Source organism: Rana temporaria (genome assembly GCF_905171775.1).
Source record: "Rana temporaria chromosome 4 unlocalized genomic scaffold, aRanTem1.1 chr4ry, whole genome shotgun sequence".
Classification (NCBI taxonomy): Eukaryota; Metazoa; Chordata; class Amphibia; order Anura; family Ranidae; genus Rana; species Rana temporaria.
In genome coordinates, this window is record NW_024404454.1 from 14,695 (window position 1) to 83,011 (window position 68,317).

The window sequence follows — 68,317 nt, forward strand, 5'->3', positions numbered from 1 at the left end:
ATGTCATCGCAGGCCCCTCCTTTTATCACATGTTATATTATGATGTCATCGCAGGGCCCTCCTTTTATCACATGTTATATTATGATGTCATCGCAGGCCCCTCCTTTTATCACATGTTATATTATGATGTCATCGGAGGCCCCTCCTTTTATCACATGTTATAGTATGATGTCATCGGAGGCCCCTCCTTTTATCACATGTTATATTATGATGTCATCGGAGGCCCCTCCTTTTATCACATGTTATATTATAATGTCATCGCAGGCCCCTCCTTTTATCACATGTTATATTATAATGTCATCGGAGGCCCCTCCTTTTATCACATATTATAGTATGATGTCATCGGAGGCCCCTCCTTTTATCACATGTTATAGTATGATGTCATCGGAGGCCCCTCCTTTTATCACTTGTTATATTATGATGTCATCGCAGGCCCCTCCTTTTATCACATGTTATATTATAATGTCATCGGAGGTCCCTCCTTTTATCACATGTTATAGTATGATGTCATCGCAGGCCCCTCCTTTTATCACATGTTATATTATGATGTCATCGGAGGCCCCTCCTTTTATCACATGTTATATTATGATGTCATCGGAGGCCCCTCCTTTTATCACATGTTATAGTATGATGTCATCGGAGGCCCCTCCTTTTATCACATGTTATATTATGATGTCATCGGAGGCCCCTCCTTTTATCACATGTTATATTATGATGTCATCGCAGGCCCCTCCTTTTATCACATGTTATAGTATGATGTCATCGGAGGCCCCTCCTTTTATCACATATTATAGTATGATGTCATCGGAGGCCCCTCCTTTTATCACATGTTATATTATGATGTCATCGCAGGCCCCTCCTTTTATCACATGTTATATTATGATGTCATCGCAGGCCCCTCCTTTTATCACATGTTATAGTATGATGTCATCGGAGGCCCCTCCTTTTATCACATGTTATAGTATGATGTCATCGCAGGCCCCTCCTTTTATCACATGTTATATTATGGTGTCATCGCAGGCCCCTCCTTTTATCACATGTTATATTATGATGTCATCGGAGGCCCCTCCTTTTATCACATGTTATAGTATGATGTCATCGGAGGCCCCTCCTTTTATCACATGTTATATTATGATGTCATCGCAGGCCCCTCCTTTTATCACATGTTATATTATGATGTCATCGCAGGCCCCTCCTTTTATCACATGTTATATTATGATGTCATCGCAGGCCCCTCCTTTTATCACATGTTATAGTATGATGTCATCGGAGGCCCCTCCTTTTATCACATGTTATATTATGATGTCATCGCAGGCCCCTCCTTTTATCACATGTTATAGTATGATGTCATCGCAGGCCCCTCCTTTTATCACATGTTATATTATGATGTCATCGCAGGCCCCTCCTTTTATCACATGTTATAGTATGATGTCATCGCAGGCCCCTCCTTTTATCACATGTTATATTATGATGTCATCAGAGGCCCCTCCTTTTATCACATGTTATATTATGATGTCATCGCAGGCCCCTCCTTTTATCACATGTTATATTATGATGTCATCGGAGGCCCCTCCTTTTATCACATGTTATATTATGATGTCATCGGAGGCCCCTCCTTTTATCACATGTTATATTATGATGTCATCAGAGGCCCCTCCTTTTATCACATGTTATATTATGATGTCATCGGAGGCCCCTCCTTTTATCACATGTTATATTATGATGTCATCGGAGGCCCCTCCTTTTATCACATGTTATATTATGATGTCATCGGAGGCCCCTCCTTTTATCACATGTTATAGTATGATGTCATCGGAGGCCCCTCCTTTTATCACATGTTATAGTATGATGTCATCGGAGGCCCCTCCTTTTATCACATGTTATATTATGATGTCATCGCAGGCCCCTCCTTTTATCACATGTTATATTATGATATCATCGGAGGCCCCTCCTTTTATCACATGTTATAGTATGATGTCATCGGAGGTCCCTCCGTTTATCACATGTTATACTATGATGTCATCGCAGGCCCCTCCTTTTATCACATGTTATAGTGTGATGTCATCGGAGGCCCCTCCTTTTATCACATGTTATATTATGATGTCATCGGAGGCCCCTCCTTTTATCACATGTTATATTATGATGTCATCGCAGGCCCCTCCTTTTATTATTAGAATGTCGGATTTGCTGGTTTTGGGGCTTTTTTATGATTTCTCTTTTTTTAGTAACAATTGCCCGTTCTGTATGATTTGGGGGGAGGGGCCCACCTACAGTGTTGGTGTCAGGCAGGGGTGTGGAGGGTGATCTCCCCGCCACCATTCTGGACATTACCTTCCTCTATAGAATTATTAGAGAAGATTTGATCATTTTTTCATTGATTGCCAATTCCCAGTTTTCCGGGGGGGTGGGGGGGTTTGGCAATTGTAGGGGTTATGTGACTGGGGGGACAATTGTAGGGGTCATGTGACTGGGGGGACAATTGTAGGGGTCGTGTGACTGGGGGGACAATTGTAGGGGTCATGTGACTGGGGGGGATCATTGTATAGGTCATGTGACTGGGGGGGGGACAATTGTAGGGGTCATGTGACGGGGGGGGGGGGGGGGGGATCATTGTAGGGGTCATGTGACTGGGGGGACAATTGTAAGGGTCATGTGACTGGGGGGGACAATTGTAGGGGGTCATGTGACTGGGGGGGGGGACAATTGTAGGGGTCATGTGACTGGGGGGGACAATTGTAGGGGTCATGTGACTGGGGGAATATACTCAATACTGGTTGGCGGAGGAGCACAGAGGGCGTGGTGACCTCACCCCTTCTGTCATTGGACGGATCATGGGGAGGGGCCTATGCTGAGGGGGAGGTGCTGGAGAGGTAAGTATGAAGAAGTCGCTGGGCTTTATACAGGGAATGTGATATATTTTCTATATACTTCGGAATATTATGAGATAAATATGAAGAATGTGCAGTATATATAGAGAGATACATTGTATATAGAGATCCCCCGTCTGCCTGTCCTTATATCAGAAGATCGCCCATCCTGAGAAATTACATTTACATTCGTCCTGTGCTGCAAAATCCAATTCCACTCTGTTCTCTCCAGGGCGAATGTTATTTATTTATACAGAATAGAGAGAGTGAAGGAAGAAAATACTGTGTTACGGCCACTAGATGGAGCTGATGATCAACGGAAGTCACAGGGATTGTCGGCTCCACCAAGTGGCCGTAGTGCAGTATTTTCCTGATTCCCCCTATTCTGTATGAATGAATAACATTCAACCTGGAGAGAAAATAACCCAATAGAATTCATTCCTGACACCATATACACACAACAAATGTTTTATAAATACGCCCCCTAGACTGAGGGGCGGGGCTTTCTTTGTGGACGTCCCAGCATGCATTGCCGACACGGCCTGCCTGTGCTTTACTACGATTCTAGCCAATCAGTGAAGAGAAGAGGATTATTGATTTGTACTGTATGTGACCCGAACGTTATATTATATATTTATTGGGAATAAAGAACGATGAAGAATATTTTACAACAACGGTTTACAGAATTGTGTTTATTAATGAGATAAAGAGGAGGAGCCGTGCTGGAAGAAGTATGGGGACTCCTCCTCTTCATCATCATCTTCATCCTCCTCATCATTATCATCATCATCCTCCTCCTCATCATCATCATCCTCCTCATCATCCTCCTCCTCTTCATCCTCCTCCTCTTCATCATTATTATCATCATCCTCCTCCTCATCATCATCCTCCTCCTCTTCATCCTCCTCCTCTTCATCCTCCTCCTCCTCATCATCCTCCTCTTCATCATCCTCCTCCTCCTCCTCCTCATCATCATCATCATCCTCCTCATTATCATCATCATCATCATCATCATCATCATCATCATCCTCCTCCTCCTCCTCATCATCATCATCCTCCTCCTCATCATCATCATCCTCCTCCTCCTCCTCATCATCATCATCATCATCATCATCATCATCATCCTCCTCCTCTTCATCATCATCATCATCATCATCATCATCATCCTCCTCCTCCTCCTCATCATCATCCTCCTCATCATCACCATCATCATCCTCCTCATCATCATTATCATCATCCTCCTCATCATCATCATTATTATCATCATCTTCCTCCTCCTCATCATCATTATCATCATCCTCCTCATCATTATCATCATCATCATCCTCCTCCTCATCATCATCCTCCTCCTCCTCCTCATCCTCCTCTTCATCATTATTATCATCATCATTATCAACATCCTCCTCATCATCATCATTATCATCATCATTATCATCATCCTCCTCATCATCTTTATCCTTCTCTTCTTCATCATCCTCCTCATTATCATCATCATCCTCATCATCATCATCATCATCCTCCTCCTCCTCCTCATCATCCTCCTCCTCATCATCATCATCATCATCATCATCATCCTCCTCCTCCTCCTCCTCATCATCATCATCCTCCTCCTCATCATCATCCTCCTCCTCCTCATCATCATCATCATCCTCCTCCTCCTCCTCATCATCCTCCTCCTCCTCCTCATCATCATCATCATCATCATCATCATCCTCCTCCTCCTCCTCATCATCATCATCATCATCATCCTCCTCCTCCTCATCATCCTCATCCTCCTCCTCATCATCATCATCATCATCCTCCTCATCATCCTCATCATCATCCTCCTCCTCTTCATCCTCCTCCTCTTCATCCTCCTCCTCCTCATCATCCTCCTCTTCATCATCATCATCCTCCTCCTCATCATCATCATCATCCTCCTCATCATCATCATCATCATCATCCTCCTCCTCCTCATCATCATCATCATCATCATCATCATCCTCCTCCTCATCCTCATCATCATCATCCTCCTCTTCATCCTCCTCCTCTTCATCCTCCTCCTCCTCATCATCCTCCTCTTCATCATCATCATCCTCCTCCTCCTCATCATCATCATCATCATCCTCCTCATTATCATCATCATCCTCATCATCATCATCATCCTCCTCATCATCATCATCATCATCATCATCATCCTCCTCATCATCATCATCATCATCATCATCATCCTCCTCATCATCATTATCATCATCATCATCATCCTCCTCCTCCTCCTCCTCATCATCATCATCATCATCATCCTCCTCCTCCTCCTCATCATCCTCCTCATCATCATCATCATCATCATCATCCTCCTCCTCCTCCTCCTCATCATCATCATCCTCCTCCTCCTCATCATCATCATCCTCCTCCTCCTCATCATCATCATCATCATCCTCCTCCTCCTCCTCCTCATCCTCCTCCTCATCATCATAATCATTATCATCCTCATCATCCTCCTCCTCATCATTATCATCCTCCTCCTCCTCATCCTCCTCCTCATCATTATCATCATCATCATCCTCCTCCTCCTCATCATCATCATAATCATCATCATCATCATCCTCCTCCTCATCATCCTCCTCCTCCTCTTCATCCTCCTCCTCCTCATCATCCTCCTCCTCCTCATCATCCTCCTCCTCTTCATCCTCCTCCTCCTCATCATCCTCCTCTTCATCATCATCATCCTCCTCCTCCTCATCATCATCATCCTCCTCATTATCATCATCATCCTCATCATCATCATCATCATCATCATCATCATCATCCTCCTCCTCCTCCTCCTCATCATCATCATCATCCTCCTCCTCCTCCTCATCATCCTCCTCCTCATCATTATCATCCTCATCATCCTCCTCCTCCTCATCATCATCATCATCATCATCATCATCTTCCTCCTCATCATCCTCCTCCTCCTCCTCATCCTCCTCCTCCTCATCCTCCTCCTCATCATCATCATAATCATTATCATCCTCATCATCCTCCTCCTCATCATTATCATCCTCCTCATCCTCCTCCTCATCATTATCATCCTCATCATCCTCCTCCTCATCATCCTCATCATCATCATCATCATCATCATCATCCTCCTCCTCATCATTATCATCCTCATCATCCTCCTCCTCATCCTCCTCCTCATCATCATCATCATCATCATCATCATCATCATCATCCTCCTCCTCCTCCTCCTCATCATCATCATTATCATCCTCATCATCCTCCTCCTCCTCATCATAATCATTATCATCCTCATCATCCTCCTCCTCATCATCATCCTCCTCCTCCTCCTCATCCTCCTCCTCATCATTATCATCCTCATCATCCTCCTCCTCATCATCCTCATCATCATCATCATCATCATCCTCCTCCTCATCATTATCATCCTCATCATCATCCTCCTCCTCCTCCTCATCCTCCTCCTCATCATTATCATCCTCATCATCCTCCTCCTCATCATCCTCATCATCATCATCATCATCCTCCTCCTCATCATCATCATCATCATCCTCCTCATCATCCTCATCATCATCCTCCTCCTCTTCATCCTCCTCCTCTTCATCCTCCACCTCCTCATCATCCTCCTCTTCATCATCATCATCCTCCTCCTCATCATCATCATCATCCTCCTCATCATCATCATCATCATCATCCTCCTCCTCCTCATCATCATCATCATCATCATCATCCTCCACCTCCTCATCCTCATCATCATCATCCTCCTCTTCATCCTCCACCTCCTCCTCTTCATCCTCCTCCTCCTCACCATCCTCCTCATCATCATCATCCTCCTCCTCCTCATCATCATCATCATCATCCTCCTCATTATCATCATCATCCTCATCATCATCATCATCCTCCTCATCATCATCATCATCATCATCATCCTCCTCATCATCATCAACCATCATCATCATCATCCTCCTCATCATCATTATCATCATCATCATCATCCTCCTCCTCCTCCTCCTCCTCCTCATCATCATCATCATCATCCTCCTCCTCCTCCTCATCATCCTCCTCATCATCATCATCATCATCATCATCCTCCTCCTCCTCCTCCTCATCATCATCATCCTCCTCCTCCTCATCATCATCATCCTCCTCCTCCTCATCATCATCATCATCATCCTCCTCCTCCTCCTCATCCTCCTCCTCATCATCATAATCATTATCATCCTCATCATCCTCCTCCTCATCATTATCATCCTCCTCCTCCTCATCCTCCTCCTCATCATTATCATCATCATCATCCTCCTCCTCCTCCTCATCATCATAATCATCATCATCATCCTCCTCCTCATCATCCTCCTCCTCCTCTTCATCCTCCTCCTCCTCATCATCCTCCTCCTCTTCATCCTCCTCCTCCTCATCATCCTCCTCTTCATCATCATCATCCTCCTCCTCCTCATCATCATCATCCTCCTCATTATCATCATCATCCTCATCATCATCATCATCATCATCATCATCATCCTCCTCCTCCTCCTCCTCCTCATCATCATCATCATCCTCCTCCTCCTCCTCATCATCCTCCTCCTCATCATTATCATCCTCATCATCCTCCTCCTCCTCATCATCATCATCATCATCATCATCATCTTCCTCCTCATCATCCTCCTCCTCCTCCTCATCCTCCTCCTCCTCATCCTCCTCCTCATCATCATCATAATCATTATCATCCTCATCATCCTCCTCCTCATCATTATCATCCTCCTCATCCTCCTCCTCATCATTATCATCCTCATCATCCTCCTCCTCATCATCCTCATCATCATCATCATCATCATCATCCTCCTCCTCATCATTATCATCCTCATCATCCTCCTCCTCATCCTCCTCCTCATCATCATCATCATCATCATCATCATCATCATCATCATCATCATCATCATCCTCCTCCTCCTCCTCCTCATCATCATCATTATCATCCTCATCATCCTCCTCCTCCTCATCATAATCATTATCATCCTCATCATCCTCCTCCTCATCATCATCCTCCTCCTCCTCCTCATCCTCCTCCTCATCATTATCATCCTCATCATCCTCCTCCTCATCATCCTCATCATCATCATCATCATCATCCTCCTCCTCATCATTATCATCCTCATCATCCTCCTCCTCATCCTCCTCCTCATCATCATCATCATCATCATCATCATCATCATCATCATCATCATTATCATCCTCCTCCTCCTCCTCCTCATCATCATCCTCCTCCTCCTCCCACATGGGGGAGGGGTTCCAGGTCAGATGCTCAGAGAGACCACCTGAAGACTGAAGGCTCTGCCAGCCCCGCCCCCTGCAGGGGCCAGTGGGAGGAACAATGTGGGGGGGAGGGGTTTGCAGAATTTCTTGGATTGTCGGATCTCTGCTCCCCCCGCTGCACTCAGTGGTTGGATCCGATGTCATTACAAGGAGTAGAGTCCAGTGGGAGGAACCACTGAGTGTAGTGGGGGGGGGGGGGGGGGAGTCCCAGAGAACTGCCACCTGAAGACTCTGCAGGATCTGAACCTTCCATGAGTGTCAGATCTCTGCTGCCCCCCCCCCCCGCACCGCTCAATGGTTTGATCCCCCGTCTCCTATGTCACTACAAGGCACAGGGGGGTGGGAGGAACCACTGAGTGCAGCGGGGGAGACCAGAGACCCCGCTGTCACGTGGCGGTCAACTGCGCATGCGCGATGCGTTCCAAGCGCAAATGCGATGCGTTCCAATGGATTCACGACAATGCACACCAGTGAAACCTCGGTCGGCATCCAGGCTCTTTCCTTGGATTGGAGGATGTTAAAAAAAGAGCCAGGAGGCGGAGCGAGGACGTGAGGCCCACTGGCCACTTTCCTCTAAATCCACGTCGCCCTGAATGCCGGGTTCGCTGGTGTGTACTGTCGAAAATCCATTGGAACGCATCGCACTTGCGTTTTGAACGCATGCGCAGTTGGCCGCCACGTGACTTCCGGAGCATTCTAGGATAGGCAGCAAACTGTGACACTACAGGGGCACAGGGAGGCTCTACATTGGGGGGCGTTGCTGGAACACAGATCCCTCCCACTTCTCAATGTAAAGATGGTGATTGGTCGCAGTGCTGGATCTGAACACATGGTGAAAATGGGTGCGGTTACATTACCCAATGGCGAAAGTGGGTATGGTTACATTACACGTGGTGAAACGTGGGTGTGGCTACATTACACGTGGTGAAAAGCAGGTGTGGCTACGTTTCACATGGCGAAAAGTGGGTGTGGTCACATTACACCTGGCAAAACATAGGTGTGGCCGCATTACACGTGGCGAAAAGTGGGTGTGGTTGCATTGCACGTGGTGAAAAGTGGGTGTGGTTACATTATACATGGTGAAAAGTGGGTGTGGTTACATTACACATGGCGAAAAGTGGGTGTGGTTGCATTGCACGTGGTGAAAAGTGGGTGTGGTTACATTATACATGGTGAAAAGTGGGTGTGGTTACATTACACATGGTGAAAAGTGGGTGTGGTTACATTATACATGGCGAAAAGTGGGTGTGGTTACATTACACATGGCGAAAAGTGGGTGTGGTTGCATTGCACATGGTGAAAAGTGGGTGTGGTTACATTACACATGGTGAAAAGTGGGTGTGGTTACATTACACATGGTGAAAAGTGGGTGTGGTTACATTACTGCGATCCTTGCTAGAAGGCAGACTTGGGATAAAATCTTAGGAACACGGAGGAGAGACGGGTTCTCTTCATATTAAAGAAAGGCAATAAGTTCATCCCACTGGGAAATACATTTAAAAGAGCGAACAGAAGTCCTGGATGGAAGAACTCCGATGTAAAAATTCATATAAAAGCAAAAGGAGAAGACCTTCATAAAATACAAGGCTGAGGGGTCATCATCAGCATTCAGACCTTACAAAGAATGCAACAAGGGATGTAACAAGAAATGTAAGGGGGGAATCAGGGCGGAGAGATAGAACATGAAAGACACATAGAGGGGGAGAGAAAAAACAATCCCAGGAACTTATTTAAGTTCATAAACAGTAAAAAAGGGAGGACAGACCATATTGGCCCCATAAAGAATGAGGAAGGACATCTGGTTACAAAGGATGGGGGATGGGGAACGTATTGAGTTTATTCTTCTCCTCAGTCTTCACAAGGGAATCGGGGGAGGGGCTTCAGTAACCAAATCTGCCGTGTCTACCCTCCATGACACATCACAGGAAGCCCCTCCATGGTTATCAGAGGACAGAATTAGACTTGGGAAACGTAACATTAATAAATCCCCGGGGACCGGATGGCTGCACCCGAGGGTACTTAGGGAACTCAGTCAAGTAATTGCCAGACCATTGTTCCTCATTTTTACTGACAGTTTACTGACTGGAATGGTACCAGCTGATTGGAGAAAAGCCAATGTAGCACCAATATTTATAAAAATCCATCCCTGGGAATTACAGAGCAGTCAGCCTAACACCAATAGTATGTAAGCTCATGGAGGGGGTGATAAGGGACTATATACAAGATTGTAGTAATGAGAACGGAATCATTAGCAGTAATCAGCATGGAATCATGAAGAATCGTTCTTCCCAAACCGATCTATTAGGCCCCTTTCACACGGACGGATAGAATGGTGCTTTTAGGTGCGATGACATCATTCACACACTGCGGTTACCTGCGGTTTTGTGTGGATAGAAGAAATAGATCCCGCAGCTATCGGTAAAAAAACACAGGTAATCGCAGTGCGCGGTGACAGCTGCATTTGGTATGAATCTTGAGGGGGAACTCCACGCCAAATTTCAAATAAAAAAGCGGCATGGGTTCCCCCTACAGGAGCATACCAGGCCCTTGAGTCTTCTATGGGGGGTGGTAAGTACAGGGGGGTCAGGAAAGGGGGGTGGTTAATACAGGGGAGTCAGGGAAGGAGGTGGTAAGTACAGGGGGTCATGGAAGGTGTGTGGTAAGTACAGGGGGGTCAGGAAAGGGGGGTGGTAAGTAGGGATGAGCTTCGAGTTTGAGTCGCACTCATGTTCGACTCGAACATTGCCTGTTCGGTGAACAACGAACAATTAGGGGTGTTCGCAGCAAATTAGAAAAGCCGCGGAACACCCTGTTAAAGTCTATGGGAGAAATCTAAAGTGTTCATTTTAAAGGTTAATATGCAAGTTATTGTCCTAAAAAGTGTTTGGGGACCCGGGTCCTGCCCCAGGGGAGTGTTTGGGGACCCGGGTCCTGCCCCAGGGGAGTGTTTGGGGACCCGGGTCCTGCCCCAGGGGAGTGTTTGGGGACCCGGATCCTGTCCCAGGGGAGTGTTTGGGGACCCGGGTCCTGCCCCAGGGGAGTGTTTGGGGACCCGGGTCCTGCCCCAGGGGAGTGTTTGGGGACCCGGGTCCTGTCCCAGGGGAGTGTTTGGGGACTCGGGTCCTGTCCCAGGGGAGTGTTTGGGGACCCGGGTCCTGTCCCAGGGGAGTGTTTGGGGACTCGGGTCCTGTCCCAGGGGAGTGTTTGGGGACCCGGGTCCTGTCCCAGGGGAGTGTTTGGGGACCCGGGTCCTGTCCCAGGGGAGTGTTTGGGGACCCGGGTCCTGTCCCAGGGGAGTGTTTGGGGACCCGGGTCCTGTCCCAGGGGAGTGTTTGGGGACCCGGGTCCTGTCCCAGGGGAGTGTTTGGGGACCCGTGTCCTGTCCCAGGGGAGTGTTTGGGGACCCGGGTCCTGCCCCAGGGGAGTGTTTGGGGACCCGGGTCCTGGCCCCAGGGGAGTGTTTGGGGACCCGGGTCCTGTCCCCAGGAGAGTGTTTGGGGACCCGGGTCCTGTCCCAGGGGAGTGTTTGGGGACCCGGGTCCTGTCCCAGGGGAGTGTTTGGGGACCCGGGTCCTGTCCCAGGGGAGTGTTTGGGGACCCGGGTCCTGTCCCAGGGGAGTGTTTGGGGACCCGGGTTCTGTCCCAGGGGAGTGTTTGGGGACCCGGGTCCTGTCCCAGGGGAGTGTTTGGGGACCCGGGTCCTGCCCCAGGGGAGTGTTTGGGGACCCGGGTCCTGTCCCAGGGGAGTGTTTGGGGACCCGGGTCCTGTCCCAGGAGAGTGTTTGGGGACCCGGATCCTGTCCCAGGGGAGTGTTTGGGGACCCGGGTCCTGCCCCAGGGGAGTGTTTGGGGACCCGGGTCCTGCCCCAGGGGAGTGTTTGGGGACCCGGGTCCTGCCCCAGGGGGAGTGTTTGGGGACCCGGGTCCTGCCCCAGGGGAGTGTTTGGGGACCCGGGTCCTGCCCCAGGGGAGTGTTTGGGGACCCGGGTCCTGTCCCAGGGGAGTGTTTGGGGACCCGGGTCCTGTCCCAGGGGAGTGTTTGGGGACCCGGGTCCTGTCCCAGGGGAGTGTTTGGGGACCCGTGTCCTGTCCCAGGGGAGTGTTTGGGGACCCGGGTCCTGCCCCAGGGGAGTGTTTGGGGACCCGGGTCCTGTCCCAGGGGAGTGTTTGGGGAACCGGGTCCTGCCCCAGGGGAGTGTTTGGGGACCCGGGTCCTGCCCCAGGGGAGTGTTTGGGGACCCGGGTCCTGTCCCTGGAAACATGTATCAATGCAAAAAAAAGTTTTAAAAACGGCCGTTTTTTCAGGAGCAGTGAATTTAATAATGCTAAAAGTGAAACAATAAAAGTGAAATATTCCTTTAAATTTCGTACCTGGGGGGGGGGTGTAAAGTCAGCATGTGAAAAAGTGCATGTTTCCCGTACATAGAACTGTCCCTGCACAAAGTGTAATTTCTGAAAGAAAAAAAGGCATTTAAAACTGGCTTTGCGGCTCTAATGAATTGTCGGCTCTGGCAATTACAGAGATGATTCATTCAAAAAAATGACGTGGGGTTCCCCCCAAATTAAATCACCAGGCCCTTTAGGTCTGGAATGGATTTTAAGGGGAACTCCACCCCAAATTTAAAAAAAATGGCGTGGAGTTCCCCCAAAAATCCACACCAGACCCTTATCCGAGCACGTTGACCTGGCCGGCCGCAGAAAAGAGGGGGGGACAGAGTGCGCCCCCCCCTCTCCTGAACCGCACCAGGCTACATGCCCTCAACACGGGGAGGATGTCCCCATGTTGATGGGGACAAGGGCCTCATCCCCACAACCCTTGCCCGGTGGTTGTGGGGGTCTGCGGGCGGGGGGGCTTATCAGAATCTGGAAGACCCCTTTAACAAAGGGGACCCCCAGATCCTGCCCCCTATGTGAATTGGTAATGGGGTACACTGTACCTCTACCATTTCACAAAGGAAGTGTAAAGAGTTAAAAAAAAACACACAGACACCGTAGAAAAAAATCCAGCGATGTGAATCCACTGTCTCCTATCCAGCGACGGATGATCAGCGGTCCCGTCCAGTGATGCAGAAAATCCATCCGTCCAGAGCGCAGCAGGGGAGCTCCACCTTCTCCGGCCACCCGTCAAGTGACCCCGCCCCCTCTGATGCACCCTCCTACGTCACTGGGAAAGACCCTGAAAGACAGGGCTTTCCCAGTGACGTACGAGGGTGCGTCAGAGGGTGCGGGGTCACGTGACGGGTGGCCGGCGCTTCCCCTATATAAGAAATGTCACAGCTCCAGCGCGTCATTCGCTGGGCTGTGTCCAGGGGAGAGTGGAGCTCCCTGCTGCGCTCTGGATGGATGGATCTTCTCATCGCTGGACCGGACCGCTGATCACCCGTCGCTGGATAGAAGACAACGTTGGAGCGGGGGGCGGGGCCGAGAGTGGATTCACATCGCTGGATTTTTTATTTTATTTTTATTAATAAAGGATTTTTTTCTACGGTGTCTGTGTGTTTTTTTTTTAACTATTTACACTTCCTTCGTGAAATGGTAGAGGTACAGTGTACCCCATTACCAATTCACATAGGGGGAGGCCAGGATCTGGGGGTCCCCTTTGTTAAAGGGGTCTTCCAGATTCTGATAAGCCCCCCCGCCCGCAGACCCCCACAACCACCGGGCAAGGGTTGTGGGGATGAGGCCCTTGTCCCCATCAACATGGGGACATCCTCCCCATGTTGAGGGCATGTGGCCTGGTGCGGTTCAGGAGAGGGGGGGCGCACTCTGTCCCCCCCTCTTTTCTGCGGCCGGCCAGGTTAACGTGCAGACCTGAAGGGTCTGGTATGGATATTTGGAGGGAACCCCACGTAATTTTTTTTTAAATTGACGGCGGGGTTCCCCTTAATATCCATATCAGACCTGAAGGGCCTGGTAATGGAATTGGGGGGGACCTCCAGCTTTTTTTTTTTTTTTTTTTTTATGAATGAATCCTCTCTGAATTGCCAGAGCCGACAATTCATTAGAGCCGCAAGTCCGGTTTTAAATGCCTTTTTTTCTTTCAGAAATGACACTTTGTGCAGGGACAGTTCTATGTACGGGAAACAAGCACTACTTTACAGGCATATTTCACCCCCCCCCCAGGTACGAAATTTAAAGGAATATTACACTTTTATTGTTTCACTTTTAGCATTATTAAATTCACTGCTCCTGAAAAAACGGCCGTTTTTAAAACTTTTTTTTGCATTGATACATGTCCCCTGGGGCAGGACCCGGGTCCCCAAACACTCCCCTGGGACAGGACCCGGGTCCCCAAACACTCCCCTGGGGCAGGACTCGGGTCCCCAAACACTCCCCTGGGGCAGGACCCGGCTCCCCAAACACTCCACCTGGGACAGGACCTAGGTCCCCAAACACTCCCCTGGGACAGGACCCGGGTCCCCAAACACTTCCCTGGGACAGGACCCGGGTCCCCAAACACTCCCCGGGACAGGACCCGGGCCCCCAAACACTCCCCTGGGACAAGACCTGGGTCCCCAAACACTCCCCTGGGACAGGACCCGGGTCCCCAAACACTCCCCTGGGACAGGACCCGGGTCCCCAAACACTCCCCTGGGACAGGACCCGGGTCCCCAAACACTCCCCTGGGACAAGACCTGGGTCCCCAAACACTCCCCTGGGACAGGACCCGGGTCCCCAAACACTCCCCTGGGACAGGACCCGGGTCCCCAAACACTTTTTAGGACAATAACTTGCATATTAGCCTTTAAAATTAGCACTTTAGATTTCATATGTTCGAGTCCCATAGACTTTAACGGGGTTCTAAAGTTCACACGAACATTTGGTGTGTTTGCAAGTTCTGATGCGAACCTAACAGGGGGGTCAGGAAAGGGGGGTGGTAAGTACAGGGGGTCAGGGAAGGGGGGTGGTAAGTACAGGGGGTCAGGGAAGAGGGGTGGTAAGTACAGGGGGGTCAGGGAAGGGGGGTGGTAAGTACAGGGGGTCAGGGAAGAGGGGTGGTAAGTACAGGGGGGTCAGGGAAGGGGGGTGGTAAGTACAGGGGGGTCAGGGAAGGGGGGTGGTAAGTACAGGGGGTCAGGGAAGGGGGGTGGTAAGTACAGGGGGTCAGGGAAGAGGGGTGGTAAGTACAGGGGGGTCAGGGAAGGGGGTGGTAAGTACAGGGGGGTCAGGGAAGGGGGGTGGTAAGTACAGGGGGGTCAGGGAAGGGGGGTGGTAAGTACAGGGGGGTCAGGGAAGGAAGGGGGTGTGAAACGCATCGCTGATATGTCATGAAAAGTCTTCCATATTCCCGGATGTACAATTTTATATATTCTAACCATTGCGATTGGACGGATATTCGGGGGCCCTCCCTCTATGGTGCCCCCTCCCTCTATGGTGGCCCCTTCATCTATGGTGCCCCCTCCCCCTATGGTGCCCCTTCCCTCCTTGGTGCCCCTCTAGAATGTCCTGCATCAGATCTCTCGGCTCCCCAATTTTTTCTGCTACTTTATAAATGTAGATTCTCCATCGGGGGAAGGGAGAATTCTTCCCAGAACCCTCCCCCGCCCCTCTTCCTGTAATATCTCACATGGACACCGGGTGGCAGTCTTGGATTCTCCAATTGTCTCCTCTGTAACTTTTCTTCATACATTGTATCCGTCACAGAGAGAAGAATTTAAAGGGACAGGACACCATTTACAGAAGGAGTGTGCGCTGCTGTGTATCAATATTTGCAGGATATGTCCCCATCCCCCCCCACACAAACTGAGTTTTCCCGAGCATTTCTGAACAGCTATTATCGGCTCCCCTCGGCTCCGCCGCCCCCCCCCCCCACCTCAGGCCAGATGAGGTACTGCACATCCGCTTCGGCCTGAATCCTGCTTGTTTTGCGAGACAACACTTACAACCCGAGTCAGGATTTTTCTAAATACACCGCGCTAGTCGTGTGAAACGCTCGTTATCCGCGTCACTCGCAATCCCAGATTCCTCTGTATTTTAACTTTATTATTACCACTCACAACCCCCTACATGAAATCATGGACCAGCGACAGGTCCTCCTTATAGAGACATTGGGGGTCTCCCCCCCCCCCCTCCCACTGCAGCTAATCACAGATTGTGAGCTAGATATGACAGCTCTGACCCCAGAAGTGATGTCATACATGGATCCCGGAAGTGATGTCATACATGGATCCTGGAAGTGATCCCGGTATTTCCTGGTCTTTCCCAGTGACGTACGAGGGTGCGTCAGAGGGGGCGGGGTCACGTGACGGGTGGCCGGCGCTTCCCCTATATAAGAAATGTCAAAGCTCCAGCGCGTCATTCCCCATGGGCTGTGTCCAGCGGAGAGAGGAGCTCCCTGCTGCGCTCTGGACGGATGGATCTTCTCATCGCTGGACCGGACCGCTGATCACCCGTCGCTGGATAAAAGACAACGTTGGAGCGGGGGGGGGGGCCGGGCCGAGAGTGGATTCACATCGCTGGATTTTTTATTTATTTTTTATTAATAAAGGATTTTTTTCTAACTATTTACACTTCCTTCGTGAAATGGTAGAGGAACAGTGTACCCCATTACCAATTCACATAGGGGGGGCCAGGATCTGGGGGTCCCCTTTGTTAAAGGGGTCTTCCAGATTCTGATAAGCCCCCGCCCGCAGACCCCCACAACCACCGGGCAAGGGTTGTGGGGATGAGGCCCTTGTCCCCATCAACATGGGGACATCCTCCCCATGTTGAGGGCATGTGGCCTGGTACGTTTCAGGAGAGGGGGGGGGCGCACTCTGTACCCCCCTCTTTTCTGCGGCCGGCCAGGTTAACGTGCAGACCTGAAGGGTCTGGTATGGATATTTGGAGGGAACCCCACATCATTTTTTTTAAAATTGACGGCAGGGTTCCCCTTAATATCCATTCCAGACCTGAAGGGCCTGTTAATGGAATTTGGGGGGACCCCCAGCTTTTTTATTTTTATTTTTTATGAATGAATCCTCTCTGTAATTGCCAGAGCCGACAATTCATTAGAGCCGCAAAGCCGGTTTTAAATGCCTTTTTTTTTTTCAGAAATGACACTTTGTGCAGGGACAGTTCTATGTACGGCAAACATGCGCTATTTCACATGCTGACTTTACACCCCCCCCCCAGGTACGAAATTTAAAGTAATATTTCACTTTTATTGTTTCACTTTTAGCATTATTAAATTCACTGCTCCCGAAAAAACGGCCGTTTTTAAAACTTTTTTTGCATTGATACATGTCCCCTGGGGCAGGACCCGGGTCCCCAAACACTCCCCCTGGGACAGGACCCGGGTCCCCAAACACTCCCCTAGGACAGGAGCCGGGTCCCCAAACACTCCCCTAGGACAGGACCCGGGTCTCCAAACACTCCCCTGGGACAGGAGCCGGGTCCCCAAACACTCCCCCTGGGGCAGGACCCGGGTCCCCAAACACTCCCCTGGGACAGGACCCGGGTCTCCAAACACTCCCCCTGGGACAGGACCCGGGTCCCCAAACACTCCCCCTGGGACAGGACCCGGGTCCCCAAACACTCCCCCTGGGGCAGGACCCGGGTCCCCACACACTCCCCTGGGACAGGACCCAGGTCCCCAAACACTCCCCTGGGGCAGGACCCGGGTCTCCAAACACTCCCCCTGGGACAGGACCCGGGTCTCCAAACACTCCCCCTGGGACAGGACCCGGGTCCCCAAACACTCCCCTGGGACAGGACCCGGGTCCCCAAACACTTTTTAGGACAATAACTTGCATATTAGCCTTTAAAATTAACACTTTAGATTTCTCCCATAGACTTTAACAGGGTTTTTCCGCAGCTTTTCGAATTTGCCGCGAACACCCCGAATTGTTCGTTGTTCGCCGAACAGGCCAACAGGCAATGTTCGAGTCGAACATGAGTTCGACTCGAACTCGAAGCTCATCCCTATGTGTCATGTTGTGGGTGGAGTAAAGCCATTGTTTCTTGGGGCTTCTAACTGTATATAAGAAACCTGAGTTTACCATTAAAACCTATCCGTTTGGAACCAGAGAACAGAGCTGTGTGTCTCATTATTCTGGGGAAATCCAATGAGTCGTGTTTGCCGGATTGTGGAGTGTCGATAAGCTGTTTTGGGTTGGTGGAATGGAATATCGTAAACGGCGTTAACCCCGGACCGTTACAGTGGTGGCAGTAGTGAGATGTTTCCATCACCAGAAGAACAGCTACAAGGACACAGGACGATGGAGACGCTGTATGAACGGCTGAAGCTCTCTTCCCTCATGGACTTACTGGAGAGCCGGGGCAGACCGGCCAACAACCGTAAGAAAAGGGACATTATCGCACAACTTGTGGAAATGGATAGAGCTGAGAGGCCCGGCGTAACAGACAGGACACCCGAGGAAGAAAGTTTTGATCGGGCTGTTAGACGTGGACTGGCACAGTATGGTCCTAACCCTCCACCGGAGTTCATAGACCGGGTTATAGCGCCTGTGGACGCCACTTGGCTACATCAAAGAGGTGCTGCAGCAGCAGAAGTCACAGCAGCACCAACTGAAGAGAGAGGAGAGGTACAGATACCAGTCTCCATGGAAGAGGAATTCAGGAGGTTACAAGAGATGCGGGTACAGCACAGAGGACCAGTATCAGAGGAGGCCCTGCTGGGATGGTCGGATGTGATTCATTGCCAACTCTGGAAGGAAGCGCTAGCTCTAGAGCAGCAACACCAGGGGAAGGTCCTCCCCTCCATCCATGTAAGGTACTGGCCGCAGTATGACGCACAAATGCCATTGTTGGGGGAACAGCCGAAGCAGGAGTGGACAGCAGAGTTAAGCAGGCTGATCCGGGCAGAGATGTGGTTGGACGAGAGCTACAGAGCCCTCCGGTGGTATGTAGCCCAAGAGTGCCCGTGGTCAGCGGATGACAGCCCCTCGGAAGGCTATGACTATGATGGCCTGGGATTGTTGTATTGGAGGATGTCCAGTGATCCTGACATTGGGAATGATAGGGAGTGGCACTTGGAGGACATAATGGAGCACAGAGAGGGAAAATTGAATGTCTCGGAAGGGCACTGGGCACAGGAAGATTTGGAGTTTCTGGCCGTTCAGGAATGGGAGCTGGAGAACGCCTACAGACAGCTGCTAGACTCGGCTCAGCAGCAGGGTGGCGCTCCCGTTGCCTGGGACTATGAGGACATTTCAGATGACAGCTCTGACATCCTGGCTGATGAATCGGCAGTGGAAAATATGGAGATTGCCATCCCTAAAGCCGAAGCGGATGGTGTGGAGTTCCAGGGAGCCGGGGCAATTGGCCCCTCTCTCCAGCAACAAGCTGAGGTGGTAAAGCTTTTACTCCCAGCTGAATCACTGGCAGCGGGGCAGGATGCTACAGACCACTGCACACCACTGCAGCTTGAGCTGACATCGGGGGATGGGACTGTGGTCTCCCCTCCCAGCAACACAGCGGAAGAGCTGGCAACAGAGCAGAGTGCCACGGGCCTCTGCTCCCAACTAACAGAAGAGCTGGCACCAGAGCAGAGTGCCACGGGCCTCTGCCCTCCACTAACAGAAGAGGGAGTTCCTGGGGTAGTGGATGGGACTTCAGTCTTCACTGACACAACCCCAGAAAATGGTGCGGCACCGAGACAGGAGGATGTCAGCTTTGCTTTGCAAGCACCGGGGGATTTTCACCTACCACCAGTGGATGGGACTTCAGTCTCCACTGGTATACCCCAGGGATGGGGGGCAGTTGGCCCAGAACCCCAACAGCATGAGGAACTGAGCCCAGTCACCCTGTCTTCTCTCCAGCGGCTGAAAGGACTCCAGGGAGAAGGGCCAGTCCAGGCCTCTCCCCAGCGGCAGGCAGGTTCTCTGAGAGAGGCCGAGGTTGGCGGGGTGAGTAATGTTCTGTTTGGAGGAATTTATTTGGGGTACGGTATGGATACCAGCATTGGAGGAATTTATTTGGGGTACGGTATGGATACCAGCATTGGAGGAATTTATTTGGGGTACGGTATGGATACCAGCATCGGAGTCAACCCGTCTGGGGTCCCCTCCTGTGTTAGTCTCAGAAAGGGGAGAGATGTAACGGGAGGGCCCGTGGGACCCAGAGGCTCTTGAAGGATGTGGGGTACTCCTGTGCCAGCTTCACCAATGACTCTTGTGTCTAGGGTCATCCCATGTCCAATAGGGGCATAGGATGACTGAGAAATGATATCTCGGATTACATGAGATGGGACAGTAATGATAATTCATGTATTGCAGGAGATCTTGAAATATTACAAGTTGTTCATTCTTAACCCAACAGGTCAATAGAGCGTCTCCTTCATGTGGGAACACAGGCTGTTAGTGTGGTAATAAGGTAAACGAGCCTTGCCTGGCTTCTACAGACCTTTTCATTGTGTGATGCTAATTGACACTGTATTGTGTGAAAATACTATTGATATGTGATGTGACTTGGCACCCTCTAAAGGTCAGACGTCTGACTTATGTTCACTAAAGGAATGTGTATTGTATTGAGGTGAGAATAGCTTGTCGCGGAGTCGGAACGTCTGGGTAAATGACTAGTAATTAGCTCATGTAGATTATCTGAATGTCATTATCTAAAGGAATGTGTATTGAGCTCCGTGTGTCATGTTGTGGGTGGAGTTAAGCCATTGTTTCTTGGGGCTTCTAAATGTATATAAGAAACCTGAGTTTACCATTAAAACCTATCCGTTTGGAACCAGAGAACAGAGCTGTGTGTCTCGTTATTCTGAGGACATCCAATGGGTCGTGTCTGCTGGATTGTTGGAGTGTTGATAAGCTGTCGTGGGTTGGTGGAATGGAATATCGTAAACGGCGTTAACCCCTGACCGTTACAGAGAAGATCTGTAAAGAAGAGAAAATCCCTCCTGAGATGTGTGGAGACCTGATCACCAACTACAAGAAACATCTGACCTCTGTGCTTCCCAACAAGGAACCTCCCCCAACTACTAAGGGACCTCCCCCAACTACTAAGGGACCTCCCCCAACTACTAAGGGACCTCGCCCAACTACTAAGGAACCTCCCCCAACTACCAAGGAGCCTCCCCTGACTACTAAGAAACCTCCCCCAACTACTAAGGAACCTCCCCCAACTACTAAGGGACCTCGCCCAACTACTAAGGAACCTCCCCCAACTACTAAGGAACCTCCCCCAACTACCAAGGAACCTCACCCGACTACTAAGGAACCTCCCCCAACTACTAAGGAACCTCCCCCAACTACCAAGGAACCTCCCCCAACTACTAAGGAACCTCCCCCAACTACCAAGGAGCCTCCCCTGACTACTAAGGAACCTCCCTCAACTACTAAGGAACCTCCCCCAACTACTAAGGGACCTCGCCCAACTACTAAGGAACCTCCCCCAACTACTAAGGAACCTCCCCCAACTACCAAGGAACCTCACCCGACTACTAAGGAACCTCCCCCAACTACTAAGGAATCTCCCCCAACTACCAAGGAACCTCCCCCAACTACTAAGGAACCTCCCCCAACTACTAAGGAACCTCCCCCAACTACAAGAAACATCTGACCTCTGTGCTTCCCGACAAGGAACCTCCCCCAACTACTAAGGACCCTCCCCCAACTACTAAGGACCCTCCGCCAACTACTAAGGGACCTCGCCCAACTACCAAGGAGCCTCCCCTGACTACTAAGGAACCTCCCTCAACTACTAAGGAACCTCCCCCAACTACTAAGGGACCTCGCCCAACTACTAAGGAACCTCCCCCAACTACTAAGGAACCTCCCCCAACTACCAAGGAACCTCCCCCGACTACTAAGGAACCTCCCCCCAACTACCAAGGAACCTCCCCCAACTACTAAGGAACCTCCCCCAACTACTAAGGACCCTCCCTCAACTACTAAGGACCCTCCCCCAACTACTAAGGAACCTCCCCCAACTACTAAGGACCCTCCCTCAACTACTAAGGACCCTCCCCCAACTACTAAGGGACCTCGCCCAACTACTAAGGAACCTCCCCCAACTACCAAGGAGCCTCCCCTGACTACTAAGGAACCTCCCTCAACTACTAAGGAACCTCCCCCAACTACTAAGGGACCTCGCCCAACTACTAAGGAACCTCCCCCAACTACTAAGGAACCTCCCCCAACTACCAAGGAACCTCCCCCGACTACTAAGGAACCTCCCCCCAACTACCAAGGAACCTCCCCCAACTACTAAGGAACCTCCCCCAACTACTAAGGACCCTCCCTCAACTACTAAGGACCCTCCCCCAACTACTAAGGAACCTCCCCCAACTACTAAGGACCTCCCTCAACTACTAAGGACCCTCCCCCAACTACTAAGGAACCTCCCCCAACTACAAGAAACATCTGACCTCTGTGCTTCCCGACAAGGAACCTCCCCCAACTACTAAGGACCCTCCCCCAACTACTAAGGACCCTCCCCCAACTACTAAGGAACCTCCCCCAACTACTAAGGGGGTCAAATACTTATTCTCCTCCATGTATAACATTTGTATCATGTGATCTCTCTGGAGTTTTGGTTGATATTCTGTCTCCATCATATAAAATACACCTATGAGAGAAATTATAGACCCTTCATTTCTATGTAACGATCTGCAGGGGAGACGATCGGTATTTCCCCTCCCCCTCTGTATATAGTACATAGCCGGCCTTTCTTCAGCCAAGCTGTGAAGGAGAGCCTAGAAAATACCTGAAAAGGAGCCGAGTGCTCCACCTGCTGGCCGACAATGAGAATACAGAACAATCACACCTACCTGCAAGAAATCTATTCTAAGCCGTGTAATAATAAAATCCACACAAATCCCGACATTCACTTCAGTTTACATTTTATTCCATCGCTAATCTACACTCCACATTTCATTCCAGGTGAGGAAGCCATCTTGGCGACTGCATTGGCCGGGGATCGAACCCGGGTCATCTGCTTGGAAAGCAGCTGTGCTAACCACTACACCACCAACGCAAAAAGTTAGCATGTCTTTATAGTGTGGGAGGAAACCGGAGAACCCGGAGGAAACCCACGCAAGCACAGGGAGAACATGCAAACTCCATGCAGACAGTGTCCTGGTCAGGATTAGACCCGAGGACCCCAGTGCTGCAAGGCAGAAGTGCTAACCACTAAGCCTCTGTGCTGCCCATGGAGGAAAAGAGGGATAGAAGGAAAGAGAGGGAGAGGAGAAAAGAGGGATAGAGAGGAAATGAAGGGAAAAGAAGGAAAGAAGGTGTCATGAACGTTGGAATACTGAAGTATTTCTCCTTTGAATCTGTTACATAGTGGGGGGGGGGGGTCTTCTGCCCTGTCTTAAGGTTACCCCTCCCCCCCTCCAGACGGCTCCATGGTCTGGAAGAAAAGCATTGTTCTGTGTGACTATTTATGGACTTTAATTACCCCCTGGGGGGGCTTTTCTGTGTCATTACACATATCAGTCCTCCTATTCAAGCTATTGGACCAATCCCTGCTGACCTTGTTTCAAGTCCTCATTAGCATGGCCAAGAGTACCAATAGGAAAGTGGTTGTGGGGGCGGGGGGTTCAAACTGCTATGTATAAAAGTGTGTGAGACAGCCGAGACTGATCGGAGCCACGGCCACGACAGAAGGGGATCGTTGCGGGTCCCGGGTGTGCCGACAGAAGGGGATCGCTGCGGGTCCCGGGTGTGCCGACAGAAGGGGATCGTTGCGGGTCCCAGGTGTGCCGACAGAAGGGATCGTTGCGGGTCCCGGGTGTGCCGACAGAAGGGGATCGTTGCGGGTCCCGGGTGTGCCGACAGAAGGGGATCGTTGTGGGTCCCGGGTGTGCCGACAGAAGGGAATCGTTGCGGGTCCCGGGTGTGCCGACAGAAGGGGATCGTTGTGGGTCCCGGGTGTGCCGACAGAAGGGAATCGTTGCGGGTCCCGGGTGTGCCGACAGAAGGGGATCGTTGCGGGTCCCGGGTGTGCCGACAGAAGGGGATCGTTGCGGGTCCCGGGTGTGCCGACAGAAGGGATCGTTGCGGGTCCCGGGTGTGCCGACAGAAGGGGATCGTTGCGGGTCCCGGGTGTGCCGACAGAAGGGATCGTTGCGGGTCCCCGGGTGTGCCGACAGAAGGGATCGTTGCGGGTCCCCGGGTGTGCCGACAGAAGGGATCGTTGCGGGTCCCCGGGTGTGCCGACAGGTGTCACTCGGGTGCACCCCCCCCCCTTCAAAGCCACTACAGCTCGCCTCAGGCTCTCCATGTGGTGTGTTCTTACCCTTACCTGCCTGTCACCGTGCGGTGCCGCTGCCTAAACCCGCCCACTTCAGTCTCGGAGGGGGGGGCGCCGGCCTGACACCCCCCCCCCAGTGTGTGGCACCCGGGGTGGCCCCCCCCCCGCCCCCTACTTAGTACACCACTGGGAGGGGAACGGAGAAAGAAAGAGAGGGGGGATGGAGAATGAAAGAGAGGGGGATGGAGAATGTTGGGGGGTTATAATTGCTGCCAGTGACCCCAATGTTGGGTGTTATAATTGCTGCCAGTGACCCCAATGTTGGGTGTTATAATTGCTGCCAGTGACCCCAATGTTGGGTGTTATAATTGCTGCCAGTGACCCCAATATTGAGGGTTATAATTGCGACCTGTGACCCCAATATTGAGGGTTATAATTGCGACCTGTGACCCCAATATTGAGGGTTATAATTGCGACCTGTGACCCCAATGTTGGGGGGTTATAATTGCTACCAGTGACCCCAATGTTGGAGGTTATAATTGCTACCAGTGACCCCAATGTTGGGGTTATAATTGCTGCCAGTGACCAAAATGTTGGGGGTTATAATTGCTACCAGTGACCCCCAATGTTGGGGGTTATAATTGCTACCAGTGACCCCAATATTGAGGGTTATAATTGCGACCTGTGACCCCAATGTTGGGGGGTTATAATTGCTACCAGTGACCCCAATATTGAGGGTTATAATTGCGATCTGTGACCCCAATGTTGGGGGTTATAATTGCTGCCAGTGACCCCAATATTGAGGGTTATAATTGCTACCAGTGACCCCAATGTTGGGGGTTATAATTGCTACCAGTGACCCCAATGTTGGGGGTTATAATTGCTACCAGTGACCCCAATATTGAGGGTTATAATTGCGACCTGTGACCCCAATGTTGGGGGGTTATAATTGCTACCAGTGACCCCAATATTGAGGGTTATAATTGCGACCTGTGACCCCAATGTTGGGGGTTATAATTGCTGCCAGTGACCCCAATGTGGGGGTTATAATTGCTGCCAGTGACCCCAATGTGGGGGTTATAATTGCTACCAGTGACCCCAATATTGGGGGTTGTAATTTCTACCAGTGACCCCAATGTTGGGGGTTATAATTGCGACCTGTGACCCCAATGTTGGGGGTTATAATTGCGACCTGTGACCCCAATGTTGGGGGTTATAATTACTACCAGAGACCCCAGAATTAAGAGTTATAATTGCTTCCAGTAGAGATGGCCTGCCGGTTCGCCAGGCGGTCGTTTTGCGGCAAACTTTTGTCGTTCGCGGTCTGCCAAACCGTTGGACATCTGGCGATGTTCGCGGCAGTCCGCAGTGTCACATGGGTAAGAACTTTGACCTATGACACATCCATCAGGTGGTGCAGGACAGCCAATTGAGACATTTCAGCACATGGACACACCCCCTACCTTATAAATAGATCTGATCTGGCGGCCATCTTACATTCTGCTGTTTGTCAGTGTAGGGAGAGGTTGGTGTTCGGAGCAGGGACAGGCTGTATTCAATCAAATAGCAATCTAACAGGTCCACAAAAGTCCTTTCAAACACTGGTATAGGTGTGCTACTTGCTGTGCAGTATATAGGTGTAATATACACTTATAATATACTTTTGAATATAGAAAGCATATGTAACGGAACTATGTATTTCAGAAGATGGGACATTACTGACAGTTCATTGCAGAAGGTACTGGACACATTACAAGTGGTTAATTTTGTCCTGACTAGGTCAATAGGACAATGACCCTTCAATGCTTAGCTCAGTCTATTGAAATGCTAAGTGGAGCCGGCTTGTGAAATACCTTTTATTGTGTTCTGCAGGTTGAGAGCGGTTGTCGGAGACGAGATGTCTCTAGGAGATAATTACCTCCACTAAATGACTTTTAGAATGTGTGTTTGAAGATGTATGTGTGTTTACGCTAAGGGACTTTGTATTGTTCTAAAAGAATGTAACCTCTCAGAGGTAGTAATTAAGTAGACCGGGTTATTGTGTACATTGATTACCCCCTGGGGCTTCTGTCTCAATACACAAGTCTTTCTATCCAAGCTATTGGACCAATCCCTGTTGACTATTTCAAGTCCTCATTTGCATGGTCAAGGAGGACCTGAGTGAAGACTGTATATACTTTACAATTGACCAATGGGAAAGCGGTTGTTGGGGGTGGGATGTTCCAAATCCTGTATAAAAGTGTGCTGTGTACTGGAAAATAAAGAGTCTTGTTTGACCCTTCAACGTAGCCTTGTCTCGTTCGTGAAGGGGAATTCTCTCTCTCTCTCTCTATTGGACGGGGATACCGGCGGTACTTGCATATCGCAGCTTGCCAGGGAAAAGGACTTCTCCAACGGCTGATACCCTCACACCAGTGGGTAGCCGTTACAGCATATTATAGTGGATTTGTATTGTGCAGCATTGTGACTGGCGGTGGATTTGGTTACTGCAGAATTGTTGCCTCTTTTGCTGCGTTTCCTCTGCTACGCACATTGAAAAAAAATCCTGAAAAAAGAGTTTCACAACTGGTGCGATAAACCAGTGGCCCCCCAAAACGACAGATTGAAGCGTGGTGTTATATACCTTCTTCCACATATACTGCGCCTCTCTAGAGACTTTTGTTGTCACAGGGTCATTTAAAAAATGACAGGCAGAGGAGGAGGCAGGCCCTTCCGCAGGGGTGGTAGGGCTGGAGCACCAGGCCGGAGCCAAAGTGGGAAGTGGCACAAGGTGCGTTCGATTACGTCAAAGGACGCACCAGACTTGGTTGAGTGGCTCGCCCACCACCACCTCCACCACCATATACCCTGCGCTTGAGTCACAGGAATTATTTTCCGATCCATCAGAAGACATTTCAGATGCGCAGCCATTCTTGGCATTGGATCAGGAAGAGGAGGAAGCAACAGCCGGCACTCAGCAGTCTGACGACAGTACTCAGATCAGCCTAAGGAGGTAGGTGCCCGCTGTTGCTGCCTACTCCGAGATCTCTACGGTTAGTGGTGGGGAAGGTGACGTCGATGATGACGTGTCTACAGACGTCACGTGGGTGCCCACAAGAGAGGAAGAGGAGGGGAGTTCAGAGGGAGAGATGGACCAGCAGATAGGGAGGAGAAGCAGGCCGATCTTACATTGCACAGGAGGGACAAACCAGACTCCTAATGTATCAGGAGCGAGCCATCAACCATGTACGGTCACATCTGGCGCTCCCAGGACGCCGGCCCATGGCTCCGCAGTGTGGGCTTTTTTTTAACGTGTCCGCTGCAGACAATAGTGTTGCCATCTGCAGCCTTTGCAGTCAACGCAAAAGTCGCGGTAAGCCCAACACTCACCTAGGGATGACCGCCTTAAGAAGGCACCTGGCCTCCCATCACCGAGCCCAGTGGGAGTAACGCCATCAGAACCCACAAAGCCCCTCTCCAGGCTCTCACCGTCCAGCCTCTTCTCCTTCCCCTCTATGCTCACAATTGTCCTCCACTCCACCTTCCATCATGCCGTCCTCATGTTTTTCTGCAAAAAGGCCGGCTTCCGTGGCCCAGATGTTCGATCGTAAAAAAAACGATGACACCGGATAACTCTCTTTCCCAACGGTTGACCGCTGGCTTGTCGGAACTGATAGCCCGCCAACTACTGCCATATAAACTGGTGGAGTCGGAGGCCTTTCGGAAATTTGTGGCCATTGGAACACCACAATGGAAGGTCCCAGGAAGGAAATATTTCTCACAGAAGGGCATCCCAGAGCTATATGGCCATGTTCAGCGGCAAAGTGAATGTATCTCTGGCACACAGTGTTGGTGCCAAGATACATCTGACCACAGACACGTGGTCTAGCAAACACGGGCAGGGAAGGTATATAACTTTTACTGCCCACTGGGTGAACCTTCTGACGGCCGTCAAGCATGTAACCCGTGGCACCCATGTAGATTTGGTTTTACCGCCACGGATTACATGCAGGCCTGCCTCTTCTTCTCCGCCTCCTACTCCATCCTCCCTCTCCTCCTCGGCTGACTCCTCCTTTTCCGATGCTACCGTCTCTTCCACTGCGCCGCCCAAGATCCCCAGAACCTATTTGACATGCCAGGTGAGACGTTGCCATGCTGTGCTGCGTCTGTCGTGCCTGGAAGACAAGAGCCACACTGGTCCTGCACTCCTTTCAGCTTTGCGTTCACAGGCAGACCAGTGGCTAACACCGCTCACTTTGTCAGTTGGTAAAGTGGTGTGCCACAACGGTGCCAATCTGCTGAGCGCGCTGAGGGCAAAACAGGGCAAAATTACACACGTGCCATGCATGGCGCACGTCCTGAACTTGGTCGTGCCGCGATTCGTTGCCAAATACCCTGGGCTCCAGGACGTCTTACGGCAGGCCAGGAAAATCTCGGTTCATTTCAGAAGATCTTACATGGCCATGGCTCGCCTTGCTGACATTCAACGGCGGCACAACCTGCCCGTAAGACGTTTTATTTGTGACTGCCCGATGCGATGGAACTCAACCTTATATATGCTTGATAGGCTGCTCCAGCAGAAAGGTGCAGTTAACGACGACCTGTACGAACTCTGCGGCAGGACAGGTTCCGGGGAGCTTGGTTTTTTTTTTCACAGCGCCAGTGGCTGCTCATGCGCCACTCACGCAGACTTCTGCGGCCATTTGGTGAGGTCACCAAACTGGTCCGTCGCAGCCAGGGCGCCATCAGTGACATCGTACCTTACGCCTTCTTTCTGGAGCGTGCATTGCGTCGTGTCATTGATCGAGCCGTCGAGGAGCAGGAAGATGAGGAAGTCGCAATGCTGGATGAATTCCCAGGGGGGGGGGGCTACTCCACCTGAGACAAGTCAACAAGGGGAGTCTGAAGAGGAGGATGGTGCCGGGGAGGAGGAGCAAGAAGAGCATGCTTTAAACCTTTCTGGGGTCCCTGGTGTTGTCTGTGGATGGGGGGGAGGAGAACGAGGACGACATTATCCTGGATGATGAGCAGGAGCCAGTCTTCATGCTCCGGTGTTTTAAGAGGGACCCCCGTATAAAAAGCATAAAGGGCAAGGACCAGTACTGGGTGGCAACGTACTTAGACCCCCGGTACAAAGAAAACATGGCGGAAATGTTACCACCATCACAGAGGCCAATCAGAATGCAGCACTTCCAGGCCTTGCTGAGAGAAATGCTGCATTCTGCGTCCGCTGGCCGAGGAATTTCCACTCACCGAGAAACAGTTTCCGGGACCCAAACGGAAATTTTTGGGGCCTGTAATGGCCGACACTTACTTCTGTATCCGGGTCTTCACTTAATCCTTCTGGTAGGTCAGTGTCCATGTTGTGCGGAGCTAGTAAGTATTTTGTGGCTGCAAATATGACCTGCAGGTTTTTAATATTCGCCATTAAAGTCAGTGGGGCCCGCCGGAAACTTGCGGTTTCGCGGACATTAGCGAAAGTTTGCGGTTAGCGTTCGCGAACCGCCCCGTCACATGATTGTCCATCACTAAACATGAACATCTGTTTAATTAGTCCTACCTGAACCCTCCCTAAGTGTAGGAATTCGCTGCACATTTCTAAACCGACCAATGGAACTGTTTTTAACCTTCGATGTTTTAATTCACAACATGCAGCCAACATTGGGCCAGATTCACGTAGCGCAGCGGATCTATAGATCCGCTCGATCTACGTGAATTAAGATCCGCTCCCGCAAGTTTAGGAGGCAAGTGGCTAATTCACAAACCACTTACCTCCAAACTTCCTAAATCCCCCAGCGGAATTCAAATTCCGCGGCTAGGGGGAGTGTCATATTTAAATCAGGCGCGTTCCCGCGCCGATTTAAATGCGCATGCGTCGTCCGGGGAATTTCCCGGCGTGCATTGCTCCCACTGACGTCACTAGGACGTCAGTGGTTGCGACGTGAGCGGGACTTGCGACGCGCGTGTTCGTGAATCGGCGTACGCAAACGACGTAGGAAAATTCAAATTCGACGCGGGAACGCCGGCTATACTTAACATTGGCTGCGCCTGATAAAAGAAGGGGTAAGTATACGACGGGAAAACCGCTACGGAAACGACGTAAGAACACTGCGACGGGTCCGCGTACGTTCGTTAATTTGCGTATCTCGCTGATTTACATATTATTTATCGTAAATCAGCAGGAACGCCCCCAGCGCCATTTTTAAATGGAAAAAAAGATCCGACAGTGTAACACTATCGGATCTCAGCCCTATCTATGCGTATGTGATTCTATGAACCAGGCGCATAGATAGGACCAGTGTAAGTCAGAGATACGATGGGGGATCAGGAGATATCAGGAGATAATACACCGGAGTATCTCTTTGTGAATCTGGCCCATTGTGTCTACAATATTACAGGCAATTAGGTAGATTCAGGTAGAGTTAGGCCGGCTTATCAGTAGATATCAGTAGATAAGCCGACCTAACTCAGAATCTACGCCGCCGTATGTTTAAGCGTATTCTCAAACAGAGATACGCTTAAACATATCTAAGATAGGCCGGCTTGCGCCGTCCTATCTTAGATTGCAATTTTTCGGATTGGCCGCTAGGTGGCGCTTCCATTGCGGCCAGCGTAGATTATGTAAATGAGCTTGTACGCCGATTCACGAACGTACGCCCAGCCGCCGCAGTCGAATTACGTCGTTTGCGTAAGGCCTTAGGCGGCCGCCGCGAGGTTCGAATTTTTTACGTCGTTTGCGCAAGTCGTCCGCGAATCGGGAGTTACGTCGTTTACGTCCGCGTCTAAATCAATAGGCCCGTACGGCGTACTTAGCCGCAATGCGCACTGGGAAATGTAGGCGCCCGGCGCATGCGCAGTAGCTTAAAACGTCAGAAAAAACTTGAGCTCAAGCCTCATTACCATACAACACGCCCCCCTCCAACCAATTTGAATTAGGCGCCCTTACGCCCTGTAACAGACCTATGTATTCTGCCTGGACATTTATAATCTTCATGCAGGGAGGACTACAAGGAACTGCATGGCTTGTCACAATTGGATGTACCACATTGTATTCTGAGCTCAAAGGGTTAATTGGACAATGGTCTCTTTCACTGCTGAATGCTAATGTTCCCTTTGCATAGCTAATGAACTCTCTTTTGTGTAGGTAACAGCCTCCTGTGAGGTGTATGCTGATGGGGATTATGTGTGAGTGATAATTGTTTTAAAGGTTAATTGAATTCTATTGTCTGATCAAGTTAAGTTTAGGAGCCAAAACGTCTAGCGACTGATTGGCTCAAGGGAGTGTCATTATTTCAAAGTATGTGTATTGAAGTCCCCCCTGGGTGGGGGGGGAGTGTCATTTGTTTCTGTACAGTTTGTAACCAGATATAAGGAAGAAAAATGTGGCATTAAAAGTCAGTCCTGCTTGACTCTGCAAACGTAGTCCGTCTCGTTTCTTGGAAGGGCGTTCGATGGGATATACCGGCGGTACCTGCATATCGCAGCTTGCCAGGGAAAAGGACGTCTCCAACGGCTGAGACCCTCGCACTACTTGGGTAGCCGTTACACGCCCGCCGCGATTACACTACGCTGCCCTAAGAAAGGAGGTAAGTGCTTTGAGAATCATGTACTTGCCTCTCTTACTTAAGGCGGCGTAGTGTAAACACGCTAGGCTACGCCGTCTTAAGATTGCGCGGCCGTACCTGAATCTACCTAAAAGTATTTTTTGAATGAATATGTTAATTCATGTATTATGTATCAAAATTTTCATATAAATAAATCATGTCATGTTTTGTTTATTAATATCTCATTTATAGAAATGATTAGAAATTCTGCTGTGCGACTCCCACTGCCCTGACGAAACGCGTTGGCCCCATTGCTTTCATTGTTTGGGACCCGCACATCCCGTTTTCAAAACACCAAGACTGTAAAGTTCTTTTATGTTGTTTTTATTCATTAGAATGGCAGAATAATAATAACAACTTTCTACTTTTTCATAAATCAATGTTTTTGAATTTCATTTTTTATACTCCACAAGGCACATTTAAAGTCCCACCTTTGTTCCCATCCCCCCTCTTTTTTTTGTAACATATTTGTAGGTTCTGTAAGCAGCTGCAGAGACTGGTGGTCACACAGCCGGGGGGGGGGGGGTGTCTGAAGGCCTTGTCCCACCCCACACAGCCCAGAGGGGGCGTCTCTGAAGGCCTTGTCCCACCACACACAGCCCAGAGGGGGCGTCACTGAAGGCCTTGTCCCACCACACACAGCCCAGAGGGGGCGTCACTGAAGGCCTTGTCCCACCACACACAGCCCAGAGGGGGCGTCACTGAAGGCCTTGTCCCACCACACACAGCCCGGAAGGGGCATCTATGAAGGCCTTGTCCCACCCCACACAGCCCAGAGGGGGCAGCACTGAAGGCCTTGTCCCACCACACACAGCCCAGAGGGGGCGTCATTGAAGGCCTTGTCCCACCACACACAGCCCAGAGGGGGCGTCACTGAAGGCCTTGTCCCACCCCACACAGCCCAGAGGGGGCGTCTCTGAAGGCCTTGTCCCACCACACACAGCCCAGAGGGGGCGTCACTGAAGGCCTTGTCCCACCACACACAGCCCAGAGGGGGCGTCACTGAAGGCCTTGTCCCACCCCACACAGCCCAGAGGGGGCGTCTCTGAAGGCCTTGTCCCACCACACACAGCCCAGAGGGGGCGTCATTGAAGGCCTTGTCCCACCACACACAGCCCAGAGGGGGCGTCACTGAAGGCCTTGTCCCACCACACACAGCCCAGAGGGGGCAGCACTGAAGGCCTTGTCCCACCACACACAGCCCAGAGGGGGCAGCATTGAAGGCCTTGTCCCACCACACACAGCCCAGAGGGGGCGTCACTGAAGGCCTTGTCCCACCACACACAGCCCAGAGGGGGCAGCATTGAAGGCCTTGTCCCACCACACACAGCCCAGAGGGGGCGTCACTGAAGGCCTTGTCCCACCACACACAGCCCAGAGGGGGCGTCACTGAAGGCCTTGTCCCACCACACACAGCCCAGAGGGGGCGTCACTGAAGGCCTTGTCCCACCCCACACAGCCCAGAGGGGGCGTCTCTGAAGGCCTTGTTCCACCACACACAGCCCAGAGGGGGCGTCATTGAAGGCCTTGTCCCACCACACACAGCCCAGAGGGGGCGTCACTGAAGGCCTTGTCCCACCCCACACAGCCCAGAGGGGGCGTCTCTGAAGGCCTTGTTCCACCACACACAGCCCAGAGGGGGCGTCATTGAAGGCCTTGTCCCACCACACACAGCCCAGAGGGGGCGTCACTGAAGGCCTTGTCCCACCCCACACAGCCCAGAGGGGGCGTCTCTGAAGGCCTTGTCCCACCACACACAGCCCAGAGGGGGCGTCATTGAAGGCCTTGTCCCACCACACACAGCCCGGAAGGGGCATCACTGAAGGCCTTGTCCCACCACACACAGCCCAGAGGGGGCAGCACTGAAGGCCTTGTCCCACCACACACAGCCCAGAGGGGGCGTCACTGAAGGCCTTGTCCCACCACACACAGCCCGGGAGGGGCGGAATTCTGGTTGGAAGTTTTGGGATCCGTTAAGCCTGGACTGGTCCGTGATTGGCCGTCTTTCCGCGCAGCTTCGTCAGGCCTGGAACGAGAAAAGAGGATTATGGAGACACTAATGAGAAACGACTTTATTGTGCTAAGCACGCCGCGCTAATCCCATTATAAGACATATACTGGGACACGCTAATCTGCTGGCGGCTAAATTTACCCCAACGGCTGTTTTCTTCTCCGAGCAAAAAAATTCCTTCACAGGAGGCACAACAACAACATTCATTAGAACTATAGATACGCCGCGTAAGTAGAAAGTTGCGCCGTCATATCCATGCGCGCTATTCATGGAGCTAGATACGCCTGAATTCTAGCTTCCTCCCACCGACGTAAGTCTCCTACGCCGTCGTATCTAGGGTGCATATTTACGCTGGCCGCTAGGGGCGCTTCCATAGATTTACGCGTAGAATATGTAAATGACCTAGATACGCCGATTCACTAACGTACTTGCGCCCGCTACGCCGTTTACGTAAGGCTTACGTCCCGCGTAATGTTACCCCTGCTATATGAGGCGCAGCCAATGTTAAAGTATGGACATCGGAACAGCCGTCAAATTTTACGTCGTTTACGTAAGTAATAAGTGAATGGGGCTGTGCGTAGGTTACGTTCACGTCAAAAGCAATGAGCCAATCTATCTTAGGGAGTATATGCGACGTGATTCTGAGCATGCGCGCATTGTTAGTGAAAAAATTTACATGGGGTCACGGCTACTTTGTATACAACACGCCCACTACCTTCCACATTTGAATTAGGCGGGCTTATGCATGCCAATTTACCCTACGCCGGCGCAACGTATGGTGCCAGATCTTTCTGAATAATGGTCTGGGCGCCCTATTTTACGTTGGCGTATCACACATGAGATGCTCTACGCCGGCCAAACTATACGCCAAGCTACGTGAATCTAGCTCATAATGTTATAAATCTGCAGGCTCCTCCCTTTCTTCCTTCCTTCTTCTCTTCCCTCCTTCCCTTCCCCTTCCTTCCTTCTTCCCTTCTTCCTTCATTCCCTTCTTCCTTCCTTCATCACTTCCCGTCATTCCTTCCTTCCTTCCTCCCTTTCTTCCTTCTTCACTTCATTTCTTCCTATCTCCCTTCCCTCATTCCTTCCCTTCCTTCCTTCTTTCCTTCTCTTCCCTTTCTTCCCTCCTTCCCTTCCCCTTCCTTCCTTCTTTCCTTCTTCCTTCATTCCCTCCTTCCCTTCTTCATTCCCCTTCCTTCCTCACTTCCCTCCATTCCTTCCTTCCTTACTTCCTTCCTTCCTCCCTCCCTCCCTTTCTTCCTTCTTCTTCCCTTCCTTTCTTCCTATCTCCCTTCCCTCATTCTTTCCTTCCTTCCTTCTTTCCTTCTCTTCCCTTTCTTCCCTCCTTCCCTTCCCCTTCCTTCCCCTTCTGTCCTTCATTCCTCCCTTCCCTCATTCCTTCCTTCCTCCCTCCGTCCTTTCTTGCCTCCTTTATTCCTTCCTTCCTCCCTTCCCTTCTTCCCTTCCTTCCTTCTTTCCTTCTTCCCTTCCTTCCTTCCTTCTTTCCTTCTTCCCTTCCTTCCTTCTTCTCTTCCCTCCTTCTCTTCCTCTTCCTTCCTTCTTCCCTTCCTTCCTTCCTTCCTTCCTTCTCCCCTTACCCTTCCTTCCTTCTTCCCTTCCTTTCTTCCTATTCCCCCTTCCTCATTCCTTCCTCCCTCCCTCCCTCCCTCCATCCATCCTTCCTTCCCTCCTTCATTCCTTCCTTCTCTTCCCTTTCTTCCCTCCTTCCCTTCCCCTTCCTTCCTTCTTCCCTTCTTCCCTCATTCCTCCCTCCTTCCTCCCTTCCCTTCCTTCCTTCCTTTCTTCCTTCCTTCCTTCTTCCTTCATCCTTCCCCTCCTTTGCACATTTCCCTGTATGCATAGTAGAGTGATTATCGTGCTTCTCTGGGGGGTAAATAAGAAGAGCTCTGGATTTTGCCCCCAGAATTTTCTCCTCGTGGATAATTTCTGTCTCTGGTTATCGGGGGCGGCTTGTGCTCAACATTTGCAGGGGAGGGGAACCAACACCACCACTCCCCCCCCCCCAAGACGGACAGAGACCTCCTTACCTCAGGGATCTCGCTCTTCACTCCGGGGCCGTTGCTTCTCCTCCCGGCCGGACAGGTCTCAGGACTAGTGTTGCTCACGAATATTCGCATTGCGAATATTCGACTCGAATATAGCATATTCGAGAAATCGCGCTATATTTCGAATTTCGCGGTGAATATTCGCAATTCCGAATATTTGCATTTTTTCAATTTGATTTTTAAAACAGATCACATCCTATCGACGTCTAAAAGCATTGCTGGTATGATTAGAGACCCTGGGCCGAGTAGCTAAGCTGAGGCGATCCTTTTATGTTGCCGAATATAAAAAAAAAAAAATTGCGATTTTTCGCTATTGCGAATGCGAAAATGATTGCGAATTTTCGATAACTGTGGTAGGAGAACTCTGATTGTCTCTGATGCAAAAGGGGGGGGCTTTGTGTATGTTTCTGTTATGAATATTTGTATGTTTGATATTATTATTTTTTGTAAGAAGGAAAAAATTGCGCATACCTTAAAAAAAGGGGAGAATACAGCAGCAACTCAAAAATGTTATACAACATAAATGAATACAAGACAGAAAATGGAGTCGCTCTACAAGAATAAAAAATATGTCTAGTGACAAGACATGTGGGCAAATTATAAAATAAGCAAGCGCAAATAACTTGTGAAATACACAGTGAAACAAATATATAAAGAAATATAGTCCCAATAATAGAAAAATAATCTTTCATAAAAATGTCTTTGATATGTGAAGTGAAAAAAAGTCCAAAGCATGCAGCATGAACGTGTTCAATCTTCAAGGTGTTAGATTGACAAACGGCTGTGACAGATGGATAGAGTAAAGAATCACCACCAATGCAAAACACTTTTTATTTTCTATTCTGAGCCAATCAGAGTGCTCCTTCCGCATTTGCCGAATATTCGCAATTATTTTGTATTGTAAAATATCACGAATATTCTGAGCCAATCAGAGTGCTCCTTCTGCATTTGCCGAATATTCGCAATTATTTTGTATTGTAAAATATCACGAATATTCTGAGCCAATCAGAGTGCTCCTACAGCATTTGTCGAAATTGCGCAATAAATATCGCATTCGCATGTTGCGATATTTCGATAAAATATCACGAATATTCTGAGCCAATCAGAGCGCTCCTCCAGCATTTCTCGAAATTGCGCAATAAATATCGCATTCGCATTTTGCGAAATTTCGAAAAAATATCAAGAATATTCTGAGCCAATCAGAGTGCTCCTACCGCAGTTATCGAAAATTCGCAATTATTTTCGCATTCGCAATAGCGAAAATTCGCAATCATTTCATTTCGATAAAATATCACGAATATTCGAATTTAGCGAATATATCTCGAATATTCGACTATATATTCGAGATATATCGCGAAATCGAATATGGCGTATTCTGCTCAACACTACTCAGGACCCGCTTCCTGATTGGCTGGGAGGAGAAGCAGGAAGACAATAGTGAATATTAATTTGCTATTGTCACACAAGTGGGTGGGCTCAGGGCTGTTACCTCAGTTCATCCTTTTCAACCCCAAAAGTATTGGGACGCCTGTCTTTACACACACATGAACTTTAATGGCACCCCAGTCTTAGTCCGTATCTTAGGGTTCAATTTTGGTCCATAAAGACATGGATTAGCTCCTCCCTCTGTCACACGTACTGATTGGCTGCTTCTGCCTCTCACACTCCAGCCCTGCTGTAAAGAGACTGCAGGAACATGCACCGCTTGTATCTGACAAAAGTAAGTACACCCCTCCGTGACTTTTCATGTGACAACACTGAAGAAATGACACTTTGTATGTACAATGTTGTGTAGTCGTGGGTGTACATAGGGGGGAGGGGTGTACAGGGGGGGGGTGTACATAGGGGGGAGGGGTTTACAGGGGGGGGTGTACATAGGGGGGAGGGGTGTACAGGGGGGGAAGTGTACATAGGGGGGAGGAGTGTACAGGGGGGGAGGAGTGTACAGGGGGGGAGGAGTGTACAGGGGGGGGGTGTACATAGGGGGGAGGGGTGTACAGGGGGGGGAGTGTACATAGGGGGGAGGAGTGTACAGGGGGGGAGGAGTGTACAGGGGGGGAGGAGTGTACAGGGGGGGGGTGTACACAGCCATTAATGTCTAAACTGCTGGCAACAAAAGTCAGGACACCCCTAAGTGAAAATCTCCAAATTGGGCCCCAATTAGCCATTCCCCCCCCCCCCCCGGTGTCATGTGACTCATTAGTGTTACAAGGTCTCAGGTGTGAATGGGGAGCAGGTGTGATAAATTTGGTGTTATCGCTCTCACTCTCTCATACTGGTCACTGGAAGGACAACATGGCCCCTCATGGCAAAGATCTCTCTGAGGATCTGATATAAAGAATTGTGTCTCTACATAAAGATGGCCGAGGATATAAGAAGATCGCCAAGACCCTGAAACTGATCTGCAGCCCGGGGGCCGGGACCATCCAGCGGTATAACAGGACAGGTTCCCCTCCCCCGCCTCACCATGGTCCTCCAAGGAAGGTGAGGTCACGTGATCAGCGTCATATCCAGAGGTTGTCTTTGGGAAATAGACGTATGAGTGCTGCCAGCATTGCTGCAGAGGGGGAGGGGTCAGCCTGTCAGTGCTCAGACCATACGCCGCACACTGCATCAAATTGGTCCCCAGAAGGAAGCCTCTTCTAAAGATGAGGCACAAGAAAGAGCCGCAGACAGTTTGCTGAAGACAAGCAGACTAAGGACAGGGATTACTGGAACCACGTCCTGTGGTCTGATGAGACAAGATAAAGGTATTTGGTGTCAGATGGTGTCAGGCGTGTGGGGGAGGGGCCAGGTGAGGAGGACAAAGACAAGTGTGTCTTCCCTACAGTCAGGCATGGTGGGGGGAGGGTCATGGTCTGGGGCTGCATGAGTGCTGCCGGCACTGGGGGGCTACAGATCATTGAGGGGACCATGAATGCCAACATTACAGAGGGGAGTGTCCTGGAGGAAAGAGGCGTGTCCTGGAGGAGAGAGGCGTGGCCTGGTGGAGAGGGGTGTGTCCTGGAGGCGAGAGGCGTGTCCTGGTGGAGAGGGGCGTGTCCTGGAGGAGAGAGGCGTGTCCTGGAGGAGAGGGGCGTGTCCTGGAGGAGAGAGGCGTGGTCGGTGTTCTCTGGTAGAGGAGACGATCGATCTCTCATCACAAGTTTGAACAAGCGTCAGTACAGAGGGGCGTGTCCTGGAGGAGAGGGGCATGTCCTGGTGGAGAGGGGCGTGTCTTGGAGGAGAGGGGTGTGTCCTGGAGGAGAGAGGCGTATCCTGGTGGAGAGGGGCGTGTCCTGGAGGAGAGGGGTGTGTCTTGGAAGATAGGGGTGTGTCCTGGAGGAGAGGGGTGTGTCCTGTAGAAGAGGGGTGTGTCCTGGAGGAGAGGGGTGTGTCCTGGAGGAGATGGGCGTGTCTTGGAGGAGAGGGGTGTGTCCTGGTGGAAAGGGGCGTGTCTTGGAGGAGAGGGGTGTGTCCTGGAGGAGAGGGGTGTGTCCTGGAGGAGAGGGGCGTGTCCTGTAGAAGAGGGGTGTGTCCTGGAGGAGAGGGGTGTGTCCTGGAGGAGAGGGGTGTGTCCTGGAGGAGAGGGGCGTGTCCTGTAGAAGAGGGGTGTGTCCTGGAGGAGAGGGGTGTGTCCTGGAGGAGATGGGCGTGTCTTGGAGGAGAGGGCGTGTCCTGGTGGGGAGGGGCGTGTCCTGGAGGGGAGAGGCGTGGTCAGTGTTCTCTGCTAGAGAAGATGATCGATCTCTCATCACAAGTTTGAACAAGTGTCAGTACAGAGGGGCGCGGCGCGCAGAGACGACCCGGCGGCTCTCATTTCTTCGCACACAAACAACGCGGCTTCCCCCTCCCCCCCAGGATAATCCGCGATTTTCATCGAGAAGAATAAATAAACATTTTCTGGGAGGGGCGAGAAAACGCCCAAAAACACGAATCTGCCGAGAAAGGCTGATCATGATGGGAGCGCTACATTGTAACCTTGTCATTTCTCAGCTGGAAAATAATAGAGACCCTCATTTGTGGCCCCCGACACATCCAGGGGCCACACAATAGCAAAACATTTTCATGCATTGAGGAGCCACAACCCCTGAAAAGTGTCAGTCTTGCGTTACGTTGTATATTGCGGTGCGTTGGAACGTCGCAGGGTTCTGGATAAAAGTGCGCCCAACATACGCAGCGTTTCTGTGTTTATCAAATCTCTATTCTCAGGAACAACGCAGAGCGTGAGTGGAGGAGAGCCGATAAGGGGGTCTCCTGACGGGAAGGGGGCGGGGTCAGCACTGATAATCAGTCAGTTAACCGCTTCAGACCCGGACCATTATGCAGGTTAAGGACCAGGCCCCTTTTTGCGATTCGGCACTGCGTCGCTTTAACTGACAATTGCGCGGTCGTGCGACGTGGCTCCCAAACAAAATTGGCGTCCTTTTTTCCCCACAAATAGAGACTTCTTTTGGTGGTATTTGATCACCTCTGCGGTTTTTATTTTTTGCGCTATAAACGAAAATAGAGCGACCATTTTGAAAAAAATCAATATTGTTTACTTTTTTCTATAATAAGTATCCCCAAAAATATATAAAAAAAAATATTTTTCCTCAGTTTAGGCCGATACGTATTCTTCTACATATTTGTGGTAAAAAAAAATCGCAATAAGCGTTTATTGATCGGTTTGCGCAAAATTTATATCATCTACAAAATAGGGGATAGTTTTATGGCATTTTTATTAATATTTTTTTTTTTTTACTAGTAATGGCGGCGATCAGAGATTTTTTCGTGACTGCGACATTATGGCGGACACTTCGGACAATTTTGACACATTTTTGGGACCATTGTAATTTTCACAGCAAAAAAATGCTATAAAAATGCACTGATTACTGTGAAAATTACAGTTGCAGTTTGGGAGTTAACCACAAGGGGGCTCTGAAGGGGTTATGTGTGACCTCATATGTGTTTCTAACTGTAGGGGGGGCGGGGCTGGATGTGTGACATCATCGATAGCCTTTCCCTATATCAGGGAACACACGATCGATGACGCCGCCACAGTGAAGAACGGGGAAGCTGTGTTTACACTCACCTCTCCCCGTTCTTCAGCTCCGGGGGCCGATCACGGGAAACCAGGGGCGATCGGGTCCGCGGGTCCCGCAGGCGCGGTCACGGAGCTTCGGACCGGGTCGCGTGTGCGCGCCGGCAGGGCGCGCAGAACTCCACGGCTGGGCTTAAAGAGACACGTACAGGTACGTGATTGTGCTCAGCTGTGGCTGTGGCTCTTCGGGTCCCGGGGGGCCATCTATTGACGTCCTCGGCTCCTCCGCGTCACTGAGGTGCCGATGCACGTGACTTGCGGACGCGATCGCCCGTTACACAGACAAGGACGTGGCACTCTCTGTGTAATGATGAGGTGTAAACACAGAGCTCCACGTGCTGTCAGAGGAGAGAGGAGACCGATGGTGTTTTCCTTGTACATAGAGACACAGCATCGGTCACCTCCCCCAGTTAGTCCCCTCCCCCCACAGTTAGAATCACTCCTAGGGAACACATTTGTTTTTTTAATTGGGATTTTATTATAGCAACAAGTAAAAAATACTGGGGTAGATTCAGGTAGGGCGCGCACTACTACAGAGGCGCAGCGTAACGTTTTTACGCTACGCCTCCGTAAATTACGTGCGCTACGCTTCATTCACGAAGCAGTAGCTCCGTAATTTGCGCGGGCGCTCCGTAAAACTGCCCGGCATAAGCGCGCGTAATTTAAATGATCCCGTAGGGGGCGTGGATCATTTAAATTAGGCGCGTTCCCGCGCCGAGCGTAGTGCGCATGCTCCGTCGGGAAGCTTTCCCGACGTGTATTGCGGTAAATGACGTCGAAAGGACGTCATTTGCTTCAAAGTGAACGTGAATGGCGTCCAGCGCCATTCACGATTCACTTACGCAAACAACGTAAAATTTAAACTTCGCGACGCGGGAACGACGGATATACGTAACATTGGCGGCCCCTGCTATTAGCAGGGGCAGCCTTACACAAAAACCGACGTACGCAAACGACGTAAACTGCGTACGCAGGGCGCGCGTACGGTTGTGAATCGGCGTGAGTATGCAATTTGCATACTCTACGCTGAGCACTACGGGAACGCCACCTAGCGGCGTAAGAATGCAGCCTACGATACGACGGCATAAGAGCCTTATGCCGCGCATATCTTAGGCTGCAGTCGGCGTATCGAGCTTTCTGAATCAGGAGCAGTCGATACGCCGGCTCAACTAAGCAATTGCGCTGCGTAACTATGGTTACGCAGACGCAATTGCTCTCTGAATCTGGGCCAATGGTCCCAAAATAGTGTGAACAGTGTTCCGATGTGTCCGCCGCAATATCGCAGTCCTGACAAAAAACGCAGATAACCGCCACTACTAGTAAAACAAAAAATAATTAAAAAAAGGTCATAATTTTTGTGCAAACCAATCAATAAACGCTTATTGCGATTTACCAAAAATATGTAGAAGAATACGTATCGGGTTAAACTTAGGAAATTTTATTTAAAAAAAAAAATTGGGATATTTATTACAGAAAAAAGTAAAAAATATTGTTTTTTTTTTCAAAATTACATAAAGAATGCAGGGCTCAGGAGTGCTCTACATAAAGAATGCAGGGCTCAGGAGTGCGCTACATAAAGAATGCAGGGCTCGGGAGTGCACTACATAAAGAATGCAGGGCTCAGGAGTGCTCTACATAAAGAATGCAGGGCTCAGGAGTGCGCTACATAAAGAATGCAGGGCTCAGGAGTGCTCTACATAAAGAATGCAGGGCTCGGGAGTGCGCTACATAAAGAATGCAGGGCTCAGGAGTGCTCTACATAAAGAATGCAGGGCTCAGGAGTGCTCTACATAAAGAATGCAGGGCTCAGGAGTGCGCTACATAAAGAATGCAGGGCTCAGGAGTGCGCTACATAAAGAATGCAGGGCTCAGGAGTGCTCTACATAAAGAATGCAGGGCTCAGGAGTGCGCTACATAAAGAATGCAGGGCTCAGGAGTGCGCTACATAAAGAATGCAGGGCTCAGGACTACGCTACATAAAGAATGCAGGGCTCAGGAGTGCACTACATAAAGAATGCAGGGCTCAGGAGTGCACTACATAAAGAATGCAGGGCTCAGGAGTGCACTACATAAAGAATGCAGGGCTCAGGAGTGCACTACATAAAGAATGCAGGGCTCAGGAGTGCACTACATAAAGAATGCAGGGCTCAGGAGTGCTCTACATAAAGAATGCAGGGCTCAGGAGTCCACTACATAAAGAATGCAGGGCTCAGGAGTGCTCTACATAAAGAATGCAGGGCTCAGGAGTGCTCTACATAAAGAATGCAGGGCTCAGGAGTCCACTACATAAAGAATGCAGGGCTCAGGAGCGTGCTACATAAAGAATGCAGGGCTCAGGAGTCCACTACATAAAGAATGCAGGGCTCAGGAGTGCACTACATAAAGAATGCAGGGCTCAGGAGTGCTCTACATAAAGAATGCAGGGCTCAGGAGTGCACTACATAAAGAATGCAGGGCTCAGGAGTGCGCTACATAAAGAATGCAGGGCTCAGGAGTGCACTACATAAAGAATGCAGGGCTCAGGAGTGCACTACATAAAGAATGCAGGGCTCAGGAGTGCACTACATAAAGAATGCAGGGCTCAGGAGTGCACTACATAAAGAATGCAGGGCTCAGGAGTGCTCTACATAAAGAATGCAGGGCTCAGGAGTGCACTACATAAAGAATGCAGGGCTCAGGAGTGCGCTACATAAAGAATGCAGGGCTCAGGAGTGCACTACATAAAGAATGCAGGGCTCAGGAGTGCGCTACATAAAGAATGCAGGGCTCAGGAGTGCACTACATAAAGAATGCAGGGCTCAGGAGTGTGCTACATAAAGAATGCAGGGCTCAGGAGTGCGCTACATAAAGAATGCAGGGCTCAGGAGTGCGCTACATAAAGAATGCAGGGCTCAGGAGTGTTCTACATAAAGAATGCAGGGCTCAGGAGTGCGCTACATAAAGAATGCAGGGCTCAGGAGTGCGCTACATAAAGAATGCAGGGCTCAGGAGTGCGCTACATAAAGAATGCAGGGCTCAGGAGTGTTCTACATAAAGAATGCAGGGCTCAGTAGTGCGCTACATAAAGAATGCAGGGCTCAGGAGTGCGCTACATAAAGAATGCAGGGCTCAGGAGTGCGCTACATAAAGAATGCAGGGCTCAGGAGTGTGCTACATAAAGAATGCAGGGCTCAGGAGTGCGCTACATAAAGAATGCAGGGCTCAGGAGTGCACTACATAAAGAATGCAGGGCTCAGGAGTGCGCTACATAAAGAATGCAGGGCTCAGGAGTGCTCTACATAAAGAATGCAGGGCTCAGGAGTGCTCTACATGAAGAATGCAGGGCTCAGGAGTGCACTACATAAAGAATGCAGGGCTCAGGAGTGCTCTACATAAAGAATGCAGGGCTCAGGAGTGCTCTACATAAAGAATGCAGGGCTCAGGAGTGCTCTACATAAAGAATGCAGGGCTCAGGAGTGCTCTACATAAAGAATGCAGGGCTCAGGAGTGCGCTACATAAAGAATGCAGGGCTCAGGAGTGCACTACATAAAGAATGCAGGGCTCGGGAGTGCACTACATAAAGAATGCAGGGCTTGGGAGTGCACTACATAAAGAATGCAGGGCTCGGGAGTGCACTACATAAAGAATGCAGGGCTCAGGAGTGCTCTACATAAAGAATGCAGGGCTCGGGAGTGCACTACATAAAGAATGCAGAGTTCAGGAGTGCGCTACATAAAGAATGCAGGGCTCAGGAGTGTTCTACATAAAGAATGCAGGGCTCAGGAGTGCGCTACATAAAGAATGCAGGGCTCAGGAGTGCGCTACATAAAGAATGCAGGGCTCAGGAGTGCTCTACATGAAGAATGCAGGGCTCAGGAGTGCGCTACATAAAGAATGCAGGGCTCAGGAGTGCGCTACATAAAGAATGCAGGGCTCAGGAGTGTTCTACATAAAGAATGCAGGGCTCAGGAGTGCGCTACATAAAGAATGCAGGGCTCAGGAGTGCGCTACATAAAGAATGCAGGGCTCAGGAGTGCTCTACATAAAGAATGCAGGGCTCAGGAGTGCGCTACATAAAGAATGCAGGGCTCAGGAGTGCTCTACATAAAGAATGCAGGGCTCAGGAGTGCGCTACATAAAGAATGCAGGGCTCAGGAGTGCTCTACATAAAGAATGCAGGGCTCAGGAGTGCTCTACATAAAGAATGCAGGGCTCAGGAGTGTTCTACATAAAGAATGCAGGGCTCAGGAGTGTTCTACATAAAGAATGCAGGGCTCAGGAGTGCTCTACATAAAGAATGCAGGGCTCGGGAGTGCTCTACATTTAGAATGCAGGGCTCAGGAGTGCACTACATAAAGAATGCAGGGCTCAGGAGTGCACTACATAAAGAATGCAGGGCTCAGGAGTGCACTACATAAAGAATGCAGGGCTCAGGAGTGCACTACATAAAGAATGCAAGGCTCAGGAGTGCACTACATAAAGAATGCAGGGCTCAGGAGTGCTCTACATAAAGAATGCAGGGCTCAGGAGTGCGCTACATAAAGAATGCAGGGCTCAGGAGTGCACTACATAAAGAATGCAAGGCTCAGGAGTGCACTACATAAAGAATGCAAGGCTCAGAAGTGCTCTACATAAAGAATGCAGGGCTCAGGAGTGCACTACATAAAGAATGCAAGGCTCAGGAGTGCTCTACATAAAGAATGCAAGGCTCAGGAGTGCACTACATAAAGAATGCAGGGCTCAGGAGTGCACTACATAAAGAATGCAAGGCTCAGGAGTGCTCTACATAAAGAATGCAGGGCTCAGGAGTGCGCTACATAAAGAATGCAGGGCTCAGGAGTGCACTACATAAAGAATGCAGGGCTCAGGAGTGCGCTACATAAAGAATGCAGGGCTCAGGAGTGCGCTACATAAAGAATGCAGGGCTCAGGAGTGCACTACATAAAGAATGCAGGGCTCAGGAGTGCGCTACATAAAGAATGCAGGGCTCAGGAGTGCGCTACATAAAGAATGCAGGGCTCGGGAGTGCTCTACATTTAGAATGCAGGGCTCAGGAGTGCACTACATAAAGAATGCAGGGCTCAGGAGTGCGCTACATAAAGAATGCAGGGCTCGGGAGTGCTCTACATTTAGAATGCAGGGCTCAGGAGTGCACTACATAAAGAATGCAGGGCTCAGGAGTGCTCTACATAAAGAATGCAGGGCTCAGGAGTGCGCTACATAAAGAATGCAGGGCTCAGGAGTGCGCTACATAAAGAATGCAGGGCTCAGGAGTGCATTACATAAAGAATGCAGGGCTCAGGAGCGCTCTACATAAAGAATGCAGGGCTCGGGAGCGTGCTACATAAAGAATGCAAAGCTCAGGAGTGCGCTACATAAAGAATGCAGGGCTCAGGAGTGCTCTACATAAAGAATGCAGGGCTCGGGAGTGCGCTACATAAAGAATGCAGGGCTCAGGAGTGCACTACATAAAGAATGCAGGGCTCAGGAGCGCTCTACATAAAGAATGCAGGGCTCAGGAGTGCACTACATAAAGAATGCAGGGCTCAGGAGTGCGCTACATAAAGAATGCAGGGCTCGGGAGTGCACTACATAAAGAATGCAGGGCTCAGGAGTGCTCTACATAAAGAATGCAGGGCTCAGGGCCCGGGAGCTATCTATGACTTTGTTCTGGGGGCGTGCAGTGAGCGCACCCTCAACATAGAAGCCCATTAACACATATGTGCGCCATGTGGTCATTAAGCCCCACCCCCTTTCCCCTCGGCACACGTGTGTTACCTGGGTGACGAGGTTAATAATGGCGTGCGTTGGTCGCGTTGGTCGGGGGTCTTGTTGTTCTGGAGATGAGAACTTGACCTTCGCCCCACCAAGGCTCCTCCTTCCACCTCCAATCTCCGGGATTGACTTTCAGAGAAATAACGATAAAATGGTCGATCGTTTTTACAGCGCAGGACGCCCCCCCCCCGGTAGCGTGAAGCGCATCATGATCCCCACACTTTGATTCGCCAACCTACGAAAACAGCGCTGAGGAATGAAGGGCGCAGACGTTTTCATAATAAAACAACCGCCATTTTCCCCGGATATAAGGGGCGGTGCTTAAAGCGAACTCCCCGCCGCCGTAAGCAGTACAGCGACGGGATAAATCACACGTCATAAATAACGATTGGCTTCTATGGGGGGCCGGCCCTTCCTCCGGGAAGAAATGATCGGCGGCGTTCTTTTCATCGAGAACTTTTTCTCCGTCTTTTATTAGGAGTGGAAAATCGCCGTTTCCCGCGCCCGCCATTAATAACGCAAACTTCTCGTCATCCTCCCAATCTGATTACATCGCTCTGCTGAATAACATTATATACATTGGAAAGCATGACGCCACTGGCAGCGCCCCCTCCCCCCACCCCTATCTGTTTATTGGCAGATCTCCTCGCACTGCGCAATTGTTGGGTGTGGTGGCGAGGAGGAAAGAAGAAGAACTTGTTACATTTCTGAGAGAGAAACGATACAAAATGTTCTCTTCCACTAATCACAGCATTGACTTCCAGGGAAATAAATGTCCTTTTTATACAACAGATCAGGGGGAGGGGGGGTCCCCAAACATTGGGGAGGGGGAAGGGGGGTCCCCAAACATTCTACACAAAGGGTCAGTCTGTTCTCCAGACATTAGGGGGGTCAGACTGTGCCCAGCGGGTGTAGAAAATGTCCCGGTATCCAATAGGAGTCAGTTGGAGGGAAGGTGCCCCATCATTGGTGTCAATGGAAGGAATTCTGCCCAATGTTGGTGTAAGTTGTAGGAATTTTGCCCTTTCGTTGGTGTCAGTGGGTAGAAAAGTGGCCCCATTGTTGGTATCAATGGAAGGAATTGTGCCCCATTATTGGTGTCAATGAGAGGAATTGTGCCCCATCATTGAGGGTCAGTGGGATGAATTGTGACCTTTTGGTGGCGTTAGTTGGCGGGAAGGTGCCCCAACATTGGTGTCAGCTGGAGAAATTTTGCCCTTTCGTTGGTGTCAGTGGGGTAGATTCAGTAAGCAATTGCGTCTGCGTATCCATAGTTACGCAGCACAATTGCTTAGTTGCGCCGGCGTAACGACTTTTCTGTATTCAGAAAGCTTGATACGCCGACTGCAGCCTAAGATATGCGTGGCATAAGGCTCTTATGCCGTCGTATCGCAGGCTGCATTCTTACGATGGCCGCTAGGTGGCGTTCCCGTAGTGGTCAGCATAGAGTATGCAAATTGCATACTCACGCCGATTCACAACCCTACGCGCGCCCTGCGTACGCATTTTACGTCGTTTGCGTACGTCGGTTTCTGCGTAAGGCTGCCCATGCTATTAGCAGGGGCAGCCAATGCTCGGTATACCCGTCGTTCCCGCATCGCGATTTTTAAAAATTACGTTGTTTGCGTAAGTGAATCGTGAATGGTGCTGGACGCCATTTATGTTCACGTTGAAGCAAATGACGTCCTTGCGACGTCATTTACCGCAATGCACGTCGGGAAAGTTTCCCGACGGAGCATGCGCACTACGTTCGGCGCGGGAACGTGCCTAATTTAAATGATCCACGCCCCCTACGGGATCATTTAAATTACGCGCGCTTACGCCGGCCATTTTTACGGAGCGCCCGCGCAAATTACGGAGCTACTGCTTCGTGAATGAAGCGTAGCGCAAGTAATTTACGGAGGCGTAGCGTAAAAACGGTACGCTGCGCCTCCGTAAGAGTGCGCAGCCCTACCTGAATCTACCCCAGTGGAAGGAATTCTGCCCCATCATTGGTGTCAATGGAAGGAATTCTGCCCAATGTTGGTGTTAGTTGGATAAATTTTGCCCTTTCGTTGGTGTCAGTGGGTAGAAAAGTGGCCCATTGTTGGTATCAAGACAGCTTCAATGGGAGGAATTGTGCCCTATTGATGGTCAGTTGAAAGGATGGAGCCCCATCATTGATGTCAGTTGGAGGGACAGTGCCCCAACATTGGTGTCAATAGAAGGAATTCATAATGGGACGTCACAGATGAATCAGACCGCCAACGAATAAGAAGCCCTAGACCGCTGCCTGCAGCACACTACGCCCAAAGGCAGAATCCTCATGTCCTCTTACATCTATATGATAGAATTTGGGAAATGTATGGACTGAAGACCAAGTTGCAGCTTTACAGATGTGAGCCATGGAAGCCTGGTGATGCACTGCCCATGAAGCACTTATTGCCCTGGTAGAGTGCGCCTTAACAGGAAAAGGAGGAACCTTATTTCTTAAACTTTAAGCTTCAACAATTACTTGTCGAATCCACCTAGCAATGGTGGATTGTGATGCCGCCTGGCCCTTCTTGGGACCATCTGGCACAATAAACAAAACATCAGTTTTACGTATCTGAGGCGTTGCCTGCAGATAAACTTTTACTGCTCTCACTACATCTAGAGAGTGCAAAAACTTTTCCCCCGCTGTCTGCGGCTCAGGAAAAAAGGGGGGCAAAACAATGGGAGTTATTTACAAAAGGCAAATCCACTTTGCCCTGCAAGTGCACTTGAACGTGCAGTCGCTGTAGATCTGAGAGGAAGATCTAAAATGAGGGGAAGCTCTGCTGATTTTATCATCCAGTCATGTGCAAGATAAAATTATGTTTTTCGTGTCCCCCTCGGATCTCCAGCGACTGCAGTGCAAAGTGGATTTACTTTTCATAAATAACCCCCAATGTCTTGATTTAAATTAAACGCCGACACCACCTTTGGCAGAAAGGTAGGATGAGGGCGGAGAACAATTTTGTCTTTGTGACAAATTAAATAAGGTTCTGTAACGGAATGGCCCGTGGGACCCAGAGACTTTTGTAGGATGGGGGGTACTCCTGTGCCAGCTTCACTAATGACTCTTGGGTCTAGGGTCATCCTATGTCCCTTTTGGGCATAGGATGACTGAGAAATGATAATTCATGTATTGCAGGAGATCTTGAAAAATCACACGTTGTTTGTTTATTCTGACCCCAACAGGTCAATAAGAGCGTCTCATTCAATGTGTAACATAGACTGTTGAGATGCTAATTAAGTCCACCTGGCTGTGGTGATGGGGCTTGCTGTGATTGCATTCTGTTGTCCATTGTGCTAATTAAGTCTGCTCCTAAGATATTTAATTGTGTATGCTAATGACACTGTTTTGTGTGAAAATACTATTGATGATAGATGTGGAATGTGACTTGTCAGCTGTAGTAATTAACTCCTGTAGATTCGGTGCCAGAACGTCTGACATAGGAGTGTGTATTGTGTATCAGGTGAATAGCTTGTCGCGGAGTCAGAATGTCTGGGTAATGACTAATAATCAACTCATCTGATAGTCATTATCTAAAAGAATGGCCCAGATTCACGTAGAACCGGGCAAATCTGCGGCGGCGTAACGTATGACATTTACGTTAGGCCGCCGCAAGTTTTACAGGCAAGTGCTTGATTCACAAAGAACTTGCCTGTAAAGTTGCGGCGGCGCAGCGTAAATCCCCGGCGCAAGCCCGCCTAATTCAAATGATCTGGGTAGGGGGCGTGGATCATTTAAATTAGGCACGTTCCCGCACCGAACGTACTGCGCATGCGCCGTCCCTAAAATTTCCACACGTGCATTGCGGTAAATGACGTCGCAAGGACGTCATTGGTTTCGACGTGAACGTAAATGGCGTCCAGCGCTATTCACGGATGACTTATGCAAACGACGGAAAATTTTCAAATCGCGACGCGGAAACGACGTCCATACTAATGGACGTCCTCCTAATAGCAGGAGCAGCCTTACGCCGAAAAAGCCTTAACGCAAACAACGTAAAAAACGTACGCCGGGCGCACGTACGTTTGTGAATCGGGGTATCTAGGAAATTAGCATATTCTACGCCGACAACAACGGAAGCGCCCCCTAGCGGCCAAAGTTATATTGCACACAATTTTACGCCACCGCAATCAAGTTACGTCGGTGGAGGAAGCCTATTTTTTCAGCGTAACTGCCTTTGTGAATCGGCGTAACGCTACGTGGGCGCGGAATTCAAATCACGGCGGCTTATCTGGAGATACACCGCCGCAAAAGGTACCTGAATCTACCCCAATGTGTATTGAAGTTGCTTGTGTAATGTGGTGGGTGGAGTTGATTGATTGTTCACTTGGTTTCTAAACTGTATATAACATGGCTGAGTTACCATTAAAGCATTCATTCGTTTTGGAACCAGAGAACAGAGCTTGTGTCTCGTTTATTCTGGTGGAAATCCATATGGATCGTGTCTGCTGGATTGTCGGATAAGCTGTCGTGGGTTGGTGGAATGGAATATCGTAACGGTGTTAACCCCTGACCCTTACAGGTTCCTTACAGGAAAGAGCTGCCAACTCTGATACCCTTCTAGCAGAAGAGATGGCAATCAGAAAGGCCAACTTCCTGCTGAAAAGAATCAGAGGAATATGGCGGATCGGTTCAAAGGGTTGCTTTTGCAGGGACACAAAGGGAGACTTGACTGGCGGATTGATCCGCAGTGCCCCCTGAATGAAGGCCCGGACTAGGGAATGAGATGCCAGCGGTCTCTGACTGATAGAGCCGATATTTCACCCTTGATGGTACTCAGGGCTAATTTCATATCCAATCCCAATTGGCAAAAGGCGAGGATCCTACTTTGGAATGAATGAACCCACCCACTTTTCAGGATTCCACCCTCTCAGTGCTGTATCTTGGCCTAGGTCTAGGGCGGCACTTTGCGGGGGGGCAGCACCAAAGCCGCCTCCCGCACTAAAAAATACCCCCCCGATCCGTCCTCCCGACTCACGGTTCCCACTGCCGCCCCTCTGCAGCCACCTTTTCGCCAAATATGGCCCCCGGCGCGGTGGCCTGTAGCGTAGCATTTGCTAAAAGCAGCATGGGGCGTACTTGGCCAGGCGGAGGGAGCGACTGATGCCCGGTGACTGGCCAGACTGTCTGTCATTCCAGTGACAGAGGCGGAGCCTAATGCTCCGCCTACCATCCTCAAAGTGACATCCCTATTCATCTTCTCTCCGGCCTAGGTGACTGTATAGGAAAAGAGAGAGGAGGATGACGAGAACCCCGGCAAGTGGTGGCCGGCACAGCAGCTAAGTTGCATTTATTTTTGATTGCCACTGATGAGGCGGCACTGGTAGGCTGCACTGATAAGCACTGGTAGGTGGCACTGATGGACACTGATAAAGGCAGCACTAATGGGATTGTACTGATGAGCACTGATAAGGCTGCACTGTTGGGCACAGATGAGGCAGCACTCTTACGCTGCACTGATAGGCTGCACTAGTGGCCCCTGATGAGGACGCACTGATGGCCACTGATAGGCTGCACCCCCTAGCGACGCCACTGCAGTAACCATAAAAGAACCATACAAGCTTCAGGTGCCGCACCCAAGCAGTCATCCCATAATAATCTGGTTACTTACATAGAAGGCAGGTGCCGGCATTGAGAGAGCCCATCCTGGCTCTGTATACACACATGGAGAAGGAAAGATGGAACTCCGCGCTCTGAAGAAACAGCTCAGGTTAGAAAAGGTAAAAATGGCTTCAGCCCAACCACTCCCAGTGCCTGTCACCAACGCGTTTCGACCCCGTCCATGTGGCTTAGTCATAGGGGGACACACCTTTACCTTTTCTTACCTGGGCTGTTCCTTCCCGAGTGCGGCATTACAGCTTTCCTTCTCCACCTCTGCCAACCACGGATGCCATGTGCAGCCTGTGGACGATAAAGCCGCCCCCTTTGCCGATGCCCACGTGGGTTATGTAGGCAGCAAGAGGTTAATGCTTTTACATATACAAAAACGCACACTTGTTTCTGGTCGGTGACTCTAAAGGCATTGAACTCAGACGATCATTAACACAGCCAGATAATTAGCATTTTCAAAGCATGGACAGGTAGGCAACCTTTGTATCATCACACGGGAGCCCTTTAACAGCTTCATGACCGCCCGGCGCCCACCACACTTATACTGAAGAAGGGCGGCCCGACTGTGCTGGATCCCATACATGTACATGAGTTTGTATTTCCGGGTAGAGGGGAGCGCCACATCTCTGCTGCCATTTGCTACAGCACAAGCCGATCAGCGGGTCCCAATGATTTATGTCTGGAACCGCCGATCAGCTCAGCGAATGATAGAAGGAAGCCCAGTGTAGGTAAACAACACAGAACTCTCTACAGACAAAAACATTGGCCCGGATTCACAAAGCACTTCCGCCGACGTATATCAAGTTACGCCGACGTAAGCGCAAATCTGCGCCGTCGTATCTGTGCGCCAGACCCACAAACAGAGATGTGCCTAAAAATAGGCTTCACTCTGCCGACGTATCTTGCTTACGCCGGCGTAGGGTGGGCGCAAATTTAGGCTGGGTATATGGTGGCGCTCCCATTGATTAGCTATTCAAACATGCAAATGAGGGAAATACGGCGATTCACGAACCTGCGTGCGCCCGACGCAGGCTACGAAAGGTGCGCGTAAGTTGTACGTCCGGCGTAAAGTTATTCCCCGTAAAGGAGGTGCAACCCAGCAACAGACATGCAAAGGTCTGCACCAGGGAGCACAAGCCGGCCAAGCCGGCGTATTTTACGTTGGACGTGTGTCTGGCTGGGCGTAGGTTACGTTCATGGCGTACGCAGTGATCCAGCGTATCTTAGGCAGTTGTTCCGACGTGGTTGTGAGCATGCGCAGGGGGATGTGCCCACGTCGCGGCGCATGCACAGTTCGTTAAATGTACTTGTCTGGCGCTCTGACCATTATTTGCATGGGGTCACGCCTCATTTGCATGGGTCAAGCCCACTTCCACCTACGCCGGCCTGCGCCTTCGAAACCTACGCCGCACCGACGCAGCGTAGGGAGCACTGGCTTCCTGAATTCCATGCTTGTCTATCTGTGCTGCGTCGGCGTGGCGTACATTGGTTTGCGCTACGGCGGCGTAATGTGCGCCCGCTCTCTGTGAATCCGGGCCATTGTCTGCAAGTACAGAAAAATACCTCTCCATACTGCTAGAGATCCGGCATTCTTGTAACTCCCAGTGCATTATACCAGTGGTCTCCTGACTGCATCCCAGGGGCGAGATATGGCCCCTTTATCCGGCCCCTGGGGCATTATTTCCCCACTATTCCTCCCACTGATACCAATGATGGGACACTATTCCTCCCACTGATACCAATGATGGGACACTATTCCTCCCACTGACACCAATGATGGGACACTATTCCTCCCACTGACACCAATGATGGGACACTATTCCTCCCACTGACACCAATGATGGGACACTATTCCTCCCACTGACACCAATGATGGGACCCTATTCCTCCCACTGACACCAATGATGGGACACTATTCCTCCCACTGACACCAATGATGGGACACTATTCCCCCACTAACACCAATGATGGGACACTATTCCTCCCACTGACACCAATGATGGGACACTATTCCTCCCACTGACACCAATGATGGGACACTATTCCTCCCACTGACACCAATGATGGGACACTATTCCTCCCACTGACACCAATGATAGTGCTTGCATATACAAGATGGAACAGTTTGTTTGATGGAGGAGTGGTGCCTGCAGCAGATGGAGAAGTGGTGCCTGCAGCAGATGGAGGAGTGGTGCCTGCAGCAGATGGAGGAGTGGTGCCTGCAGCAGAATATTGTACCAAGTTCAGCTACTAATAGTGCTAAATGTAAATATTTCTTACCCTGTTTGCTGGAGAGCAGGTTCACTGAGTGCAGAGGTAGAGATCGACGTTGGGAGACGTAGCTGGACTCTCGGCCTGCGGTCTGAAAAACATCTTCGAACGAAAGGTTGGGGATTTGCTGCACTTGTTGCAAGACTTCTGCGCCGGTCATCATACTGGCGTCCCGATAAATTGTGTTTCAGTACAGAAACTGAAGCTTGGTTGGGTGCAGTTTCTGGACTACTTGTGCACGGTGGAGGAGCAGGTTTTGTTTCAAATAAGGAGGAAGACGATGGACAAAATATTGATTGTGCATTGCCAAACATTTTTGAGGAAGCCTGTGACTCATCTGAGCTACGTCTTAACCCCCCATGTGTAAAGGATGGAGAAAGTGGGGGAGAAGGTGTGAAATGTGAAGGGGGACTTGGTTCACGTCGACTGCTTGGTGGGCTCGCCACTCTAGGTTGGCTTGGTGGACTTTGTTGCTTTTGTGTTTGAGGGGGGCCTGGCAGCCTGGGCTGACCTGGTGGACTTTGTTGTCTCCGTATCTGAGGAGGACTTGGCAGCCTACGCTGACTTGGTGGACTTTGTTGTTGTCGTATTTGAGGGGGGCTTGGTGTTCTTTGATGACTTGGTGGACTTTGTTGTCTCCGTATCTGAGGGGGGCTTGGCATTCTTTGATGACTTGGTGGGCTTTGTTGTCTCTGTATCTGAGGGGGACTTGGCATTCTTTGATGACTTGGTGGACTTTGTTGTCTCCTTATCTGAGGAGGGCTTGTTAACTTGCGCAGGGTTGGAGGACTAGACAGCTTGGATTGATTTGGAGGGCTTGGTGCTCTGGAAGAATATGAAGGACTGGTGCTTTTCTGAACTGGCGGAGGACTAGGATGTACCTGGGAGCGAGTTTTAATTATAGCTTGGCCAGTTGGAGGGCTTGCTGTTTTTCTCTCTATTGGTGGGGAAGAGGCTGTTGCTCTTGTTGGGGAAGAGGCTGTTGCTCTCGTTGGGGAAGAGGCTGTTGCTCTCGTTGGGGAGGAGGCTGTTGCTCTCGTTGGGGAAGAGGCTGTTGTTTTTGTTGGGGAGGAGGCTGTTGCTCTTGTCTGTGAAGAGGCTGTTGTTTTTGTTGGGGAAGAGGCTGTTGCTCTTGTCTGGGAAGAGGCCGTTGTTTTTGTTGGGGAAGAGGCTGTTGCTCTTGTCTGGGAAGAGGCTGTTGTTTTTGTTGGGGAAGAGGCTGTTGCTCTAGTCGGGGAAGTTCTTCTCTGCGTTGCTGCACTCTTTTCACTCCGTTGTAACACAGGAGAACATTGCTTTTGCTTAGGTAAAGTACTTTGCTCCACAGAATCAATATGAGGGATTGACTTCAACGTTTCACCCCCACCTGGGTTCTGTAAAGGAATTATTTTATGTGACTGCCTGTATAAATGTGCAACGTCCTCAAATTCATTTTTCCACATAGGGTCTAGTCCTGGGTCTTTTACTCTGTTGTGTTGATCGGACGGCACCGAGAATTTTCTAAGTCCAGTGACTGGCTCTTTTCTACCAGAAGTCTTGAAGGTGGGCATAAATGATTCAGTACTATTTTTATTTGGTAACAAGTCTTTTATGTTCATAGATGTTTTAATTTTTGAAGCTGTGGAGGCATTCCTCATTAGACAAGGTAAGTTGTTACGGTAAGGGTCATCACACTGAAGTGAACTGAAAGAATCATCCATCAGGATTTCGAGAGGAGGCGGAGGCAGGTTCTCTGGGTCTTCAATCCCACATTCATTGGTGTAAGTCCTGTGTAACTCCTGAGCTGCTGAAGACCCCAAAGAAGTCATAAATAAACCTTCTATGATGTTTGGACTTGAATTTGAAGGATTCTCATCAACGGTTGACAAATTATCACTGATGTTATCTAAATCCAGTAATCCTTTACAGGCAGGAATGGTGGGTGGTAGGACGGGTACTCCAACTTTTCGAACACATCTAAGCGGTCCCAATGTTTTACGACTTAGGTTTTTCAATGGATTGTCTTCTGGGCTAAAAGCTTGAATAAGTTTGCGCACCGACTGCCGCGGAGAAATAATACCTTCCAGCCTTTGCTCTACGATGGTAGGATTGTCTATAATCTTTGTATCCTGTTTCGGCAGTGGTGTGCTTTTTATATGACTGTCTTGGTTAGTATTCGGGTACATTGCTACATCAATATTAGGTTTCCTTATTGGAATTAATTCCTGACTAGGCAATATATTAAACCTCTTATCGAGGCAGGCCTTTAATTTGTTGGTTGAAGCAGCACTGATGCATCCTGTATGCCCGAAGGATCTACTACTGCGGTTCTGCGGTGCTTTTTTGTTTCTAGTTCCATTTGGTAAATACAGCTGTTCCAACTTTTTGGTGAGTTCTTTTTGAGTCCTCTGAAGTTCCAAAAGAGTAGGATCTTCACCCTGGCTCTTCAGTGACTCTGCAGACCTGGACCTTCTGTGCCGAGCAGCTCTCCTGTTGCTTCCATCTGCTGAACTAGGCCTCACCGGCTCTGGGCTTATCTCCTCTCTTGTCCACACGTCACTGTTGGACTTGCCAGGGACAAACTTGATTTTTTCACTGATGGCTTCTTTCATTTTCAGAGACATTTCTTCATTTTCTGGGTTTTCTACCCATTTAGGTGAGTGTCTAAAAGCACATGTTCCTGCTGGAGAGGTGAGAGGCCTTGGCGGTAAGGTAATCAGACTCGATAAACTTTTGTTATCATCGCTTTCTTCATAGCTGTCCTCGCTGCTGCTTGAATCTTCTGGGTCTTGACTAAGGACGCTCTCTTGTTCTAGAGTTGCACAGGTCCCAAGAGAGCCCGCTGAATTATTACTGGTGATGCTGATTTGTTTGGAAACTCTTGAAGTGTCCACTTGTTTTGGAGAATCGTCCATGTTGGTTGACCCTCCCTTCGATAGGGTTCCTTCACTTTTTTCCAAACTTATACATCCAGATGTGGCAATGCTTGCTCGGCTTTCTGTCTTTCCCGGAGATCTGTATCCTCTGATAGATTCCCCATCACCCCCGAATCCACTGTCCTCGGAATAAAGGGTCATATCATTTGGACGGGGCTGTGTAGAACCAGTTGTGGAGTCCTCCAGTGCCTTGATCATCTTTAGAAGGCGTTCGTCATGGTGCTCCTTCTTCTTTAGCTTTTCCTGAAAACTGTCCACAGCAGACTGTAACAAAAGACAGGTCTCCTGCAAGGCGTTGGTGGATAAGGATGCAACGGTGCCATTGACAGCCTGCATTCTGTTTACTGTATACTGGAGCAGCTGTTGCAGTAGGTCCGGATGTTCTGTAAGGTTGTCTTTTGCGCTTGGCCAGGTGAGGTTGCCCCCCACATCTTTCAACAGTTTTTCCCCATCTTCCACAATTTCTCCCAAACACTGGTTGATCTCATCAAATCTCAGTGCCATGAAACTGACCATCTGCTGCATGATAAGCTGGGTCTGGGTTGCCTGGTTGGCCATGGAAATGATACCTTCATATTTTGACAGGTTGGGGTTCAAGAAAGCGTAGGCGTCCTGGTGAGCCTTGACGAGGAGTTCTGGGAAGTCAACTTTCTTTTCTGGTTCAGGGAAAACGATCTGACCCTGCTTTGCGTGCCGGCCGTGCTTCCCAGACTTGCGGCTTTTGGATTTCTTGCCCCTCTTGGGGTTGCCCTCTCGTTGTGCGTCTTGAGACAGCTCTTGCTCTGAGCAGGTTGAACTGTATTTCCTCGCACTTCTTCTCCTTTGGTATGTCAGATTGACCATCCCTTCATCGGCCGTTCCGTGGGCTTCATACTTCCTTTGGTCTTCTGACAACGACCCACTCCTAGACGGCCCATCAGAAAAGCCCCGTTCCAGGTGATCTGAATCTATCGGTCCGGATTTCTGTTTATTTTCATCGCTGAGGTCGTGGCAGCTTGGAAATTTCTCGCCGCCCAAAGGAATTGTAATTCCATCGATTTGCTCCTCAGGTGGAAGTATGGATTTGTTTTTCTTCAAAGGTTTGGCTGCGTTCTTGGCGAGAATTTTAACGATCCCATTGTGAGAAGGTGAGCAGCCCATAGTAGGACTCTAATAGTGCCAGCTCAGCGAGCAAGTCAACGGTCAGAACGTTCCGCTGTCTCTTGGAGGGCCACCATTTTCTTATTCCTCCCGAGTCCCGTGATGAGATATTCCGTCTTCTTTAGAATAGTTATTATGTTGCAATGGAAGATTTTTCCTGTCAGCACAGCAGCTCCATACGAGACGGATTGAAGGCTTTCTCTTTGTTTTTCCCATCTGATGATGACAGATGTCGGGTGCTAATAGGATTTAGAGCTTACCAGATTACCTTTACTTCATCCCAAGAACAGCAAGATTGGAGGAAACAAAGCGACACGTAAGAGATTCCAGCACTGGCCACACATTGGGAAATATTTCCTGATAGAAATCAAAGTCCGTCACTTCTGAAGAGAAATTAAATATCCGTCTAATAAAAGCGACATTTACAATCTGCTGAATATAAAATCCAGACAAAGACGCCCATAAAATAAACGTGATTATTCTTTATAAAACCAAAGAAAGCAACAGAAAGGCCAATAAATTGACAACTTGTAAAATGTGTCATTTCAATTTCGAGCTACCAGTGGTTCCCCCGGTTACGGACGATGGCCCATATTCTCATAGAAGTTACGATGGAGTATCTCAGGATACTCCATCGTATCTCTCTTTTTTGGCCCGTGTATCTATGCGACTGATTCTAAGGCCGGGTACTCACGAGCAAACATGTACGATGAAAGCGGTCCGTCGGACCGTTTTCACCGTACATGTCTGCCAGAGGGCTTCTGTACGATGGTTGTACTAACCATCGTACAGAAGTCCGCGCGTAAACACTACGCGGGGCGTGTCTGCGTCGTCGCCGCGACGATGACGCGGCGACGTGGGCGGGCCTGCCATTTAAAGGCTTCCACGCATGCGTCAAAGTCATTCGACGCATGCGAGGGACGGCGGGCGCTCGGACATGTACGGTAGGTCTGTACTGACGACCGTACATGTCCGAGCGGGCAGGATTCCAGCGGATGGTTTTAAAACACGTCCAGGAATATTTGCCCGCTGGGAAAAGGCCCGGCGGGCAAATGTTTGCTGGAATTCGGCCCGCTCGCGCCTACACACGACCGAACATGTATGCTGAAACTGGCCCGCGGACCAGTTTCAGCATACATGTTTGGTCGTGTGTACGGGGCCTTAGAATCATTTTCGCATAGATACACTTAAGATCCGCCATCTGTAAGTCGCTTACACTGGCGGATCTTAAATGCAATGACGCCGGCCGCCGCTAGATGGCATTTACATGAAGGACTCATTTGCGTATGCAAATGATCCTTCAACGCCGATTCCCGAACGAGTTTGCGTCGCGTAACCGTCGCTAACGTCGTTTGCGTAAGCGGAAACTTACTCCTGCTATATGAGGAGTAAGTTTCCGCAAGTCCCACGTAGGCCATGTTACGGATGGCGTCGGGTCCGCGTCGTGTTTTTTCGTCGGGTACGTCGTTTACGTAAGTCGTTCTTGAATACGACTTTACGTCAATGACGCACACGTCGGCGTCATTGACGTTTTCCGCCGAGAACTGGAGCATGCGCACTGGGCTTTTTGAAGCCCGGCGCATGCGCAGTTCATTAGAATCGGGGGCGCGCTTAATTTGAATACAAGCCGCCCCCTTGGAGATCCGCCAGGCTACGCCGGGGGATTTACACTCCGCCGTCCCAACTTACGGAGCAAGTGTTTGGGGAATACAACACTTGCTCCTGTAAGTTGGGACAGCGGAGTGTAAGTGCCTTAAGCGCAGCCCGCGGATTTTTAGAGAGAATATGGGCCGATGCAGCCATTGGGGTTGAATATTGAACTAGATTTAAATTGTTTTCTAACCAATGAATAGCCTTATGGGGAGTTTATTAATGCCCAATTTACACTGGATTCTACTAATATTATTTTAATTATTTTAACTTTATATATATTCTGGTTATTATATATATTTTATGTGATTTAGTTAATTCTACTAGTTATGTGTCATTTTGACAATTAAATTTTTTTTTAAATGATCAATACAGATAAACAACTTACTTACCCGTGTGATCTAATGACCTATACGTATGTAGGGCCAGATCCACAAAGAACTTACGGCGCCGTATCTATTGATACGCCGCGTAAGTTCTACGATGCGCCGTCGTATCTTTGTTTTGTATCCACAAAACAAGATACGCCTGAATGTGGGCTAGATCCTACCGACGTACGTCTTAGTACGCCGTCGGATCTAAGGTGCATATTTACGCTGGCCGCTAGGTGGCGCTTCCGTTGATTTCCGTGTTGAGTATGCAAATTAGCTAGATACGCCGATCCTCAAACGTACGTCGTATGAGGTCGTACCTGGACCCTATAGAGTCAGTGTCACTACTGGTAGTATGAGGCCGTACCTGGACCCTATAGAGTCAGTGTCACTACTGGTAGTATGAGGCCGTACCTGGACCCTATAGAGTCAGTGTCACTACTGGTAGTAGGAGGCTGTACCTGGACCCTATAGGGTCAGTGTCACTACTGGTAGTATGAGGCCGTACCTGGACCCTATAGAGTCAGTGTCACTACTGGTAGTATGAGGTCGTACCTGGACCCTATAGAGTCAGTGTCACTACTGGTAGTAGGAGGCTGTACCTGGACCCTATAGGGTCAGTGTCACTACTGGTAGTATGAGGTCGTACCTGGACCCTATAGGGTCAGTGTCACTACTGGTAGTATGAGGTCGTACCTGGACCCTATAGGGTCAGTGTCACTACTGGTAGTATGAGGCCGTACCTGGACCCTATAGAGTCAGTGTCACTACTGGTAGTATGAGGTCGTACCTGGACCCTATAGAGTCAGTGTCACTACTGGTAACATGAGGCCATACCTGGACCCTATAGGGTCAGTGTCACTACTGGTAGTATGAGGCCGTACCTGGACCCTATAGAGTCAGTGTCACTACTGGTAGTATGAGGCCGTACCTGGACCCTATAGGGTCAGTGTCACTACTGGTAGTATGAGGTCGTACCTGGACCCTAAAGAGTCAGTGTCACTACTGGTAACATGAGGTCGTACCTGGACCCTATAGAGTCAGTGTCACTACTGGTAGTATGAGGCTGTACCTGGACCCTATAGGGTCAGTGTCACTACTGGTAGTATGAGGCCGTACCTGGACCCTATAGGGTCAGTGTCACTACTGGTAGTATGAGGCCGTACCTGGACCCTATAGGGTCAGTGTCACTACTGGTAACATGAGGCCGTACCTGGACCCTATAGGGTCAGTGTCACTACTGGTAGTATGAGGCCGTACCTGGACCCTATAGGGTCAGTGTCACTACTGGTTGTATGAGGTCGTACCTGGACCCTATAGAGTCAGTGTCACTACTGGTAACATGAGGTCGTACCTGGACCCTAAAGAGTCAGTGTCACTACTGGTAACATGAGGTCGTACCTGGACCCTATAGAGTCAGTGTCACTACTGGTAGTATGAGGCTGTACCTGGACCCTATAGGGTCAGTGTCACTACTGGTAGTATGAGGCCGTACCTGGACCCTATAGGGTCAGTGTCACTACTGGTAGTATGAGGCCGTACCTGGACCCTATAGGGTCAGTGTCACTACTGGTAACATGAGGCCGTACCTGGACCCTATAGGGTCAGTGTCACTACTGGTAGTATGAGGCCGTACCTGGACCCTATAGGGTCAGTGTCACTACTGGTAACATGAGGCCGTACCTGGACCCTATAGGGTCAGTGTCACTACTGGTTGTATGAGGTCGTACCTGGACCCTATAGAGTCAGTGTCACTACTGGTAACATGAGGTCGTACCTGGACCCTATAGGGTCAGTGTCACTACTGGTAGTATGAGGCCCATACCTGGACCCTATAGGGTCAGTGTCACTACTGGTAGTATGAGGCCGTACCTGGACCCTATAGGGTCAGTGTCACTACTGGTAATATGAGGCCGTACCTGGAACCTATAGGGTCAGTGTCACTACTGGTAGTATGAGGCCGTACCTGGACCCTATAGAGTCAGTGTCACTACTGGTAGTATGAGGCCGTACCTGGAACCTATAGGGTCAGTGTCACTACTGGTAGTATGAGGCCATACCTGGACCATATAAGGTCAGTGTCACTACTGGTAGTATGAGGCCGTACCTGGACCCTATAGAGTCAGTGTCACTACTGGTAGTATGAGGCCGTACCTGGAACCTATAGAGTCAGTGTCACTACTGGTAGTATGAGGCCGTACCTGGACCCTATAGGGTCAGTGTCACTACTGGTAGTATGAGGCTGTACCTGGACCCTATAGGGTCAGTGTCACTACTGGTAGTATGAGGCTGTACCTGGACCCTATAGAGTCAGTGTCACTACTGGTAGTATGAGGCTGTACCTGGACCCTATAGGGTCAGTGTCACTACTGGTAGTATGAGGCCGTACCTGGACCCTATAGAGTCAGTGACACTACTGGTAGTATGAGGCTGTACCTGGACCCTATAGAGTCAGTGTCACTACTGGTAGTATGAGGCCGTACCTGGACCCTATAGGGTCAGTGTCACTACTGGTAGTATGAGGCCATACCTGGACCATATAGAGTCAGTGTCACTACTGGTAGTATGAGGCCGTACCTGGAACCTATAGAGTCAGTGTCACTACTGGTAGTATGAGGCCGTACCTGGACCCTATAGGGTCAGTGTCACTACTGGTAGTATGAGGCCGTACCTGGACCCTATAGGGTCAGTGTCACTACTGGTAGTATGAGGCCATACCTGGACCATATAGGGTCAGTGTCACTACTGGTAGTATGAGGCCGTACCTGGACCCTATAGGGTCAGTGTCACTACTGGTAGTATGAGGTCGTACCTGGACCCTATAGGGTCAGTGTCACTACTGGTAGTATGAGGCCGTACCTGGACCCTATAGGGTCAGTGTCACTACTGGTAGTATGAGGTCGTACCTGGACCCTATAGGGTCAGTGTCACTACTGGTAACATGAGGTCGTACCTGGACCCTATAGGGTCAGTGTCACTACTGGTAACATGAGGCCATACCTGGATCCTATAGGGTCAGTGTCACTACTGGTAGTATGAGGCCGTACCTGGACCCTATAGAGTCAGTGTCACTACTGGTAGTATGAAACCGTACCTGGACCCTATAGAGTCAGTGTCACTACTGGTAGTATGAGGTCGTACCTGGACCCTATAGGGTCAGTGTCACTACTGGTAGTATGAGGTCGTACCTGGACCCTATAGGGTCAGTGTCACTACTGGTAGTATGAGGCCGTACCTGGACCCTATAGAGTCAGTGTCACTACTGGTAGTATGAGGTCGTACCTGGACCCTATAGAGTCAGTGTCACTACTGGTAACATGAGGCCATACCTGGACCCTATAGAGTCAGTGTCACTACTGGTAACATGAGGCCATACCTGGACCCTATAGAGTCAGTGTCACTACTGGTAGTATGAGGTCGTACCTGGACCCTATAGAGTCAGTGTCACTACTGGTAACATGAGGCCATACCTGGACCCTATAGAGTCAGTGTCACTACTGGTAACATGAGGTCGTACCTGGACCCTATAGGGTCAGTGTCACTACTGGTAGTATGAGGTCGTACCTGGACCCTATAGGGTCAGTGTCACTACTGGTAGTATGAGGTCGTACCTGGACCCTATAGGGTCAGTGTCACTACTGGTAGTATGAGGCCGTACCTGGACCCTATAGAGTCAGTGTCACTACTGGTAGTATGAGGTCGTACCTGGACCCTATAGAGTCAGTGTCACTACTGGTAACATGAGGCCATACCTGGACCCTATAGGGTCAGTGTCACTACTGGTAGTATGAGGCCGTACCTGGACCCTATAGAGTCAGTGTCACTACTGGTAGTATGAGGCCGTACCTGGACCCTATAGGGTCAGTGTCACTACTGGTAGTATGAGGTCGTACCTGGACCCTAAAGAGTCAGTGTCACTACTGGTAACATGAGGTCGTACCTGGACCCTATAGAGTCAGTGTCACTACTGGTAGTATGAGGCTGTACCTGGACCCTATAGGGTCAGTGTCACTACTGGTAGTATGAGGCCGTACCTGGACCCTATAGGGTCAGTGTCACTACTGGTAGTATGAGGCCGTACCTGGACCCTATAGGGTCAGTGTCACTACTGGTAACATGAGGCCGTACCTGGACCCTATAGGGTCAGTGTCACTACTGGTAGTATGAGGCCGTACCTGGACCCTATAGGGTCAGTGTCACTACTGGTAACATGAGGCCGTACCTGGACCCTATAGGGTCAGTGTCACTACTGGTTGTATGAGGTCGTACCTGGACCCTATAGAGTCAGTGTCACTACTGGTAACATGAGGTCGTACCTGGACCCTATAGGGTCAGTGTCACTACTGGTAGTATGAGGCCCATACCTGGACCCTATAGGGTCAGTGTCACTACTGGTAGTATGAGGCCGTACCTGGACCCTATAGGGTCAGTGTCACTACTGGTAATATGAGGCCGTACCTGGAACCTATAGGGTCAGTGTCACTACTGGTAGTATGAGGCCGTACCTGGACCCTATAGAGTCAGTGTCACTACTGGTAGTATGAGGCCGTACCTGGAACCTATAGGGTCAGTGTCACTACTGGTAGTATGAGGCCATACCTGGACCATATAAGGTCAGTGTCACTACTGGTAGTATGAGGCCGTACCTGGACCCTATAGAGTCAGTGTCACTACTGGTAGTATGAGGCCGTACCTGGAACCTATAGAGTCAGTGTCACTACTGGTAGTATGAGGCCGTACCTGGACCCTATAGGGTCAGTGTCACTACTGGTAGTATGAGGCTGTACCTGGACCCTATAGGGTCAGTGTCACTACTGGTAGTATGAGGCTGTACCTGGACCCTATAGAGTCAGTGTCACTACTGGTAGTATGAGGCTGTACCTGGACCCTATAAGGTCAGTGTCACTACTGGTAGTATGAGGCCGTACCTGGACCCTATAGAGTCAGTGTCACTACTGGTAGTATGAGGCCGTACCTGGAACCTATAGAGTCAGTGTCACTACTGGTAGTATGAGGCCGTACCTGGACCCTATAGAGTCAGTGTCACTACTGGTAGTATGAGGCCGTACCTGGACCCTATAGAGTCAGTGACACTACTGGTAGTATGAGGCTGTACCTGGACCCTATAGAGGTCAGTGTCACTACTGGTAGTATGAGGCCGTACCTGGACCCTATAGGGTCAGTGTCACTACTGGTAACATGAGGCCGTACCTGGACCCTATAGGGTCAGTGTCACTACTGGTTGTATGAGGTCATACCTGGACCCTATAGAGTCAGTGTCACTACTGGTAGTATGAGGCCGTACCTGGACCCTATAGAGTCAGTGTCACTACTGGTAGTAGGAGGCTGTAACTGGACCCTATAGGGTCAGTGTCACTACTGGTAGTATGAGGCCGTACCTGGACCCTATAGAGTCAGTGTCACTACTGGTAGTATGAGGCCGTACCTGGACCATATAGAGTCAGTGTCACTACTGGTAGTAGGAGGCTGTACCTGGACCCTATAGGGTCAGTGTCACTACTGGTAGTATGAGGCCGTACCTGGACCCTATAGAGTCAGTGTCACTACTGGTAGTATGAGGTCGTACCTGGACCCTATAGAGTCAGTGTCACTACTGGTAGTAGGAGGCTGTACCTGGACCCTATAGGGTCAGTGTCACTACTGGTAGAAGGAGGCCGTACCTGGACCCTATAGGGTCAGTGTCACTACTGGTAACATGAGGTCGTACCTGGACCCTATAGGGTCAGTGTCACTACTGGTAACATGAGGTCGTACCTGGACCCTATAGAGTCAGTGTCACTACTGGTAGTAGGAGGCCGTACCTGGACCCTATAGGGTCAGTGTCACTACTGGTAACATGAGGCCGTACCTGGACCCTATAGGGTCAGTGTCACTACTGGTAACATGAGGCCATACCTGGACCCTATAGGGTCAGTGTCACTACTGGTAGTATGAGGCCGTACCTGGACCCTATAGGGTCAGTGTCACTACTGGTAACATGAGGCCGTACCTGGACCCTATAGGGTCAGTGTCACTACTGGTTGTATGAGGTCGTACCTGGACCCTATAGAGTCAGTGTCACTACTGGTAACATGAGGTCGTACCTGGACCCTATAGGGTCAGTGTCACTACTGGTAGTATGAGGCCCATACCTGGACCCTATAGGGTCAGTGTCACTACTGGTAGTATGAGGCCGTACCTGGACCCTATAGGGTCAGTGTCACTACTGGTAACATGAGGCCGTACATGGAACCTATAGGGTCAGTGTCACTACTGGTAGTATGAGGCCGTACCTGGACCCTATAGAGTCAGTGTCACTACTGGTAGTATGAGGCCGTACCTGGACCCTATAGGGTCAGTGTCACTACTGGTAGTATGAGGCCATACCTGGACCATATAGAGTCAGTGTCACTACTGGTAGTATGAGGCCGTACCTGGAACCTATAGAGTCAGTGTCACTACTGGTAGTATGAGGCCGTACCTGGACCCTATAGGGTCAGTGTCACTACTGGTAGTATGAGGCCGTACCTGGACCCTATAGGGTCAGTGTCACTACTGGTAGTATGAGGCCATACCTGGACCATATAGGGTCAGTGTCACTACTGGTAGTATGAGGCCGTACCTGGACCCTATAGGGTCAGTGTCACTACTGGTAGTATGAGGTCGTACCTGGACCCTATAGGGTCAGTGTCACTACTGGTAGTATGAGGCCGTACCTGGACCCTATAGGGTCAGTGTCACTACTGGTAGTATGAGGTCGTACCTGGACCCTATAGGGTCAGTGTCACTACTGGTAACATGAGGTCGTACCTGGACCCTATAGGGTCAGTGTCACTACTGGTAACATGAGGCCATACCTGGATCCTATAGGGTCAGTGTCACTACTGGTAGTATGAGGCCGTACCTGGACCCTATAGAGTCAGTGTCACTACTGGTAGTATGAGGCCGTACCTGGACCCTATAGAGTCAGTGTCACTACTGGTAGTATGAGGTCGTACCTGGACCCTATAGGGTCAGTGTCACTACTGGTAGTATGAGGTCGTACCTGGACCCTATAGGGTCAGTGTCACTACTGGTAGTATGAGGCCGTACCTGGACCCTATAGAGTCAGTGTCACTACTGGTAGTATGAGGTCGTACCTGGACCCTATAGAGTCAGTGTCACTACTGGTAACATGAGGCCATACCTGGACCCTATAGAGTCAGTGTCACTACTGGTAACATGAGGCCATACCTGGACCCTATAGAGTCAGTGTCACTACTGGTAGTATGAGGTCGTACCTGGACCCTATAGAGTCAGTGTCACTACTGGTAACATGAGGCCATACCTGGACCCTATAGAGTCAGTGTCACTACTGGTAACATGAGGTCGTACCTGGACCCTATAGGGTCAGTGTCACTACTGGTAGTATGAGGTCGTACCTGGACCCTATAGGGTCAGTGTCACTACTGGTAGTATGAGGTCGTACCTGGACCCTATAGGGTCAGTGTCACTACTGGTAGAATGAGGCCGTACCTGGACCCTATAGAGTCAGTGTCACTACTGGTAGTATGAGGTCGTACCTGGAC

At 50.1% G+C, this 68,317-nt stretch overlaps 1 protein-coding gene and 1 non-coding gene across 2 annotated transcripts; both read right to left on the reverse strand.

The window, feature by feature from the left end:
• Positions 1–23,006: 23,006 nt before the first annotated feature.
• Positions 23,007–23,078, reverse strand: TRNAG-UCC. Its single transcript has one exon. It is a non-coding gene; the product is annotated as a tRNA-Gly (tRNA).
• Positions 23,079–33,526: 10,448 nt separating this feature from the next.
• PCARE (photoreceptor cilium actin regulator) lies at positions 33,527–58,962 on the reverse strand. The gene is made up of 2 exons (XM_040334299.1): positions 54,683–58,962; positions 33,527–33,908 (listed from the first exon to the last, which is right to left on the reverse strand). Exons 1-2 carry the CDS (start codon positions 58,726–58,728, stop codon positions 33,785–33,787), a joined length of 4,170 nt encoding a protein of 1,389 aa, XP_040190233.1. The 5' UTR covers positions 58,729–58,962; the 3' UTR covers positions 33,527–33,784.
• Between the last annotated feature and the right edge of the window lie 9,355 nt (positions 58,963–68,317).

Coding starts and splice junctions, on each gene's coding strand:
- PCARE (XM_040334299.1), bottom strand. CDS start 58,728: ATGGGCTGCTCACCTTCTCACAATGGGATCGTTAAAATTCTCGCCAAG. Junction 33,909..54,682: donor CCTGCTCTCCAGCAAACAGG/GTAAGAAATATT, acceptor TTCTCGTTCCAG/GCCTGACGAAGCTGCGCGGA.